The 72,089-nt window shown below is 40.3% G+C and overlaps 3 protein-coding genes across 5 annotated transcripts; 1 reads left to right on the forward strand and 2 right to left on the reverse strand.

Annotated features, from left to right (window-relative positions):
• Window positions 1-25,280: 25,280 nt before the first annotated feature.
• LOC139208670 (protein starmaker-like) lies at window positions 25,281-35,375 on the reverse strand. Its single transcript, XM_070838397.1, has 4 exons — window positions 35,368-35,375; window positions 34,697-34,854; window positions 29,696-29,848; window positions 25,281-26,947 (listed from the first exon to the last, which is right to left on the reverse strand). The coding sequence occupies exons 1-4, from the start codon at window positions 35,373-35,375 to the stop codon at window positions 26,289-26,291; spliced, it is 978 nt and encodes a 325-aa protein (XP_070694498.1). The 3' UTR covers window positions 25,281-26,288.
• Window positions 35,376-42,913: 7,538 nt separating this feature from the next.
• Window positions 42,914-50,292, reverse strand: klhl6 (kelch-like family member 6). Of its 2 annotated transcripts, none has more exons than XM_070838601.1 (7): window positions 49,943-50,292; window positions 49,700-49,850; window positions 47,886-48,335; window positions 47,527-47,764; window positions 46,313-46,515; window positions 45,363-45,576; window positions 42,914-44,741 (listed from the first exon to the last, which is right to left on the reverse strand). In XM_070838601.1, the coding sequence occupies exons 1-7, from the start codon at window positions 50,197-50,199 to the stop codon at window positions 44,443-44,445; spliced, it is 1,812 nt and encodes a 603-aa protein (XP_070694702.1). In that variant the 5' UTR covers window positions 50,200-50,292; the 3' UTR covers window positions 42,914-44,442. The 2 variants fall into 2 exon arrangements, with proteins under 2 accessions (XP_070694702.1, XP_070694701.1); XM_070838600.1 differs by having other exon boundaries at window positions 49,700-49,865.
• A 4,267-nt stretch (window positions 50,293-54,559) lies between these two features.
• Window positions 54,560-62,351, forward strand: LOC139208484 (immunoglobulin superfamily member 3-like). 2 transcript variants are annotated; one of them, XM_070838181.1, is made up of 10 exons: window positions 54,560-54,706; window positions 55,393-55,767; window positions 55,901-56,317; window positions 56,440-56,844; window positions 57,112-57,477; window positions 58,492-58,863; window positions 58,963-59,355; window positions 60,602-61,012; window positions 61,389-61,781; window positions 61,893-62,351. In XM_070838181.1, the coding sequence occupies exons 1-10, from the start codon at window positions 54,637-54,639 to the stop codon at window positions 62,096-62,098; spliced, it is 3,408 nt and encodes a 1,135-aa protein (XP_070694282.1). In that variant the 5' UTR covers window positions 54,560-54,636; the 3' UTR covers window positions 62,099-62,351. The 2 variants fall into 2 exon arrangements, with proteins under 2 accessions (XP_070694282.1, XP_070694283.1); XM_070838182.1 differs by having other exon boundaries at window positions 55,396-55,767.
• Window positions 62,352-72,089: the final 9,738 nt, after the last annotated feature.

Here is a 72,089-nt window from a genome sequence, read left to right on the forward strand (position 1 = left end):
CAAGGCAGATATGATATTTCCAAAAATCAAATGTAAAATTAATTTAGTCAACAGAAATGTTTGTGACGGAGGATGCACATGAACAGAAACCAAACGGAGCAAGCAGTGTTTGCATTAGTGTTTTACTTAAAGAGGAAAACAAAAAGTCAGTTCCTAACTTTTTCCAATTGGTGCAGTCGGTTTTCCATTCATGCATTTTTCCACAAGTTTTGTTTTGTTTACCCCCCCAAAGCCATGGCTTTGTCTCAGATTGCTTTCTAATTTGGTCTTACCTTTGATAGTTTCTATGCACAGGCATAGTTTCCTATCTTGTCAATCGGTGTCAATTCAGTGTTGCAAATATGTATAAAATGAAAAAATACAAATCAGGCACCGAGCATCGTGTCTGTGTGGAATGGACTCGGTGTTTGCATATTTTTGTGTGTGTTTGTGTTTGTGAAGAGACATTTATATCCAGATGTTTTCAGATTTGAAGTCTGTTCTCGTCACCATTTTCCATAGCGAGAGATAATTCAGAGCCCTTGTTTTCACACACTCAGCCTCTTCAGTCAATGCATTGCCACTCACTTCTCAGGGACGTTGTTTATGTACAGTTCTATTATGTCACAGGAGATTAGTTCCTCTTGGTCTGTGCACGCTAATCCCTCTCCCTTTTCTAGGAGCCGGGCCAGTGTTTAGCCAAGGCTCCTTTCTGTGTGAGCCAGCCCAGCCCCTCTCCCTTTCAGGCTGTCACAGTCCCTCTCTACACACACCAAATACCATGGCCCTCAAGTGTGAAACCCTCAAAACAAAAGGGCCTCTAGCCTCTTTTGAGGCATGTTGCAAGACGTCCAAGTCTCCGAGGACATAAAAGAAAGGAAAAAATGCAACAACTAAATAATAGGCCAGTCGTCAGTACAAAAGCTTTGTCTCTGATGGTACAAGGCCAGTGAGGGCTTATTCACTTTGCATGACATTACGTTCCCATTGTGAAAGTGAGGCAGGGGATATTGCTTTCAAATTTAAACACATATTTCTGAAAACAATATTATTCATTTGGCTCTTTGAATAATCCCGGTCAGTTAAATATTTACCCGTCTTCTGGTTGACATTAGCCCTCGTTTTATCAGAAGTGAGAATAACACAGTGAGTCCATTCAGAGGAGCGCAACAAAGATGGGCTGTTTCTCCCTCACATTTCCTCTGACCCCAGAGCACCCATTCTGCAGATTAACATTGCAATGAGCCATGCATCACTATTTATCAAAACTAAGCCACTTTTATGTGTCATCCTACAATAGTTGACAGAGCAACTGTAACATTACTCCTCCAAGGATGGGTGGAATTCAAGTTTTGATGATAGGTACAATCCTAGCATGACTTTGAAGTATGAGGCAAAAAATAAAATGGATGGACTTTACTTTCCCTTTTCAGATGACACTGATCGTAACCTGAACAATTTGAAAGCAAATTCTACTCTCATGTGAGTTTCAGGTCAGTGAGATCATCGAGCAGAGCCAGGCATTCGTTCCAGATTACTCCCACATGGACTACATCCATTTGCGCTGGTACTCCTTCAATATGATGAGATGGAATATATTGTCTGTGAGATTGATGAAAAATAACCAGAATTTTTTCCTCCCTCCATTAGAGAAGGCAATGTTGCTTTAATGCTGTGGTATGGTGAGAAATCTGACCTTGCCCTGGGCAGTGGCATGTTTCTGCTTAGGCTCTGGTGAGTGGGACCAGGCAGGGGACACATGAAAGGATCTCTCTGTCAGGCCGCAAAGATGTTCAGTCTAAGTCTAATGAGGACCAGAACACACGGACAGACCTGAGAACATGCATGCCACACATTATACAAGCACTACAGCTACAATGCTGTTGACAAGCTTAGCAGTCCTGTCCTGTTCTTTAAAGGTTGACACAGTGAAAAGCTTGATAAGCACATGTGCGTGCTGTGATTAAAAAGCTGTACTACCAGGACATTGAAGTAAAAGCATTGGCACATCCAAAGACAGACAGATAATGTGCTTGTTTTTTTCTGCATTCCAATTTAGCAACAATTTCCTTTGCCTCTGTGGCTCCACAGGGAACTTGATTTTCTCATCTCTGTGCCTGGAAAAGCTTTTTTGTGTTTGTGTGTGTCTGTGTGTGTATTTTGGATGAAATGAAAGAGGTGCCATCTTGGGTTGTACAAGTCAGCAGCTGAGCTGCTGTAATAATAACACAATAAGATTCTTCAAACATTAGCAGCATATAAGGTACAACTGTGCAATCAAATTCCGTCCAATACAATAGCTCTCCAATAACTCCAATCTCATTATGTTCATTGATGTTGACGCCGTGTCAGAGAGCTGCTGATTCAGCTCTATGGTAATGTCATGGACGTCGTAGTGGAGATATATTCAACTATTATAGAGAGAAATGTTGTGGGAGGTAAAACATTAAATCCATGGTAGCAGATGTAATGCGACTGTTTAAAGTGAAAATATCAATGCCACAATGTAAAAATACTCCCCTTACATTAAAAGTACTGAAGCCTTTTGATAGTGTTATTTATGATGAATTCTTGTTATTATTATTACAGTTATTTATCATGTTGTATATAAAAATAATAATAGAATTGGAGGTCATTTTGCCTGCTTATCCTGCTGGTTCTTTTGATCTATAACAACATATCATACAATATTTTGTAAACTGATGTATCATTTAAATCTGCAGTAGTAACTTGTAATTGTGACCAGCCAGATAATTGTAAAAAGGACAATATTTCCCACTGAAATATTGTGGAATGTAAGTTTAAATGGCATAAAGTAGAAATATTCAGGTGAAGTAAAAGTACTTTACTGTACTGTACTTAAATACAGGGCTTAAATGTCATCCTTGCTCATCCTTACAATCAATTAACCTCTCATGCACATTTTCCCTTGTCATGTATCGCGACAAACTTTGTTCAGAAGACTTGCCGCTCTTTCTAGTTTGGGTCAAAGGTAAGCAAGAGAAGTTTTGTGTTTACAAAGAGAACAGGGGAATCGTTTTCCAGATTTCTCTCTCCAAACCAAACATCCTCCTCCACAGGCATGCAAAGTGAAGCGATCAGGCAGGAAAGTCCCATCCAGTTGGGTAATAGCTGCTTATAATCCCCTCTGATTAGTGTTAATCCCCTTAATGTTCCCTCCTAAGAATAAACACATGTTGACCCAGGTGACCCACTCCTAATTAATGAAGTTAGGAAGTTTGGTATGCTATCATCTATTCACTGTGGTCAATCCAGTGTTGCATGAGCTTGTATGGAGGCAATATGTGCTCTTAATGATACAGTTCCTGTGTAATAACTCAAAATACAAATACTTTTAAATTGGTATGATTGGCTGGAGTCAGCCTTTCACAATACAATACACCCTCAGGCGTGATTAGTGATGAGGGGCAACTTTCCGTCTTGTATTCTTTTCTCTTGTGAAGTCAGTGTGCGGGGTCGGTGGCCAGGCCTCAGAGGCGAGGCAGAGTTCACAGGTCAGCGTGTACCCAGGAGGACAGACGGCAGCGTGGGTGCACAACCCAGGCTCAGGGACAAGGAAAGGGGTCAGAGGTTGAGTTCAGGCGGAATCCACACAGAGGATGTTGAAATAGATATCGTCAGGGGAGAACAGAGCTTCCATCTTTTTCCTGCCGGCCTGCTGCTAAACACTCCCCGAGGCAGGCACAGAATCAGAGACTGTAAACACATCTCCAGCTCTGAGCGCTAATTCGAAGGTGTTAATAAGTTGATACGTGTGCCGTCCAAAGTGGCTGTTACAGTAAAAGAGGAAATTATGACATAGCAGGCATAATAATGATGTGTAAACACTGTGCCTCAGCGCCACCAGTATGTCGAAATAAACTTGCGTGACAGAAAAATGTGTTTTGAAGGTTATTTAGGGATTAAAATCCACATATCCTATCATGCTCTTTTTACAGTAAACAATTGCACATTCTAATTTAGAGATTTCTGTAAGGAAAATCTACTCTGTCTCCATCTTGATTGTGCTTGATTGGCGAGAAGACTATCTTTTAAACAGTCGGTCCTTATTTCTGCCTGCTGTGTTCTCTGTCTGTATGAGAGGACTGCCATGGATCAACATCTGGTTTATACCCAAAATAATCAAGTGGTTTCTGAACATATAGAAAAATGACATGAGAGGAAATTGCCTCTCACAGTAAAGGCACTGGGATGTTGGTTTTTTTTTTTTTTTTTAAATTTCTGTTAAATCCATTTGTTGTCCTGAGAAAATCATAATGAAGCATATGAGCTGAAAAGGGAGCATGAAATTGATTACGCTGTAAAAGAACAGCTTATGTGTGCAATCACTGGCTTAAGAGGCGAAGGCTTTTACTGGCCTCTGAAAACATGGAGCAGCAATTGACTCTGCAAAGAAATTAGCACTAGGATAATATGATTTTTTGTTTTCATTTTGTATAAAGACGTTGATCTAAATACATTAAAAACAATGCCAGCACATGGCTCAGCAACCCGCAATGTTTATATAATGAATATGCAGTATTTCATCCTGCCTGTGTGTGAGTGTGTGTGTGAGTGTGTGTGTGTGTGTGTGCTCCAAGGCTAAGAGCTCATTTCCACCCTTGATGATCACAGGCAACATTGATTGTAATGCTGACGAGCAGGCTAGTTCTGCCCGTGGCGTACAAAGGAATCTGGACATGTTTAAAGCACTAACTTTCATGTTTTTTTTTTAATGCTGGTATGAAGTTGAATGCTGATGTTGCGGGCAGCTGGCTCTCATTAAAAAAACATGATGTCAAACAGAGGGCCTTGGCTGGTGAGAGTCAACCGCTCTCGCTCTCTGGTCGTCAGTGTCTCTCAGCATATGCCAGCCACACTGAGACCTGTTCGACCTGATGGATTTTGGTCAGCAATATCTAACAAAGAATGAAATCAAATTTAGAGGAATAAAAATCTGAATTTATAGTTCGGTATGTGAAAGAAATCATCTAACCCTTTACACATATGCCTATATAAATAGAAAATGTACACGCAGCACTGTGCAAAAGTTTCAGGCAGGTGTGAAGAAATGCTGTAAAGTAAGAATGTTTTCAAAAATATAAAGTTTAATTGTTTATTTTGATCAATTTACAAAATGCAAAGTGAGCAAACACAAAAAATCTTAATCAAATCAATATTTGGTGTGACCACCCTTCGCCTTCTAAACAGCATCAATTCTTCTACGTACACTTGTACAGTTTTTGAAGGAACTTGGCGGGCAGGTTGATCCAAACATCCTGGAGAACAAACCACAGCTCTCCTGTGGATGTAGGCTGCCTTAAATCTTTCTGTCTCTTCAGGGCTCTGTGGGGGACATACCATCACTTCCAGGACTCCTTATTCTTCTTTACGCTGAAGATAGTTCCTAATGACATTGGCTGCATGTTTGGGGTCGTTGTCCTGCTGCAGGACACATTTGGGGCCGGTCAGACGCCTCCCTGATGGTGTTGCATGTTGGATAAGTATCAGCCTGTATTTCTCACCATTGAAGACACCATTAACTCTGACCAAATCCCCAACTCCATTTGCAGAAATGTAGCCCCACGCTTGCAGAGAACCTCCACCGTGCTTCACTGTTGCCTGCAGACACTCATTATTGTTCTGCTCTCCAGCCCTTCAAAAACAAACTGCCTTCTGCTAAAGCCAAATACTTCAAATTTCAACTCATCAATCCAAAGCACCTGCTGCCATTTTTCTACACCCCAGTTTCTATGTTTTCATGTACAGCTGACTCTCTTGGCCATGTTTCCACGTCGGAGGTTTGGCTTTTTGGCTGCAATTCTTTCTCTGAAGACCACTTCTGGCCAGACTTCTCCAGACAGTAGATCGGTGCACCTGGGTCCCACTGGTTTCTGCTAGTTGTAAGCTGATGGCTGCTGGACATCTTCTGATTTCAAAGGGAAGTGAGCAGAATGTTTCTGTCATCTGCTGCTCTAAGCTTCCTTGGCCGATCGCTGCGTCTATGATCCTCAATGTTGCCCGTTTCTTTGTGCTTCTTTAAAAGAACTTGAACAGCACATCTTGAAACCACAGTCTGCTCTGAAATCTTTGCCTGAGAGTGACCTTGCTGATGCAGAATAACCACCTTGTGTCTTGTTGCTGTGCTCAGTCTCACCATGATGACCTGTGACATGAAGCTGTCTTCCACAGCCTCACCTTGGTAGCAGAGTTTGGCTGTTTCTCGCCCAGTTTTAAGCTTCCTACAGCTGTTTCTGTTCCAGTTAATGACCGTGTTTCAACCTACACATGAAACTGATGATCATTAGCACCTGTTTGGTATAATTGGTTGGTGATACACCTGACTATGATCCTACAAAATCCCTGACTTTGTGCAAGTGTACCTAGAATAATTGATGCTGTTTTGAAGGCAAAGGGTCGTCCCACCAAATATTGATTTGATTTAGATTTTTCTTCTGTTCGCTCACTTTGCATTTTGTAAATCAATAGCAATTCAATTTTCATAATTTTGAAAGCGTTCTCATTTTACACCATTTCTTCACACACACACAAGACTTTTGGACAGTACTGTATATATTCACTGTATAAATTGTATTGATGTCTTTATTAATGTTAATTAATCATTAATGAATGCTTTATAGAAATTGCAGAAGGTCCAACAACAGTTGTATCAGAGTGACCCTTTAGTACCCATCCACCTACCTTGTAGCAGCAAAACTGTAATTATGCCACAACGTTTATATAGGTTACAGGATGCTGTTTTATTGATATGTTATTATTATCATTATTAATGATCTATAAAGCAAAATAATTAAAAGACGTTACTGACCATAAACAAAGCCATGAAAAGCCATTAAAAAGTACGCCCTCTAACCAAAAAATGCACAGTTACAAGCAACATCTAATACTTTCATGACTTCAATTTATGACCTCAGTGAAGGCTGACCGTTTCCTGTGCCTCAGCATGCTCCGAGGCACAGCCTGGCCTTGTTTGTCTCCGATGGTGAGGATGATAGTGAGCAGAGCATGATGGTTTAAATCTCAGCCACACCACTGAAGCTGTTATCAGTGTCCAGATCTTCACCACAATGATTATTTAATGAATATTAGGGGTATCTGCAGCGGGTATTAACTGATATTAGCTGTTAATAGCTTGGGAATATGCTGTATCTTATTGCAAGTATTCCTTTTTTGAGCCTGTTTGCAAGATAAACAGTTCCGTTTGTGTTGAGGTGTTGAGCGGATCCAAAATTTAGGTGAGCTGTGGGAATGCTGTGATTCAGTGTCAGGACAGGCCGCTGTGCCCGCGCAGCCTGTTAACACGTTTATGACACTCAAGAGGAGAAAAAAACATATGGTATACATGTTAGGAGGGTTTGCACAGCACGGCTAAACGAGGGAAGATGTCTTTTTTTTCCACATTTTGATGGTAAGTGACTGTTAACCACGTCCCACCTTTGGGATAAATGACATTATCAGCTACTTATCTGTAACTTCATGGGACAATCTGCTTTTCATCACTTATGAAAGAAACCTCAAGCATATTTTCCAGCCTCAGTTCACTCCCCAATCCTTTATACTGATGATGACAGCAGCATACATATTTTGGGGTTTTTAATTGCTTGATGTTAAATTACTCCACACAAGAGACTCTTATGAAACATTTGCTGTCACTTTGCTGGAGTGGAGCACCTTAAGCGAGATGATTCCTGAAAAACATAGTTCCTGTTTGATTCATCTGTGCTTAATGAAGAAACATTTTCCTCTTTTTAATTCATAAACAATTTATTGCTTTATATGTGTCCACCAGTCTTCTTCGTCTGTGATATGATATGTTGCCAGTTTCCCCCTCAGCTCAGCGCAACTCATCTCTGTGCTCTTCTCTTCTCATATTCACAGTCCTTTAAAGCAAAGCTCCAAAGACAATGAAATATTGTGCAGATCTGATTGAAAACAGCTTTCATATTGTGAAACTAACAATCTCTCAGACTTATGTCATTCCAGCTTTAAAATAGACTGTTTGAAACATCACGGTAATTTGATTAAAATGGATCGACAGCCTTGTGAGTTACTGTCAGTGCTCCAGTGGGAAGAGAGTGTTTTTGATTTCTCCTGAGGAGAATCCTTCACCTCCCCAGCAGTTCTTTTAATATAAGGGCAGCGCCTTTCATCTGCTCCTCCAAGCGAGGCTCTTAATGCGTTGCAGATTCTTTTCAGCTCTGACAATATTTTACCATCATCTTTTTAGTGGCTTTCTGGATCTCATTTCAATTAATCTTACGTAAAAGCAAACTTATTACACTTTGTTTCAAACTAAGTCAGGCTAATGTTTGATCATGGATGGCTCAAACCCATATGTAGAGAAAAGAATTCCAGATTAGTGCCTATAGGTTAAGCTGTAATTACAATAAAACGCTATTTATTTGATATATCAAAATATAAAACTCCATGATTGCATTTTACAGCCTCATAAGCATTTTTGTCAGTATTGTGGACACACCAGTGAGCTACATTTTGCACAGCTCTAGCAAAGAAATCCACTGACCACATTGGCTGAAGCTAACTATAACAAACTAAAGGAGTATTTCTACATTTTGGGAAATATGCTCAAGTTTTCCCATGCTACATTTTAAGCTGCTGCCACCAACAGATTAGCTTAGCATAAAAACTGGAAATATAAAAACCACAACTTGTCATTTTTACGCTTTTTTTCGTTAAAAAAAGTAAACTTTCAGTCCCTGTGCTAAGCTAAACTAACCATCTTCTGGCTGTAGCGTCATTTAGCATACAGACATAAGAGTGGTATCGATCCTCTTTTCCAAATTTTCTGCATGTAAGCAAATAGGCGTGTTTTTCCCAAACTATTCCTTTAATCAAAGTACAGTTTTTAATTGCAGTGTTTCAGCCTTCTTACTGGTCATTCTTCCACTTGCCGTGTTTCTTTACATTCCTCTATGGTTTTCCAATGTTCATATGACTAAATCAAACGCTTGCTACGGGGCACAACACCCTGATCCTTGATTAACTCAATTAGAATGAAGACCAGGAAGCCACAATATGTAAAGATAATACAAAAAGCAAACATCATATTAACTAACCACTGTAGTGGTTACTCCAAAATCCCTCTAGTAGTCCTCTGGCCTTGCTGCATGATCTGTCTTTCATAGACGACCAGTGCCGGCTGCCAAGAATAGCACTCTGGCTGATGTGTCTGGCTCTTGTTAGCGGAGGATAGGTTTGTGTCAAGCACGGCTTCACTGCAGGCTGAGCCATGTTGTTGTTGTGGTTAAAAAAGATCATGGGACTGTTGTGTGCAATCACTCACTGACAGAGATGTCGGGCCTGCAAAATGACACACCTCCAATCAACTGATCCTCTGCCAGTGTGACTCATCTTTTTCTCATGGCAAAGGCCTGATCGAACAACTTTGAACAGGTGTCCAAAGCTGTTGTTTTTCTTTCTCATCGCCCCTTTTCTCATATTTTTTCTGCATTACTGTTTGTGTATCTGATCCCGTCTCGGTCCACCCCTCCCACTCTCACACACACACCCACGCACTCGCTCTCTGTTGCCTTCTCTTGCTCTATTCGTACCAAAGAAATAGTGTTAGCCTCTGGCATTTATCAAGGATGAAATGTGTTCAGTGAGAGAAAGTGCCTTTGAATTTGAGCCTATTCAACATACTGTATTAAAAAATATTGAATTGAGTTAAACTTTCATACAGGGTACATTTTTTTTTATAAGAAAAGGGGATTCTATTTCTTTAGTGCAATTTTTCTGCTGTATTCTGATCCTTTTTCAATTGACTAAAACTTCTTATGAATGTCTTCCAAGTGCAGTGTCACTGAATATATATCCAGTGACTTTCCTCTCTTGAAGGTCTGCCAGCTATTGAGGGGCTGTTTTTAATTGACTCATTGTCCACATGGTTGGTATATTTGCAGGCGTTGCCACGGGCAGAATTTCTTCTCATCAGAAGCTGCTGTTGGTTGAACATCTCAGATCTGATGCCAGTAATTGAATAGATAGGGTTTTGATTGATGTTTAGAGGAAGTCCCTTTCCTATTTAAATATTCATGGGTCTGTAGCCCGCAGGGGTGAGACAGGAATCCAAAGCAAACCTGTGCGCACACAACAATAGCAGCTCAGAGTTCGTCCTGTCTGCTTCTCATTACAGTAAATACACTCTCAGAGCTACCATCCATCCTGCATTCCTGCTCTCCGCTCCACTGGGCTCCACCTAACGGAGGGTATTAGGTCTCAGAAGACAAGCCTAAATTCATGGAATGAAAAGACAAATTTCCTATCATCCCACTCTTTTGGTAAATAAAGATCACCAGAAACCTGAAGGAGAGTGTGCCAAGGCATGGGAACGCATAACCAGATTTGTATGTCTCTGGATTTAACAGGCTGCTATGCTTAATTTTCCTCATACAGCAGATTGAAAGTGACTGTAATGCTACTTTGTTTGAAACATGCAACTCGTATTACAGGTGTTGCCTTTGGCGCCATGTCTCCACTCCTAATGCAATCATGGTCTTTTCGATCCCACCAAATCCCGCTCGAAATGTGTCAGTCACAACAGGCCTGTCGCTACTACATCACAGACTGTCACGCAGACTCCGCAGTCTGCCGTGCCAAAAATATCCCAAACCATGAAACATGTGCAAGAAAGCAGCATTATGCATGATTTAGTCTGTGGCTTTTCACTCTCGGAACAAGGCCCCAGTATGATAATACAGGAGGAATGCCTTCGTATCAAGTGGCTTTAAACTATTGCTTTAGCCTGCATTAGCATGTGATGACATCTGAACCATTAACAGCGACTGAAAGCTAAATGTAAACTAAGACAGATAAAGTAACCTGCCAGAAAGAAGAGAGGAGTCACTTTGAAAGTGATCACACACTAATGTCCAGTAGGTGTCCTGCAACATAAGGAGCAAGTTCGTGGTGGTTTATTAGCAAACACCCTTTAGTTTGAGCAAACTCAAATTACCGGAGGTATTACAAACTTCATCCTAGCTCTCAAAAACAAGACATGAATCATTAAAGGTGCTGAAAGCTGCCAGCAAACCAAGAATGCAACCTTCTACTCCAACCAGAGTAAGAAGGATTCCTCATTAGTGTCATAAAATCCCACCACAATGTCAGGTATGGAATCCTGGAAGCCTTGAGTAGTTTAATTGCTCATATGAGCAGGTCTCTGTTTGACTGTCAGCTCACAGCAGTGTAAAAATCCACCACAGTCTTGCAAGACACTGAAAAGCTGGAAAAAAAAAACTGTTGGAAATATATTCACCCATTTATAAGCCAACAAACACAGACACAATCTGGGTTGGAGTGAGTGCAGCCCTCTCTGGGAAAACAAAGGGCCATGAATTGTCTGCAAGAGTGTTTTCTGCACGGAATATCTCCTTTCTTTCCGCAAACACATTTTCAATCGAGGATTTAATTAAGGGAGGGTGAGAGTTTGTTTGAGGAGTACCGGGAAGCAGCACAATAATAGAGGCCGTGTATTAAAGCCAGAGAGTCACACAGCATGCTGCTAAATACACAGATCACATGTCTGTCGTCTAATTTCTTTTGCCATTGTGTGTAATTTGTCTACACATTTTAATTTAGTGGGTCTGTAGATATGAAGCCAGCACATTCCTCCCCGATGTTGATGCCAAGGTAAAATCTGAAGTAGAATCAGAATTGCTCGCTGGGATGTGGGAGACTTGTTCAATTGAAAACGCCTCTTGAGAATTAAAAGTGATCCACTGATACCTGATGTTATATAACATGTTCTTTTCTGTGTCTAGTAGTTGTTCAGAGGGCAAGTGAGCTCAGTGAAATATGTCAGTTGATTCCCAGCAGTGCCTTTGAAGTGAGAGACAAAGTGGAAAGAAGCCTAATATCCCCAGGGTCCTATTTAGTATTTGGGAAAATAAACATTTGCCAAGCCCGATCTTGTGTGACTGATTCTGTACGTATAGGTCTGGGAAAGGAGCCAGCAGTATTTCTACAATATAATTAAAATGATAGGTATTCAGGGGATGAGTTGTTCTTTGAGGACTTGTGATGATTTCATTATTCAGTCTTGTTGACTCCAGACAGCACAAATCACAGACACTGTAGAGTCTTTACTACAGTGCAGCGAATAAAGCAGACACACTGATTGAGATAAACACGGGGCTACTTTAAACAAATATCATAATTTGATGGATTTCTTGTGTTTTTCTTCAGCCTTATGAATGGAACATATAGAACCAAGTACAACTTGCTATAATCCATGATGTTATTCTGATATTAGGCAAATTAATAGCTGTTTTGGAGCTTTCAATCATATATGATATATGATCCGCAGATGGAGTTTGCCCAGTTGTTATGCAATTGCAGCTGTTCAAATTTTCATTTTTTTTCCCCCACTAGAATTTAAGATGAATGGGAAGTGTGTGGGGGGAATAATCAGAAATAATGCATTATAAAATATGTGACATGTTCCTTGTGTTGAGTGGAAAGCATTAGGCTAATTAAATTTTTCTTACTAAATGCAGATTTGAAGGCAGGAGGATGAAGTAAGATATAGCTGAACTAGGAACTGACTCATCAAAGCTTATCTGTGCCTTTTTAATGACAAACTCGCTTGTTGGCACATATTCAGATGCTCTATCCAAGAAAAGAAAAATCTTTCTTGTGACCGAGCACATATTTTTTTATCCCTTTCCAAAGCCCACACTTCAACCGTTCATAATATCCCTGCAAAATGTCTTGATTTATTCCATCTTCAAATTTCACAATCTGGGGACAAATTGGTCTCCTCAAAAATGCACAAACATGGCTAAGAAGCCTCATATTAGATGAAAATGCATTCCTGATGTTGCAGCATGAGAGCGTGTGGGCATGGTCGTGTCACTGTGGATTAAAGGAGATGCCATGTTTTATGACCTGCAACACTGTTACTAATTTGGGGACACTTGATACGGTGCATTTCATTAGAGGGAGACACAAACACAGAAAGCCACAGCGCTGGTTCCCTCAGCCCCGTCACTGAGCTCAAGGTGACGGAGACACATGGCCCACAGGGTGGTTGGGTTAAGCATCTCTTCTAACAAGAGGAACAAAAGCATTGCGAAGCGGAACAGGCCGTCTTGCCAAAACACTCATAAAGAGGCATGAACTGGCAAGTCTTCGATCTCCACATCTTGAGAAATAATCACTCCCTTCTGGATGTGTTTATGAGGGCAGAGGGGCCTGTGCTGTGACGCCTGTACAATATACTGAGGAAGAAGGAGACAATGCAGCTGATTTGAGCCTTGGACTCTCGCAAAAGGGCATGCCTGAAGTGGCATTGGGCTTTCGTCATCTCTGAACGTCAGACACGTTTTCTGTTGTGCGTCTATCGTCCAGAATGTGGTGTTTGAAATTCAACAGAGCTAAGTGCAAAATGAATTCAATAAGTCACTGAAAAGAAGACATATCTATATGTGACCACACAAAAAAATAAAAAAAACATCACGCATTGTTTCACTTTATAGCTACGGCTTTAAAATGGTAGGTGCTCTCCACATGTGCTTCAGATCAAATCATAAAAGTCAGGCATACGTTAACTTTTGCAAGAAAATCATTTATCCTAGCACAAGCTTATATAAGGTTTGCAGTAAAAAAAAATAATATTTGTCCCTTGGCACGGCTATTGTAAGGCCCAAGGAAAGAGAGAGGAGAGTTGAGTCCAGCTCCTCTGTGACTACAACACCATCCAGTGAAAAGCTCTTTTCTGATTCAAATGAATGGAGCCAAGGTCGGGGCCAAGGAGTCTGGACACCACGCAGCATGCAATCACCTCTCAAAGCAGCACTGAACACATGTTTTTGTGAGAGACCAGGGCCGAGTTTAGAAACCTTTCAATGGCGGGGCACAGTTTTAAAGAAGGGGCGCACATTTGTAAAATTTGTATAAATGCGTTAAGACTCAAATCTAGACTGGGTCCTTGGCAATGATGAATAATATTAGAAGTAACATTGTCGTTTTGCATCTCTTTGTGGTCTTTTGTGCCTCTTTTTTTTTTTTTTTTTGCCACTCCTCTGGTGCTGCCCCTGTGAGAAAACAACACTGTAAAACGTTTGGAAGAAAACCACAATCTATTGACTTTACATTGGAATTATGCAGAAACAGATTTTATAAGCATGACACATTGAAAGAAAGACACTGAAAAACACTTCAGTGGGTATGAGGTATGTCATGTGAGCACCAGACTGTTTACAAGTTACCACAGGATTAGGATAGGGTGGATTTATGCCCCAGCGGAGGTTCAAATAATTCCACGTCAAATCCAGGGATATGTATATTTTGTCCACCCATTTTAAAGCAGCCCTTTCAAGCTGGTGGATATGGTGAGAGCACATGACATGCAGAGGATTTGCTATTCCCTTTCATGGCCACTATGGCATTGTTTCTGTCTAAGCTTTGTGAGCCTCCGAGGACATTTGGGGGAAGCCAGGCATGTGTTTGTTTGTCAGGAGCCCATTTATAATAGATCCATATTTCAAAACAAAAGCAAACCATCAAAGTGTTTAACTTAATGATTGCATCCTAGTCAGTACAGCGTTTATGAATTATGTTACAATGAGGAAATGAGCTTCAAAACATGAAAGGACAAAAGAAACTTTAGGATTTAGTGATGCTTGATGTAGCGGAATATGAATTAGCATCCATTTAGTGGATAGTTGGTTCATATGAAAACAAGTATGCCTGGTTTGTCTGAACCCACACAGTTTGAAGACATCTTAAAGTCTTTTTTTTTAGCCATGATATGATGGTTACCTTATGATTTATTTTCCTCCAGTCTGATTTGCATTTGGAGGAGGAGAATTCCTCTGAGAATCTGCTCAGAAGAGTTGCATCAACCTTGTTCTCTGGATAGACGAAGAGGGCTTTATGTGTCTCTGTGAGCTTGTTAAAAAGCAAAGGAGAACGTCAAGGAAAGGATCACGTGGATATACCATTCCCAGCGGAGCGGCACAGGCTTTAAGAGAGAAATCTGCACCAATTCGTTTTTCCTGAATGGCTTTTGTTATCAATATAATTTATTAAATATGAAAAGTTCACTAACAAACTGTGCCAGTGACCTGAGGTGTCATAAAATTTTCCTGGAAGGCAACTAGGAAGTGAAATAAAAGTGTGTTTGCTATCGCTGGTTCCGCGTCTGTGCTATTGTTCATGCTGTCATTGACGTTTGCTACCTTTGAACTGGCACCCAACTACAGTTAAGTTTATGATTTATTTCCTACAAGTGACCTTATGATATTAAAAGGCTGTTACAAATAGATTTCCCCACTCCAACAGCACAGCCCAGATCCTAAAGACTAACTGAGGCAGGAGGCCACAGTATGAACTGTAATGGAATCCAGATTATGGCCTATTTTTGTTTAGATTCACCTTCGTTTGCATGTCATGTCTACAGCAGTTTCTGCTCTGACATTTACGAGGCCTGTGATGAATGTGAATGGCTATTTCAGGCCTCATCTTCTCACATGAACGGTGCTGGGTGGTGAATAATGTCAGCCTGCCCAGCGTCTGCACCAACCACAGAGCATCCTGACAGGTCCATGTTGCAAAGCTGCTGACATGACATCCGGACCTCGACCTCCAGCGGCCTTGTAGCACCACAGGACTTCTTCCTCTAATTAGTTTCATCATTTATCAGTCAGACCTTTCACCACATGCCGTTGATGTACAGTGATCCCGAAACTAAGAGCTCTCCTTTGATATGGAAACAAAGCAATTCGTCACCTTCCCTGCTTCCCATCGCACCAGGCAACACAACTCGGACAAATGACATTGACTGTAATGGTTTGCCGTGTGAAGGTGTTCCCTCGAGTTACTTCTGATTTGACTTTAATCTGAATCTAAAGGTGTGATCATAAACAGGCCAAGAATCAGAAGAGCGTTCCACATGAATATGTATGGAACTCATTTCTCTCTGTGTCTGGACGGTGCTGCGAGGTGTGGACGGGAAACAAGAGACACCGTTGTAGTGGCTACAGCTGTGACTAGATCTATCTCTCTGCCAACGTCCTCTCTACATCTCTCCTCGGGCTCAGATGAGACCTTTAAGCTTTGAGGGCAAGGCAGCGCCGAACATATGCAAGTAATTTGTACAGAATAAATAACAGGATGATCTTGTGACAGTCAGTGCAGCTGCTCTTGGGCTTTGTTGTCGGCTTAGGAGAGGCAGCTCTCTGAAAGCGGCGGTGCCCGGCATCTTCCTGTCATCGCGGGGACCTGGACACGGTTGCACCAGGTCAGACTTAGCCAAGCTATAACTTAAGTTAACTAAGCGGTGATTTATACGTCGCTAAATTGGAAAAAGGTTCCATATAGAGCCACTTCCTGCCAGCTAGATGCTGCTGTCATGAGGCTAACTGAACCAAGTGACTCAGCTAATGTTGGTGAAGAGTTAATATGGAACATACACATGTTATATTATATATTTCATTATAAATTGATGACATTTACAATTTCTCTATGTATGCAAATAAAACAAAGACATACTCACATTTATAAAAGATAAGCACTTACTGTAAGTTTAATATATCGTTTCCCCCCCTAAATTTGTCATTTTTAGAGGTTATGCTACAGCTTGTGATGCCACAGTGACCTCCTGTTTACAATGCTGATTGCTTTTCAGTGGACAGGGCTATTTATGTTTCTGAGCAACCGATTTACACAGAGTGTGGTCAGACTGTATGGTCTTTACGAGCTTTTTCTTTTATTATTTGAATGGGGTAACCTCGTTTGTTAAATGCCTTGCTTTGAACACATTGCGGTGCATCAGAGCAGCAGAGACATGAATCTACAAAATGGTAAAAATATCAAAAGTTTTTCCCACTCTTGCATTTTACAGTCTGTATAACTACACTTTCCTCAGTGAGTCTTAAAGTGGTGGCTACAAAAGTCACAAGGAAGAAAGATATATTATTTTTTTGTATATTTGTAGACTTGAGCTTCATGAACAGTACAATCCAGACATCTTTTATTATACAAAAGGTAAAATCTGGCTGTGAAAATACTCAAACAGTTTAACATGACTTCAAATTCACTATTTGGGAAATGTCTAACAGCGTGCAAGTAACGGATCATAAACTTTTGTGTCTGTGGCAGCATTTTTTTTCCTCTTTTTTTTTTTTTATGTTTGATGATTCACGATATTGGAGAGTGCAGATAGTGGGAGCAAACAGCTTTACACGTGGGGTTTTTTTGCACGGTGATTCCACCGAGATATCTAAACTAAACAAAAATCTCCTCCTGGAAAGATAAACTTCAACACCAGATCGATCATTCTCGTCACCATGTCAGGTCAAATTGCCAGTGCAGGTACAGATTATGGATCTGCTCATTTCCTCTATATGAGCCAAAGAGCAGATGGATTGCACATTAACAGACTTCAGACACACCAGTGGCCATTTATAAAAGCCAAAAAAGTGGAACAGAGGCGACATCCTTTCGTGAAGGAGAAAGATTTAAAATGGCACGATTTTCCCAAGGCGTCAATAACCAAAAGGCAGTTGGAGAGAAGACTTAATATAACCATCTTGAGTGTGATTTGTTCTGTATATGGATTCATAACATTTCAGATGAATGAGGGGGCTATGCAATAAAACTAGGTCTGTGCTAAGGTGCTCATTAGATAATATTGTAACTATTTACACACATGCTTTTATTGTCTTTTAATGCATCTTCTCTTAAGCTTTATTTTCTTGTGCTTTTATTATCTTTTACACGCAATTTAATGTTTCGGTGTCTTGTTTTTATTGTGTTTTATGTCCCTGTAAAGCACTTTGAATGGCCTTGTGTCTGAAAGGTGCTATACAAATACATTTGCCTTGCCTTGCCTTGCCGAGATAACATGGATGAGGAGGATCAAGAAATTACATAGTGGGGAATTAAATAAGGTGCAAAAGAATTGGTCCACGTGTGTTTATGGATAAATGTTTATCCCACATGTTGAATATCGGTATCAATGTAATTCTTCCCAGAGCCTTATTCTGGCTCAGCTATTGGAAGGGAAACATTGCCTGGTGCTTTACAGAGATTATTAACAACCTTGGTCACACAGTACATTTACATTAGATGGATGAGAGCAGAACATTTTATCAGACATCTGCTCAACTTGACTAATCTTAGACGGTTGGAACCGAAGCTCGCTCGCAGGACCAAATAAAGCCATGAACTGTTGCTAACACTGCGCAGTGACTCGCGGTGGACTGTCATCCAAGAATACCACATAAAACCAAATCATTCTTATAAAGCTCTGCTGTCCCCACGGCTTTGTGCTGGGGCTTCAGGGCTTATAAAGGGGATACTAAACCCCTTTAAGAGACTTTGTGGCCTCGGGGTTAAGGTAACAGTTAATTGTTTCGGTTGTGTCCTGAAGATATTCGCAGTGAGCTCATGAATCAAGCATGTGACTTATGCATCAAGCCACATCCCCTCGTTCTCCTCGTGCAGCTCGCAGCCTGTGATTTATGGCTGGACAGTGGCCTGCAGAGGTGTTGGATTCAATGAAATACAAGGGAGAACATCTGGAAATCTTATTAACTCCGAATCACAGCTTGGGCCAGTTTGATAGCGATGGCTGATGCAAACCTGGAGCTGACATGGTGGTGCACACTGTGGGACACTGGCTCTTTCTCACTGACCAGACATGTGCGAGCTGGAGTTGTTCATATTTTAAGGAGATCAATATTAATGGTCCTACTTAAAGCGCCAGGTGAGCTAACAAGAGCCTTAAATGAGCCTCTTCCATGTGTCCCTAATGCCTCCCAGATGTAGAGTACTTCAGTCCTGTTGGCGTCCTTGGTTGGAAGCAAGAGAAACTCTTAATCTGAAAAATGAAAAAGCCTTGATAGGATAAAACATCCATTCGACAGCTGCGTGACACAGCCAGTATTACACAAGTCATTCTAGTCAAGGATAATTGGGTAAGAAAGAGCATCGGCAGGGAGTGTCTGAACAAGGTACCCCTGCCTCCACTCATCTCAGGCCCGTAATAAGAGCATGGGGAGGTGTGTTGAAATACAACCCCGTCACTATTCATCCTCACCCCCTTGATGCAACAATGACTAGCATGCAGTCTGCTTTTCATTTAAGGGAATTACCTTTGGGAGGCCAGCAGACGTCTCCTGAGTTTCTCTGTGTGTGTTCTTCTCATCCCTGCAGAGCTGTCTCATTAACGCAGAACCCAGCAGGCTTGGTTTAGCATAGCCCCATCTCTGTCCTGCTGAAACCTGCAGCCCGCTTCATGGAAGCTAAAAAATAATGACTCACACGCATTACAAAGTCCCTCGTACACAGTCCCCAGTTCCAGCAGCACTCCCCAGGTCGCTGCAGCCTAGACCTCCGGTCTGTCTAACGAGTCGACTGTAATGTTGAGACCACTTGAGACTGAAAGCGAGAGAACAAGAGCCAGGACGGAGAGTGGGTTGAGTGTTGCATGAAGCAAAATGAAGTAGCACTAGCTTAGTCTAATTTATGACTTTCACGAGAGACTTTGTGACAGCTTGTGTAGCTTACCTAATGAGGTTTTAGACATGGTACATGAGTTCTCATAGCCTTACAGTGTGAAGCATGACCTGTTGTCTTATTTCAGCTTGGAGTGCAGCAGCCATTACTCTTTTCCTCTGTAAAACATTCTTTACAGCCATTGAAAAGACCTAATTATTCACTCATCAGTAGGGTGGCCACTTCCTTTAGAACACTTGTGAGTTCAGGCGTCATCTCACCGGGGTGTGGCTCATATCATTTACATTTCATTAAAGCATGCTGTGAGACATCATTGATTTCTCAGTAAACCAGGAGTTTCCATGATGCAAGCTCATGGGTGGGGGGAGCAGTAGACGTGTCACCCATCAGGAGCTGTCAGGGGCTGTCAGAGGACAGGATCCAGACCTTTGGCCAGGAGAGGCCAGGCCAGCCAGCTGTCACCTCTCTGACACTGGCTGAGACCATCCATCTGGCTGAGAGAGGCCCACCATGGGTGGAGAGAAACTCGCCAGATCCCAGACCACATGAAGGTAGAAATGCACACTCACGAGCAGACATTTTCATGTACAATGACAATGATATACATGTGCTTCCAATGCATTTACACACCTATGAAATTGTACAATGCTGCATGCCAGGACTATTTTGGGAAATCACTAGCCCAATCTACAGCGCTGTCCACATGAATCATTCCCCCACAGACAGATTCGGGAAACAGAAGTGACACACTGCCATCAAGCTGAACAGACACAAATAAACAATTATAACATTTGGCTGTGAGGCTCGCTCTCACATACAGTAACTCTCTGTCTCACAGAGTAAGCCTTAACAGCAGGAGTCTCTTTTCCATGCACCTATGCATCATTATGGAGCACATAAAAAAGTCCTCTGTTGGCAATAACATTTGAATCAGTGGCAAGCTTCCTCTATTCCAAATTTAGACCTGCCATAGTAGATCTATCTCTCCGTTTTGGGTTTCACAGGAATTTTGACTGCTGTGATACTTGATGTAAAGTAAAACAACAACATCACCGCACATCGGCTGAGTGGAACACATCCACCCTGGCAATGTTTAAGTAAGTGGGGTCAGTGGAGTTGCCAGACATATGGAGAGCATTTGGACACATTCAGATATCAACCACAACAGAGGCAGACAGAGTGTTGAACATCTTGTTTTGGTAACATCTAATTTTCATAAAAATCTTAAATAGCCACAATTGTGCCCAAAATTCTGCATCTATTTTTCCAAGAGAAACAGATTTAACTCAGTTATTCATTTTGCTATTTGCAATGTGTTTTGCACTGACGACTGAAAAGTCATTTGGACGTGTGCTTTGGAAAGCCAGTCTTTTGGGTCAGATCTTAATTGTTTGATGAGGATTTATTCAGTTAGTGAGGCGTGAAGACTGCCAATTAACCAAGGCACAGTTTAAATGTGGGTGACCTCCATGTCAAACCTTTAGTTTCTAATTGCTGTACTGTAAAAAAAAATCCTGCTTTTTTCCCGATTATGAATTGTTGTATTCTCAAAGCAGCAGTTATATAAAAGTTTTTAAATGTATTGCTGAATTGATTTAGTGGTTGCTGAGAACAATGCTCCTTGCAGTCAGTGACTATACGACAGGGTGCTCTATTATTGTGGCAGAAAGCCGTGCCATCTTTTGGTTTGAAGACAAAACAGCCATAAATACACCATCAGACTGGCAACAGTTACCTACAGTTGTTCTAACTTAACACATTATTTCCTCCCATTATTCTTCGAAGCCGTCAAGTATTAGAGTCAAGTAATGGTGAAAAACAGCTTAAAGTACATCTCTGTGCACTTAAATGCAGGATGTTATTCTGGTGAAGTCATCGTGATTTCTTATCACACTCGGGATGAGAGGCACCAGTGGGCCATGAGAAATGCTACTGAAAGCACAGGGCCGACTCGGGGAGGACAAAGAAAGACAGAGGAGGAGAGCTGGAGACTGGGATCAATGATAATGTGATCTGATGACATAGTTGAGTGAGCTATTCCCCTCTGGTGGTCTCGCCATCGACCAACTCAGAGTTGAAGAGAGTGAACTTTGTTTGGATTGGCTTTAATCTTCCCATCAGACAATACGGAGCAGGCGGTATGCTGCAAGTGTTTCCCATTTTGCCACATGAGAATTGTGTCAGGTTCTGCAAGTGCACAGGCAGAGATATGTCAGCGTGGCACGTTGACAGGCAGCTTGTTTAAATAAAGAACTGACTCGACTGTTGAGAAAAGTATTTACAGAAACACATGCACATGACAACAGAAAACAAAAACAAAGTGATTCCCTTTGCTGGTTCTCAGAAACAGTCTGTCCATGGTGATGATAGTACATATTTCCAATTGTTGAAAAGGGCAACGCATACTTTTTCCACTACTACGTTAATTGCAAATGGTTACAGAGTACTTTAAAAATGTGAGCAAATGGAAAACATAGGCTTTTGTGACAGCTTTGCCTATCCAAAGTCAAGAGTGTTCAACAGCTTTTGTGGAGCTAATCTTTGACAAATAGCATCATATGGTGCTGGTTATTGTAGACAAAGGAGTGTGAAACCAGATGATGAGTGGTGATCACTGCAAGAGAGCACTATATGTGAGAACATAAATGTGTAATTTATCTGTTGTATATGTCTCAAAATATTCCATGCTACGAAGGACCTTGATTGATTTTAAGAGTGATTTTCTTGACAAACAGCAAAAAGAACTCATGAGATCAAGCAGCTTTGTGACGCTGTAGCTGGCAAAACAGCGCTTTGAGCTGAATGCTAATGTCAGCATGCTAGCGTGCTTAATGACAACGCTTACATACTGCTGTTGTGCAGGTGTAATGTTTCCCAGCTATCATTAGATGATTAACACTAAACACAAAGTGCAGCTGAGGCCAGTGGTAATGTAATTACCACTGGCCTCAGCTGCTATAAGTTTTGCAAGTCTGAGTACAGCAGAATGAACCTGAACCAGTTTCATGCCAATCTATGCAATAGAATATGTCACCAAAAACTGTACAAAAATTCATAGTAATCTCTTAAATACATGAGATATTTCAGTGTTGACTAAAGTAGTGCACCAAACAATCAACACTGACATTCCTAAAAACAACATATGCCATTCTACCACAGGCAAACTAATTCTTTCTGTCTGTTTCATGCTTAGCCGTGCAGCCATACTGTTCAGATAAAATGTACAAATCAAGCCAGGTTCTGTGTCCCTACCACAAAGATGAAAGCCGTCTCCAAAGCAAACGCAAATGCACAAGAGAAACCATAATGAAAACATGTAAATATTCCAAGCATTTTTTCCAGGCCATAAAGAAGAAAATATTTACTTATTGACTTAACTATAGATGTTTCAGGGGGGAAATATTGGCAAGGCATTGTGCGACAGGATAAAGTGTGCAGGCACAAAGATGTGACCGAACTCCAGAATTCAACCGAGCCACAAGGAGATGTCTGAGACTGTAATTAGCTTCAAGCTGTCCTGATGTTAAGGAATCCACCATGAGACTCACGCAAACATGGCTGCCACTGTGCACACCTTCATTCAGCCTGGAGGTCTAATAACCAGTGTTTATATTGTGGTCACCAAATACGAACCTGGCAACAGTTGTGCGTTTGATAGACCCTGTGTTGTTCAAACACAACCCAAACAGTAGATAACATCCTCAAATTAAGTTCCTTATTAGTGGAGTTATGACAGCATGATAGCTGTATAAATCTAAACAATGACCTGATACGGTTTTTCCTTCGCCGAGCAGGGCCTCTTTCATTAAGACCACAAAGGAGCTGAGGTATATTTGTAGCTACTTGAGTTATTTGTGACTGCTGAGATCATTTTTGGTTCAGACAGTCAGAAAACTTTCAATCCTCTCCCCTACATCCATTTTATCTGTCCCATTTGTAGCAGTTATGGGCATTTAAGTAGTACATATTCATATGTTTCCACTGTGTTGGTTGCTGCAGTGGGTATAATAATCTTTCTGCCTTGGGCATGCTTAAATTTTACATGGTGACCAAATGTTAGCAGAAAAATAACAATGCTATATTAGCACTACTCATAAAAGCAGGATCCAAAGACAAATCAGGGCTTAATAGAGTCTTTTATAAAGATAGGAAGGGGATATTATTTCATTATAATGTCTCAACCATACTTAACAATTTATCCACATAATTATGGTGGGCGCCCAGGTTGCACTGTCACAGTTAAGTATGGCCCAGAAAAAGCCAAGAACTTTTATTGAGCTGATATTAATTGATTTGTCCTGACCTACCCAGCCCTGGCCTCCCCTGGCTAAGCTTCCTCAGTGGAGCGGTGCCAAGGTCTGTCCTAACTCTGCATAAAAATAAATGAGAAGCTATGGGGCTAGTCTCTAAAGCCAGAGGATATTGTTCGATTTCACGTCAGCCCTCCAGGAGGCAATTTAAACAACCCAGCATGCTAATCAACCTGGTATAAAAGGCAGTTCTGGAGGGTGGCCCATTCCTCTTTCTTTCCTTCTCTCCTATTGCAGCAAGGGCAAAAGGGACCTAAACAACCTGAGGGGAAAAGTGTAATTGTGGCTGTATCTGAGGGAACATTACACTCCAGTGTAATGTAACTATATGATGTGGAAAAGGAAACAAGTACTCTCACTTAAAACGGCATGCCCTGGCCAGTTGGCCTGGTTTATCACGTTTATTTTAAATCCAGAAGAAACCAAAAGCCTCTTTGGTGTAAAAATCATTCTGCAGAGATATTAGTAGATAATAATATGTTGGCATGGACAAACCGTTGCTTCACTGAAGGACTCTCAGCCAGAATGTGACCTTCCCTGCTGCCACGGACACATCAACGACGTCTCAGTGGAACCACATTGTGACCCTCGTCAGAGGAGGCAGGGCCCCGATCCCCACAAATAATTCAATACTCTAATATCCCCTTGGTATTTGTTGCAACCACAGAAATACGATATTCTTCATTCTCTGCTTGTGCCCTGAACCCACAGGTCAGGTGGTAGCAGATCACAGACTTCTCTGTGACTCAGAGGTTAAACTAATCATGCATGACTTTCTCACATGGCCCAACCAGTGCCTTTGGAAATCTACACCAGCTTGTCACCCAGCAGTGGGTGAACCTGCTTTTCATGCATTAACATCACTGAGCACTTTGATTTGACTGCTTCTTTGCCGTGGCGGCTGTTTTTCTTCTCACTGAATTCAATTAATCACGTAGACCTACACAACAGTCGCTATCCAAAATGTGATGTAACTGTTGATTTAAGTAGACGCATTTCTTTAAACCCGCTCCGACAACCTGTCTGAACTTCTCTGAACCCTCTCGGTGTTTATACAATTTCTCATTATCTGCATGCTTTAGACTTCAGATAAATGTTCTCCCAAAAATTCCTGTAAAGCCGCATATGGCCATTGCATTTTCAACTGTGTACTTGTTAAGCTTGCCTCTACAGCCAAGGATGTCCTTCAACCACCTCATTGTTAAGATCCTAAAAAAACTCTTTTAATTATCAGTCCATGACTGGAGATACGACTTAATAAACACTGCCCCCTACTGACAGATAAATGTTCTTACAGTTACTCACCAAAACTCCCTGATGCAGTGTCAGTAGTGCAGTACGTGTGAAGGTTATAAATATTCTGGTGCTTGTACTACAATATTTCCATAAAAACAGTGGAATGTGAGCTCTAACTATGAAACAAAAAGAGAAGATCCTGGAAATAATCTCCTCACACGAGCGCTGCATTTACTATTCAGTGCAGTCAATAGGAGTGAGAAAAACAAAATACATTTAAAACACACCATTACATACAATTAAATGTATAGCTGTAGCCGTCATGCAGGAATTCAATGCATAATTCATGAGACAAATATACCCTGAGCTGCGAAAAAATCCAAATGCCTTTAAAGCAATGCATGCATAGAAACAAGCAAGTATATATAATAAAAACAAATGTACAAAACATGGAAGAACAAATATCACACTGTCGTTATGATCACGGCTTTTTAAGTCCTTGAAGAATCCAGAGGGATTATTGAATGCTCATGATGACTTTACTCCCCTCAACACCTTCAATAAAGCATTTTGATTCTAAAAAGGGCAAAGATCTGTTGTCTTAACCTCATTGTTCACTCCCTAAATATCCAACTAAGCGTACAGTATTTCCATGATATATGAAAGTGTTTCTTATGAATGAGGTCGCAGTATGAGATTTATAAGATGAGCTGTTATTTCTGGTAGTGTCTCCCTTATACAGTCTCTAAACTCAGAGATCACAGCATGAGACTCATGCCAGATTCAAGATTAGTGCTGCTAAATCGATCGATAAATATACAACTTTTTATTAATAATTGCTTGATTTATAAAAACACAAAAGCACAGTGTGTATGAAGTCTTTCTGTTTTCAGCTGTTATTTAAATAGCATACTTACTGTTTTTTTTAAATTATGTTTCTTTAAACAGATCGTGTGGAACTCACCCTCAAAACTGTCCTTTCTTACGAAGGAGAGTGTCTGTTTCTTTTCTCTATGGCTCTCACTGTTTGTCCATCTCTCCATGATGTTCCTACAGTCCTACAGTGAATCTTTGTCTGCCTTTGAGCCGTCTTAGACTGAAGGTCCTCCACACTCTTTTATCTCTGCCGTTACATCATTGTATCGATCCCTTTGCCTTCTGCTAGGTTGTATTTACAACTTCACTTTCACTATCTGCTTCCTCCTTTCATTCTCTCTTTTCACTTTGCCGGGTTTTATGAAGGCCTATGCACCAACTTCACTTTTTCTTTTGTCCATCATTCTCTTCACTGAGACTGTCATTGCCTGGCTTTTCTTCTTTTGGGACCTCGGTTTTATCTACAACAGCTTTGCCCTCTCCCTCTCCCTCTCCCTCTCCCTCTCCCTCTCCCATGCTGCTGTCCTGCTGCACCTTGGACTCGTCTGACTCATGCCCTGTGTTGCCCTCTTCTCGATCTGGGTCTGCATGTGCAGTGTCTGGGGACTCTTGAGAGGTATCTGCGTTCCTGTTGTCTGGTTTTGTTGGTGTGGTGGTCTGAGGCTGCTGGGAAGAGTCTAAATCCAGAACCTGTTCCTTATCCTTGTCACCTACACTTTCTGATTGCTGGTTATCTTCTTGTGTGTGTGTTTCTTCTTGTGAAAAGTGTGAATCTTGCCCCTGGAATGTGCTTTTTGAAGCTACCTGTTCAGTACCAGTGGTCGACTGCATCTCTCCACTAGAGTCTTCTGATTCATTAGCTGAACGATAAATGCCTGATGAGTCAGATTCTCTCAAATTTTTATCTGCAGTTTCTTCATTGACCTCATCTGAGTTTTTTTCTTCCTTGATTTCATCAGCGGTGTCTGTTAGTGCCTTAGGGACACCGTTTACAGGAAGAGGCTTTGCATCCTTATTCTCATCTGCCTTCTTCTCAGAATCTGAAGCTGAAACAGTATAAAGAACAAGAAAAAACAGGTCATTTAAAATGAATATATAAAAAAATGCATCAAACGGCTAAGAATTTGCAAAAAGGATGAAATTATTCAGAGGCAGGTTTAAAATGAATCAGCCTTACTCCATCATGGAGGTTTAAAAAGTCACCATTTCCCAAATAAGCCAGGACTGCACTAAAAAAGGCAATAAAGTCAAACAAATGTGGCTCCTCCAAGACCTTTAAAAACATGTGCTTTTCAAAAATTAATAAATGCTGTAGTCATTGTATTTCCCCTGGGTGGGTCTAATAACTGAATATCTTATCTTATTCTTAAAGCGTGATCATTCACCAAGGTCAATTCTTTCTTCAACTGAAATGCGTCCGCTATGATCATTGTAAAGAATTAACAGTCAATAAAGGAATCTGCTGCTGTGTCCTTCATATTGTGTGTCACATATTACAGCCTATGCCTACACTAAACCCTTAAACAGAGGCGCTCCATGGTTCAGCACATACTAATTCTACATGCATGCCATTCGCTCACTCTCATATCACACAACTGCACTGAACAGCAAATAAGCCCAAAACTTTATTAAAAGCACAACTAATGGATGGGTACAGCCAGTTTTGATCATCATTGTTGTATATTAAGTTATCCAAACAACATGCAAAGTCACTTGCATGAGATACATTTCTGATATATATAAAACTCGAATATGCATCATAAAAGAACAATAAAATATAGGAGTGAAAAAACATTATCATAAAAGATCAACAAATATTAAGTAAAACATTACAAACTTCTGAATTTTTTGTAAAATAATCAGTAAAATCTGTGAAATTCAATCCTGAATCTGAAGAGCGAGCGAAGTGCTGCTTACAGATCAGGTTAGCAGTGTGGCAGCAGTATTTTGTTAAAATGAAGATGAGCGATGGTCTTTTGAATGATTTCTCTAAGATGTAGCTCAGATAGTGCAGTTTCCAAACCTGTCTGTTCAGCAGCAGTGGGCGATACCGGATCAGGCCGCGTGTCCTTGCTCAAGTCGCCCGGCACAGCAGCTGGTTCTGGTTCGGCTGCCTTCTCAGAGTCTGAGGGGTCACTCTGTGAGACCTCTTCCTGTTTCAGAAGGCAACTCTTTTCTAAACTCGGAAAGAAAAACAAAAGAAATTCAAGAAAAGGGATGCATTAAGAGATGAAACCAAACAGAGGATGTCTTAGTAGTTGAGAGTGAAACAATCCAGTGAAGAGAAAAGTGATGCTCATAACAAATAGTATTTAAACAAGGCATTGATTGATGAATTGGTTCACTGAGAGAAAATTAATGAACATTCATTCTGATAATCTATCAATATCTTAAAAATGACAAACACCTGCTTTTTTCGAGCAGGATAAATAATGATTTCTATTCTGAACTGTATACAACATGCACCCTAACATATAGGCATGGATATGTATGTAAGCCATAAAAGGTCAAATGAGAGAATGAAAGAAACATATTCTACATATATGTGTAATTATTACTAAATTATTTAAATTAGTATTTTTTCCCCGTATTGTTTTTATTATTATTGTTACTGTTCTTATCTCTATTATTATGTATTCTATTCTTTCATTGTGTTTTTATCTTAAGGGTGTCAGTTCATGTCCCGAACTGTTTTTAACTTTGTCTTGGGAAAGTGATATATAAAGTTTATTATTATGTGTTTTTTCTCCACTTCCTGTCAGGGCTTCTGCCTTTCAGTCATTTAGTTGAGGCACAGAAAAGAGAGAAAACAATTTGATAGAAAATGTCACAATTCACAATGTTCTTTCACCATTATACTGCTTTCTTTCAGTTTGCTTTAAACCCAGGTTTTGCTCCCGTTGCAGCGCACATTTCTTAACAATTGTTAAAAGTTTTGATAAACCTGCAAACAGGTACATACAGTACAACATCCCAAATCAGAAAGCATGACATTCAGCAGTCTTTACCTGTTACACTGTCCTGGTCTGAAGCTGTGTCTTCTTTGGGATTTCTGGCAACGCCTTTATGCCTCTCATTCACACAACTTTGGGCCAAACTAGCAAGTGGCTGAGTGGAGCGACGTGTGGAGGCTCTGTCAACAAGAGCCTTACTTTCACCACCCTGATGCATCTTGTCACCTGAGCATGAAACAGATTGAAATACAAAATATAATGTAATTCACAAGTATAAAGGAACGAGAGCAGAGATAAAGGTGATATTAAACAATATGACCTTTTGTAAAAAAAAAAAACAGTGCTTCAAAGACCACAGCGTGATGTTAATAACAAGCCGACAAGCTTTTATTATGAGAGCTATAGACTGCATCAAAATGCAAATAGGCCCCAAACTTTATTAAAAGCACAACTAATGGATGGGTACAGCCAGTTGTGATCATCATTGTTGTATATTAAGTTATCCAAACAACATGCAAAGTCACTTGCATGAGATACATTTCTGATATATATAAAACTCAAATATGCATCATAAAAGAACAATAAAATATAGGAGTGAAAAAACATTATCATAAAAGATCAACAAATATTAAGTAAAACATTTAAAACCTCAGAATTTTTAGTAAAATAATCAGTAAAATCTGTGAAAGTCAATCCTGAATCTGAAGAGCGAGCGAAGTGCTGCTTACAGATCAGGTTAGCAGTGTGGCAGCAGTATTTTGTTAAAATGAAGATGAGCGATGGTCTTTTGAATGATTTCTCTAAGATGTAGCTCAGATAGTGCAGTTTCCAAACCTGTCTGTTCAGCAGCAGTGGGCGATACCGGATCAGGCGGCGTGTCCTTGCTCAAGTCGCCCGGCACAGCAGCTGGTTCTGGTTCGGCTGCCTTCTCAGAGTCTGAGGGGTCACACTGTGAGACCTCTTTCTGTTTCAGAAGAGATCTATTTCCTAAACTCGGAAAGAAAAACAAAAGAAATTCAAGAAAAGGGATGCATCAAGAGATGAAACCAAACAGAGGATGTCTTAGTAGTTGAGAGTGAAACAATCCAGTGAAGAGAAATGTGATGCTCATAACAAATAGTACTTAAACAAGGCATTGATTGATGAATTGGTTCACTGAGAGAAAATTAATGAACATTCATTCTGATAATCTATCAATATCTTAAAAATGACAAACACCTGCTTTTTCCAGCTTCTTAAAATGGAAGGACTTGCATTTCTCTTTTTGATATTATTGCTGATTGAACACATTTGGCTTTTGGACTGTTGATAAAACAAATCAAGCCACAAACCACCTTTTCATGAGGACAAATAAGTAATAATTGTGATAAATACATAATAATAATTGGTGTTTCATCTTGTAAATGCAAAAAAGAAAAGATATGAACGAACAAATACTTCCTGGTTCAGTCCATGAAAGTTTCAATCAATAATGATTTCTATTCTGAACTGTATACAACATGCACCCCAACATATAGGCATGGATATGTATGTAAGCCATAAAAGGTCAAATGAGAGAATGAAAGAAACATATTCTACATATATGTGTAATTATTACTAAATTATTTAAATTAGTATTTTTTCCCCGTATTGTTTTTATTATTATTGTTACTGTTCTTATCTCTATTATTATGTATTCTATTCTTTCATTGTGTTTTTATCTTAAGGGTGTCAGTTCATGTCCCGAACTGTTTTTAACTTTGTCTTGGGAAAGTGATATATAAAGTTTATTATTATGTGTTTTTTCTCCACTTCCTGTCAGGGCTTCTGCCTTTCAGTCATTTAGTTGAGGCACAGAAAAGAGAGAAAACAATTTGATAGAAAATGTCACAATTCACAATGTTCTTTCACCATTATACTGCTTTCTTTCAGTTTGCTTTAAACCCAGGTTTTGCTCCCGTTGCAGCGCACATTTCTTAACAATTGTTAAAAGTTTTGATAAACCTGCAAACAGGTACATACAGTACAATATCCTTTAGCCTTTACCTGTTACACCGTCCTGGTCTGAAGCTGTGTCTTCTTTGGGATTTCTGGCAACGTCTTTATGCCTCTCATTCACACAACTTTGGGCCAAGCTAGCAAGTGGCTGAGTGGAGCGACGTGTGGAGGCTCTGTCAACAAGAGCCTTACTTTCACCACCCTGATGCATCTTGTCACCTGAGCATGAAACAGATTGAAATACAAAATATAATGTAATTCACAAGTATAAAGGAACGAGAGCAAAGATAAATGTGATATTAAACAATATGACCTTTCTTTACCTGACCTTTTTTTATTCAAAGTATTGTGAAGCTTTGGATGCATGTGCTCTCTGAGTGTGTTCTAGCTCTTAGCTACACACATTACACACTATGAAGAGTCAACACCAGCCGAATCAACCACACCCTTTATTCCTAATGCTAAAAGTAATAAAGAAACGCAGCAAAAACTAACGATCTACTTGCGTAACCGTCAGCGTTTTTAAAAGCGTGGATTTACTTTATTTCTGTTTTACAGTAAATTGTAATTAGACTGAAAAAACACAGTATCTGAGGGGTCTCTCTGTGAGACCTCTTTCTCTTTCAGAAGGGGTTTCTTTTCTAAACTCGGAATGAAAAACAAAAGAAATTCAAGAAAAGGGATGCATCAAGAGATGAAACCAAACAGAGGATGTCTTAGTAGTTGAGGGTGAAACAATCCAGTGAAGAGAAAAGTGATGCTCATAACAAATAGTACTTAAACAAGGCATTGATTGATGAATTGGTTCACTGAGAGAAAATTAATGAACATTCATTCTGATAATCTATCAATATCTTAAAAATGACAAACACCTGCTTTTTCGAGCAGAATAAATAATGATTTCTATTCTGAACTGTCTACAACATGCACCCCAACATATAGGCATGGATATGTATGTAAGCCATAAAAGGTCAAATGAGAGAATGAAAGAAACATATTCTACATATATGTGTAATTATTACTAAATTATTTAAATTAGTATTTTTTCCCCGTATTGTTTTTATTATTATTGTTACTGTTCTTATCTCTATTGTTATGTATTCTATTCTTTCATTGTGTTTTTATCTTAAGGGTGTCAGTTCATGTCCCGAACTGTTTTTAACTTTGTCTTGGGAAAGTGATATATAAAGTTTATTATTATGTGTTTTTTCTCCACTTCCTGTCAGGGCTTCTGCCTTTCAGTCATTTAGTCAGTCATTTGATAGAAAATGTCACAATTCACAATGTTCTTTCACCATTATACTGCTTTCTTTCAGTTTGCTTTAAACCCAGGTTTTGCTCCCGTTGCAGCGCACATTTCTTAACAATTGTTAAAAGTTTTGGTAAACCTGTACAGTACAATATCCTTTAGCCTTTACCTGTTACACCGTCCTGGTCTGAAGCTGTGTCTTCTTTGGGATTTCTGACAAAGCCTTTAAGCCTCTCATTCACACAACTTTGGGCCAAACTAGCAAGTGGCTGAGTGGAGCGACGTGTGGAGGCTCTGTCAACAAGAGCCTTACTTTCACCACCCTGATGCATCTTGTCACCTGAGCATGAAACAGATTGAAATACAAAATACAATATAATTCACAAGTATAAAGGAACGAGAGCAAAGATAAAGGTGATATTAAACAATATGACCTTTCTTTACCTGACCTTTTTTTATTCAAAGTATTGTGAAGCTTTGGATGCATGTGCTCTCTGAGTGTGTTCTAGCTCTTAGCTACACACATTACACACTATGAAGAGTCAACACCAGCCGAATCAACCACACCCTTTATTCCTAATGCTAAAAGTAATAAAGAAACGCAGCAAAATCGAACAATCTAGTTGCGTAACCGTCAACGTTTTTAAAAGCGTGGATTTACTTTATTTCTGTTTTACAGTAAATTGTGAATAGACTGAAAAAACACAGTATCGTACCTTCTGCTGAACCACGAGGTGACTGTTTTTCTATATCATCTCTCTTTCCTTTGGCAAACCATGCAGCAACTAAGAGCGAGAGAATAGAAAAAAACTGTCTGTTATATTTTCATACATTGTGAAGATTAAAGTCAATAATAACGGCTGTTTGTGTTCAAGAAAACTGCACATAAATAGATTTCTACACAAATTGTTGGTAGTCCTGGAATTAGATGGAAAATTTATACAGTAATGAGTACACCCAGGGGTGGGCAGCGACATTTTACAAGTAACACACATGAATAAAAAAGTAGTTTTTTAAAGTAATAAGGGCTTTTGTGGGTTTTTTTTACTATTTCTTTTTTTTTTACTACTATGTTTTTAACTATACTTCTACTCTTTACAATTTTTGAGGCAGTAATCTACTTTTTACTTCACTACATTTGTCAGTTATGCCTTTGTTGCATCTATTTCCACCGGGCGAGGCTGCATCACATTCCAGCCTGCCTACTCTACCTCAGTCATTGTGTTGCACAAGTTCATACACTGTAACAATATCAAAACCGAAAGTAACTTGTACTTTGAGTTGTTTATTAAGCAGGTACTTTTGCATGAGTAGGGTTATCATTGGACAGGAAGGGTCTGAAAAATTGTAATCTGAAAAGGGATTTCTAGCAACGTCTTTTCATTAGTATTAGTATTTTTTCCCCGTATTGTTTTTATTATTACTGTTACTGTTATTATCTCTATTATTATGTATTCTATTCTTTCATTGTGTTTTTATCTTAAGGGTGTCAGTTCATGTCCCGAACTGTTTTTAACTTTGTCTTGGGAAAGTGATATATAAAGTTTATTATTATGTGTTTTTTCTCCACTTCCTGTCAGGGCTTCTGCCTTTCAGTCATTTAGTTGAGGCACAGAAAAGAGAGAAAACAATTTGATAGAAAATGTCACAATTCACAATGTTCTTTCACCATTATACTGCTTTCTTTCAGTTTGCTTTAAACCCAGGTTTTGCTCCCGTTGCAGCGCACATTTCTTAACAATTGTTAAAAGTTTTGATAAACCTGCAAACAGGTACATACAGTGCAACATCCCAAATCAGAAAGCATGACATTCAGCAGTCTTTACCTGTTACACTGTCCTGGTCTGAAGCTGTGTCTTCTTTGGGATTTCTGGCAAAGCCTTTTTGCCTCTCATTCACACAACTTTGGGCCAAACTAGCAAGTGGCTGAGTGGAGCGACGTGTGGAGGCTCTGTCAACAAGAGCCTTACTTTCACCACCCTGATGCATCTTGTCACCTGAGCATGAAACAGATTGAAATACAAAATATAATGTAATTCACAAGTATAAAGGAACGAGAGCGAAGATAAAGGTGATATTAAACAATATGACCTTTTGTAAAAAAAAAAAAACAGTGCTTCAAAGACCACAGCGTGATGTTAATAACAAGCCGACAAGCTTTTATTATGAGACCTATAGACTGCATCAAAATACAAATAGGCCCCAAACTTTATTAAAAGCACAACTAATGGATGGGTACAGCCAGTTGTGATCATCATTGTTGTATATTAAGTTATCCAAACAACATGCAAAGTCACTTGCATGAGATACATTTCTAATATATATATAAAACTCAAATATGCATCATAAAAGAACAATAAAATATAGGAGTGAAAAAACATTATCATAAAAGATCAACAAATATTAAGTAAAACATTTAAAACCTCAGAATTTTTAGTAAAATAATCAGTAAAATCTGTGAAATTCAATCCTGAATCTGAAGAGCGAGCGAAGTGCTGCTTACAGATCAGGTTAGCAGTGTGGCAGCAGTATTTTGTTAAAATGAAGATGAGCGATGGTCTTTTGAATGATTTCTCTAAGATGTAGCTCAGATAGTGCAGTTTCCAAACCTGTCTGTTCAGCAGCAGTGGGCGATACCGGATCAGGCCGCGTGTCCTTGCTCAAGTCGCCCGGCACAGCAGCTGGTTCTGGTTCGGCTGCCTTCTCAGAGTCTGAGGGGTCACACTGTGAGACCTCTTTCTCTTTCAGAAGGTGACTCTTTTCTAAACTCGGAATGAAAAACAAAAGAAATTCAAGAAAAGGGATGCATCAAGAGATGAAACCAAACAGAGGATGTCTTAGTAGTTGAGGGTGAAACAATCCAGTGAAGAGAAATGTGATGCTCATAACAAATAGTACTTAAACAAGGCATTGATTGATGAATTGGTTCACTGAGAGAAAATTAATGAACATTCATTCTAATAATCTATCAATATCTTAAAAATGACAAACACCTGCTTTTTCCAGCTTCTTAAAATGGAAGGACTTGCATTTCTCTTTTTGATATTATTGCTGATTGAACACATTTGGCTTTTGGACTGTTGATAAAACAAATCAAGCCACAAACCACCTTTTCATGAGGACAAATAAGTAATAATTGTGATAAATATATAATAATAATTGGTGTTTCATCTTGTAAATGCAAAAAAGAAAAGATATGAACGAACAAATACTTCCTGGTTCAGTCCATGAAAGTTTCAATCAATAATGATTTCTATTCTGAACTGTATACAACATGCACCCCAACATATAGGCATGGATATGTATGTAAGCCATAAAAGGTCAAATGAGAGAATGAAAGAAACATATTCTACATATATGTGTAATTATTACTAAATTATTTAAATTAGTATTTTTTCCCCGCATTGTTTTTATTATTACTGTTACTGTTCTTATCTCTATTATTATGTATTCTATTCTTTCATTGTGTTTTTATCTTAAGGGTGTCAGTTCATGTCCCGAACTGTTTTTAACTTTGTCTTGGGAAAGTGATATATAAAGTTTATTATTATGTGTTTTTTCTCCACTTCCTGTCAGGGCTTCTGCCTTTCAGTCATTTAGTCAGTCATTTGATAGAAAATGTCACAATTCACAATGTTCTTTCACCATTATACTGCTTTCTTTCAGTTTGCTTTAAACCCAGGTTTTGCTCCCGTTGCAGCGCACATTTCTTAACAATTGTTAAAAGTTTTGATAAACCTGTACAGTACAATATCCTTTAGCCTTTACCTGTTACACCGTCCTGGTCTGAAGCTGTGTCTTCTTTGGGATTTCTGGCAAAGCCTTTAAGCCTCTCATTCACACAACTTTGGGCCAAGCTAGCAAGTGGCTGAGTGGGGCGACGTGTGGAGGCTCTGTCAACAAGAGCCTTACTTTCACCACCCTGATGCATCTTGTCACCTGAGCATGAAACAGATTGAAATACAAAATACAATGTAATTCACAAGTATAAAGGAACGAGAGCAAAGATAAAGGTGATATTAAACAATATGACCTTTCTTTACCTGACCTTTTTTTATTCAAAGTATTGTGAAGCTTTGGATGCATGTGCTCTCTGAGTGTGTTCTAGCTCTTAGCTACACACATTACACACTATGAAGAGTCAACACCAGCCGAATCAACCACACCCTTTATTCCTAATGCTAAAAGTAATAAAGAAACGCAGCAAAATCGAACGATCTAGTTGCGTAACCGTCAACGTTTTTAAAAGCGTGGATTTACTTTATTTCTGTTTTACAGTAAATTGTGAATAGACTGAAAAAACACAGTATCGTACCTTCTGCTGAACCACGTGGTGACTGTTTTTCTATATCATCTGTCTTTCCTTTGGCAAACCATGCAGCAACTAAGAGCAAGAGAATAGAAAAAAACTGTCTGTTATATTTTCATACATTGTGAAGATTAAAGTCAATAATAACGGCTGTTTGTGTTCAAGAAAACTGCACATAAATAGATTTCTACACAAATTGTTGGTAGACCTGGAATTAGATGGAAAATATATACAGTAATGAGTACACCCAGGGGTGGGCAGCGACATTTTACAAGTAACACACATGAATAAAAAAGTAGTTTTTTAAAGTAATAAGGGCTTTTGTGGGTTTTTTTACTATATATTTTTTTACTACTATGTTTTTAACTATACTTCTACTCTTTACAATTTTTGAGGCAGTAATCTACTTTTTACTTCACTACATTTGTCAGTTATGCCTTTGTTGCATCTGTTTCCACCGGGCGAGGCTGCATCACATTCCAGCCTGCCTACTCTACCTCAGTCATTGTGTTGCACAAGTTCATACACTGTAACAATATCAAAACCGAAAGTAACTTGTACTTTGAGTTGTTTATTAAGCAGGTACTTTTGCATGAGTAGGGTTATCATTGGACAGGAAGGGTATGAAAAATTGTAATCTGAAAAGTAACTAAAGCTGTCAGACAAATGTGGTTCTGTTCTTTATAATTTTGTGTGCTTTTAGGTGGTGCATACTATGTTATGCTGAATGCTTTTGCATAAGCCATCTTGGGGTTTAGGGTGTGGTGCTACTATGTACATTCTTGTTATTTGCATGTGGTCTTGAAGAAAATACTAAAATGTACTGTATTCAATACATTTGAGGGATGGGGTTGTCACGCCTCACCCACACTTTTAAAATCGCTCCTCCAGCCCTGCGCCTTAGTTTGTCTGGGATCAATTTCTCTGGTTTAGGAGGATTTTTTCAACTGTACCTTTATGCCTTAGAAAGTAGAACAGTAATCCCAGTAGTAGTAGAATTGGCACTAAGATGCCGACCAGGGAGGCAGTCAGTACAGATGAACTACCTTCTGCAAGAAAACAAAAGTCAAAATTACACAGCTTCTAATAACATTAAATTAATAACTAAACCAACATTGTAACACATTTTTGTCTAGATTTAGAACATGAGCTCTGCTGTATTTCTTGACACTATACTTAATAATTCATTTTTGTAAATCACTTTGAGTAGAGATCTATTAATAGATAATATTCAAGTGTTATTATTATCAATTACACAAAGGAGACACACTGTGCACACATTATTTGTGCATTCCATTTTCTGTCATCGCTGGTAATGAAATGAAGCTCTGCTGAGTTAGAAATTAATTGCTATGGTCAGTGCACCCTTTTGGTGGATACACTATTAAAATTACTATTTAATTCGCAAATTTCCTTGAAAATGGCAAATTCCACAACATCAATAATAAATATACATATATATATGCCTAGTGAAATCTTACCACGGTAGCAATCCTTTGCAGTGAATGTGGTGTTTTCTTGTGTCAGTGGGTTGCTCACACTACAACTGTATACTTGATCATCATGATTATCCCCCAGAGGTATTGTTAAGTTTGAGCCAGGCTGCACTCTTCCATCTGATGTCCACTCAAACTTCATTAAGGAAGAATGATGTTGCCCGGGGCCCGCAGTGCACACCAGCGTTGCCTTGATTGCAGATGTGTCGGAGCTGCTGCCATCGTCCATCTCACAGGATATGGTGGGCTTGGCAACTTTGTCTTGATGAATACATAAATAAAATAATAAATTAATATATACATAAATAAATGATGTATGTTACATATGGATATTTGTGTTAACAAACATTGCATGCATGCAACAAAATGCTAAACATGATATAGGGTATAAAGGGAATAAAAAGAAAAAGAGAATTGGCTTCACAAAACAGATTAAAAATGAATAAAACTACAGAACCTTGATGTAGTTTTACATAAAAGTCATGTGAAAGAAAGAAATAAAAGGAATAAAGTAGCCACAGTGGCAAAGACATAATCATAATAAATACCAACAACTCATCATTGCTCCAAAATGGCGCTTGTTTTCGTTCCTCTGCTGCTACAGTATAAAGTACAGTACTTCAGTATAGATAAAAAGGTTTACGTAACTTTAACTACTTGGTTTAAGGTTAGGAAAACGTCATGGCATGACAGCATATTGCTACATTGTGGTTTAGATGCTAAAACGCTGTCTGGGAAAGAAGACTGACATGGTTAAATGAAGCAAACACCCATCACCCATCTTGACAGTAATTGTTCTTTTGGCACTGAATGTAAACATAGACCATCCCTAGCCGTTACAGACAGTGTTTTCTGGAGAGCAAAGTCAAAAGCAAATATGCTGATTGTGAAACACATTTTTATAGGTGACATATTAATAGATAATGCTGGTTCTGATATCTTGATCTCCTCTCTACACTGCTGGATGTGGGAGGCCAGCCCTGACTGAATGTCTCCGTGGGGCCTCCACACTGACAAGTTAAAAATCTCACTAGACTGAGGTCAAACTGAATTAATGTGGCGGCGGATTTGAACACATAAACCCTTGAACATACAAAAGCGCACCTCAGTAAAAGTTGTTTATAGCACTTCACTTTGTTAAGAGTGACTAATGCTGCTACTCTCTTTACAGTACATTATGATTTCTTATGTTGTGTTTAGATTATACTACATTTTTTTATTTACGGAGGCAACTTAAAAGCAAAAATGCGACAATAAATCAACGGCCATGATGAAATGTGAAACTTAAAACACAAACCACGCCAAAGTTTCAATACCTATAAAAATACCCCCCACTAGTGCAGCCGTTTTAAGGTGTAGCTGTTTTATGCCTAGAACTCACACACATTTCTGGATTTGATCAAAAAGTAAAGTAAATAACTCTTGAAAGTGAAGGAAAAAAAAATTCCCTACAAAGTTATCTAAATTCAGCCCTCAGGTTAGCAGAGGCACCTTTTGCAGCATGACAGCCTTGAACTCTTTGTTCACATGACCACAGTTTCACCCCATTCTTTCTTGCTAAATGCTACAAATTTCTGCCAATAAATAAATCGTATGACAAGTCACTGTTCTTGCCAGCTGCAGCAGCATTTCCTCAAGTTTTCTCTGAAATAATTTTCCCTCTGCTTTCACAAGCCTTCCAAAGGCCACCACGACGCCTCATGTTGGATGATTGTGTTGCGCTGTGGTCTTTGGCCAAAAACAGCATTTAATTTGATGATGAGAAAGCTAATTTTTTGCGTAATGAGAATATAGAACTCTCCTCCCTTTGTGTCATAGTCCCCAACGTCCTCTTAGAAACACTAGCCAACAGGTTGTGAGTTTTTTTTTAGCAGCATCCTCTTTGCCTCTCGACTATAATGTTGCTACTGGCAACCGTTTCCGATTGTAGACATGTAAATCTGACAGTAGTCAGTTTCTGAGTTTTCTGCTTAGAAGTGTCACAAAAATCTATTGCGATTAAAAGTTATAAAACAATAAAACCTGAAAAGATCCCATGATCCAATGATCCCTTTTCTTTATTGTGGGTAGTTTAATGTCTTTGTGTGTTGAGATTTTTATCCACAACTTTATGAGATAAGAGAGACTTCATTTATCCCACACCGGGGAAATGTACTTGTTACAGCGAAAAAACAAGGGATATAACAAAATATAAAAATAAATGCAAATATAAAAATATAAAAAACAATAGAAATAAAAAAGCTTACCTATGACTTCCAAAAGAAAATATGAATGGGACAAAAGTTTGTTAATGTATACTTCCAATTCATACTGTCCGTTGTCTTCAAATCTGAGGTCAGTGATATGGACTTCTGCAGAGACCCAGTCAAGGGTGATCCTGTTTTTATAGTGGCTGTACACCGTTTCCTCTTGGCCATTAAACTCCACCACTTTGTTGTCGTTATGTCTCCACAGAATGTCATCGGGTACTCCTTTGATGTCCGGCTTCAGCGTGACCCCCATCCCCTTGAGTGCATATTTCGTCGACTTTCCAGCAACTAGACACATAGAATAGAGAGGTGCAGAGACATGCAGCAGAATGTGTGAAAGAGTTAAGTATATTTCAAACACTGAAGGGCATGACGGCATCTCGAATATGCACTCACTTGCCAGTTTAATCTGTTTAATCTAATATAATCCAATGCAAATACATTTGCAGAAAAATTCTGTTAGTACAAATCTTATAATAAATAGAATGTATAAATAAAAACGTGTTGATTCAAATCTATGATCATTTTAGAGACTCTCGTTAATAGTACATGCATTGCATCACTTTCAAGCACATCTCAGAGTATTCAACAATGGAAAGAGTTCGCTCAGCTGTCATGGAGTAATGTAACCCAAGGATGGAATTCTGCTCACGTGAAAACGGGCGCTCATACCTGAACAACGCACTGAATGAAAAGAGGTGTTGTTCCCCTTTCAAGCTGTGTTTCTGAGTGGTGACAGCGTTTCCTGTAACTTGGATGGGTGCTCAGCTTAAGGTATGGTTAGACGCTACACAGGTGACTGGTTTGGAGCTGAAAGGGTTAGTCACTTAGTAGGTATTTTTATGATCTACTGAAAAGTACCTGCAGCTTCTTTTGTTAATTGAATAACTGTTATTTTACATGCAACATGTTCCAGTCCAGACAGTAAAATTTATATATTTTTTACAGTGTTGATGTCATCAAACTTTTTTTTTTAAACTGTGATGGGCATTTTACATGTTTTGAATTTCATATAATAAACAATAAATTGAAAAAATGGTTAGCTGCACCCATTATCTTGTTGGTGTTAGAAAATAGTCAGGTTGATATTCATCAGTGCGGGACACAACTGGTGGGTTACTGATGAGGCTGAGCTCAGGTTAAGGTAAACAGAGACACACAGAAAGCAGCAACAGCTGACCGTGAAAACCTGACCAGAGTGAGTCACAGCATCGGCTGGAAAGAGGTTCAAATCAGAGTGGGAGTCGGTGTTCGGCTGGAGAGAGATCAAGGGCATTCAAATCCAACGGCAGACACTGACAGGTGATTCTTTAATTTAAATATCATTTAAATATCATATCATCAACTGAGTCATCCCCATGACAGCTGAGCAAGCTCTGTCCACTGATGAAGACACAATGAAATGTCAGATCAGACAAAAGTATGTTAGTTTGCCAAACCTTACAAATCAAAAAGTACTTTGTGACAGCCTCTGACAGTGCCAACAAAAATGATAAGACATAATGGGATAATGGCTAGGCTGGAGCACTACTAGATTGTCGTCACCTTCTTAAAATAATTGCCTAAGTCATTTTTTTACAAAAATGATTTTTTTGCCTAAATCATCTCCTCATGATGCTGGCCACCTCTGGTAAAATTGCCTACATCCTCAGTTAAACAGATCATGCCATTCTACCCCTTTAGTATAATTGCCTATGTCAAGAGTGTGACTTAGGCAGTTTTATTTTGCCTAAGTCACAAGACAATATGACTTAGGCAATTTTACAAGCTTTTCAAGATGGCAGCTGATTCAAGAAGAAGATAATTCTACACAGTTTCTGACGTTATTTCCACGATTCAGGGCTCCTCCCATATTGGTAGGTGAAGATGTTTACTATAATATACACTAGGCTATAAATATTGCATAATATTTCATGTTTTTATTCAGTCTTTTTAGTTAAAATTTCAGTTTAAGAATTTAGCTAAAAAGGACAAAAAGTGGATAGGCTCCAGAATCTATGGCTTTTACAAGTGATAAGCTTTCTGTTAACTTTTTATGTCTTATCAAACAATATTTGAACAAACAGTATTGCTTTTTGTCTAATTTTCTCCACAGTACATCATCTAATTAAGAAATCATAACATGATTTGACTGGTATTATAGTATGCCTGTTCTGCTGTGTCTAGAGACAACTTGCAAACCATTTTGGGAATCCAAGGTGTAGCTTAATACAATTGACTACAAGGCAATTCATGTTTCTCAGAATGATCACACATTTTTGAAGGGTTTAAATATTTTTTTTTCCATTTTGGTAGGAGATGCACTTGACAATCATGACACCAGTCTGTCCTCATCTACTGAGGATGACAATGAGACTATCATTAAAGAGATAATGCAGCATGTTGATAATGATGCAGCATCAGCTCCCATGGATGATGTTAAAGATGCGAATGCATACTCTGAGCTTGCAAGGAAATATGGGGTACTAATAACACAGAAATACCTTGTTGCAGGTCATACACAAATGGAGTGCGACAGCATGCATAGTACTATTGAACGCAAAATAGTTGCAGATATCTTCACCCCAAGAGACTATGTCATTATACTTCTATACTTCAGGCAAGAATCAGGCCATCACCTTATCATGTGAAAGTGCTCAAGCACGATGAGTTCCTGAAACTGACGAGTGTCATCACTTCTTTGACAATTTGCCACACAAATAGACATCAGTCAAGAATCCAGCAAAGAAGAGCTGGAGGGAGAAGTGAAGAAATGCACATGCCTCCTCAGCATTAGGTTTAGTTAGTTTATTAGTTATGCTTTATTCTTGACAGAGTAGAAGGTTTGAAATTGCCTAAGTCACAAAGGCATGTTCAAAAATTTGCCTAAGTCATTTAATTCTCTCATGTTCCATGTTTGACTGACATTGTTGTTTGTATGTCAATAGGCATCTGTTGTTATAACTATTTTGATTAAAATTGTTAGTAAATATCATATATTCAACAAATGGTTCAGTTTTTTGTGTTTCCTGAAAAATCTGAAAAAATGACTTGGGCGATTATTTTAAGAATGCGTCGTTGTACAGGTATAACTGTAGGTGTCACTGCAATGCTAACAATCTGAATCCATAATTATAATAAATGAAGCCAAATAATACTATCTGTACTACACTGGCAGGTGTTTCTTGGTATTCCCTTAATATTCAGGAGTAAAGCAATACAATAGTTCAAAAACTATTAATTAGCTGTGGAAAAACATGGGCAACAGATCAAAACTTTGGATACAGGCTATCTCGCCATGTCCCGTCAGGCCTTCAAGGAAGTCTCTGCTACTTATAGTTTTCATATTGACACAAGACTCTTAAAAACATCTGCACGACCGTAACTCACAGACAAAACTCACCTAAACAGGAGGTGAAGATGAAATAGGTCAAAAAATACCGAGGAGCCATTGCAGAAAAGTAAGAAAATCACCACCGCCTCTCACATCTACTTTCACTTCGTCGCAGGTGTTTCGGAGGAAAATGGGCCAACGGTCCTCCCCACAGATACAATGCTAATGCTTGATATTTTGCTTCGAACAAGTTTGGACAAGCTTAAAACAAAACTTTAGTGAAACTTCACAGGTAAACCAAGAGGTGTGTCTGCGGGGTAAAGGTGGGCGAACTACCTCAACCGCAGGTAGAAAAAAAATGAGCAGGTGTTAAACCTGAGCTTCCGGTTTCCGGTTCTTTCACAATAAGTGCGAAACCTCACCAAACGTTTATACACATCACGGGAGCTTGGAAAGTAACAAATCAAATGTGTCGATAAGTTCTGGAATACATACAAAATATTTAATATTTATTTTCATGTACAGGCATCCAAATCTATCTGTTAATCTGCTCAAACAGAAACAGAATAAAAAAAAATAAATCAAACCACCTGATGGCAGTGTTCACAGTAGAGAGACAGTATCGCAAAGACGTGTGTGTCTTTTCAGTTCTGATATGCATGTATTAATTTAATCCAAATATTGCTTCATTCTGTAACGCAGTGTTATTGCTAACTGTGCTTTTATGTTAACCGTTTTTAATTATAAAAGCCATGCGATGATGAATTTCTTGGTATTAAAAGTCTTACATACCAGTTCTGCATTTATCCCGCATTAGTTTTCATCAGTGTAAAACCATGTTTCAACAATTTGCTGATGTAATATAACATATACTGCTAAAGGTTAGTTAGTTAGGTAGTTATTGACTCCCAGTATTTGAAAGTGACATGAAGTTGCATAATGAATAACAGTTTCAGCAATACTAATGTCTCATTCCCAGAGGCCTGTGTCACTGGCACTCTGAAGCAGGTGTTATTCTGTGTATGTGTGTGTAGGACTTCATGAGTGTCACACTGCCATGGTGCGACACTCCCATGGGTAACACACACTCCTCTGTCAACACCCCACGACCGACGTCCCAGCACATCACTGTGGAGATGACTTGGTTCTTGTTATCTCGTCCTCCTGTGATGAAAAGTTTGTTGTTACAAGCAGCGATGGCGCAGCTCGCCCTCTCCCCCAGGCGGGTCACAAGGGACCAGGAGTCTGACAGCGGCGAGTAGCAGTACATGGCATGCATGGCACCACCTGAGGGCAGCAAGAGAAACGAACAATAGCCATATCAAAGTTAATAAATAATATACACGCACATATATATATGCATCTGTATCTGACACCGGGCACAGATCACCACATTCTTGAAAAACTAACTATTTCAATCATTTTTTAAAGTTGCTGTTTACACTACTTTTTGAGCATTTTGGTCATCTCATTTTGGAATGAAACTCTTCATGTATATCAACGATGATAAACACAGACACACACACACACACACAGTATATACACATCCTGCAAAATTAAAGCCACCAACTTGCAATAGTGGAGGAAGGATGTAAAAACAGCATCACTGCAATGTAAATTTACTCATACTCATAATAAATCACAAATAAAAGTCCTGCATTGAAAATGTAATTTAAGTAAATGTACATGAGTATTATTAGCAAAATCTACTTAGAATATCAGAAATAAAAGTACTCACAGGCCTAATATAAAAACCCTTCCTCTGTGAATGTTATTCCATATTATTAGATTATTGATGATGGATTCAAATGTATAATGTATTTCACAGTTTAAGTTGTTGGAGGTAAAGCTAATTTTAACTCTTCTGTATACTGCTGGGTAAATTCCTCTGTAACATTGCCAACCTACCAACTATGTAGATGCAGTTTTTGAAAGTGACTGCATTAGTGCATTTGGTTTCGATGGGAGTGGGCGCCCGCAGTTCCCAGCAGTCTGTTCCAGGTTCCCAGCACTGAACCCTATCAGTTGCCAGCTTTCCATTCGGCCCGCCACCAATCACGTAGATCCATCTGTCAAAGGTTGCTGTGGCAAAGGAACTCACTCCTACTGCAAGAGGGGTCACCTGTATTGAAGAGAATACGTAGTATATTGTTTAAAATCTGTACAGTTGGACGATATTTAACACCTAAATTACATAATAATAGTACAGGGATTAAAGAGGTTATTATGGTGTTCCAAAGTGTTCAACATTAACTGAATGAATAAACATAATCATAAATAATACTTTAAGAAATCATTCAAACTCAACTCATATCTATAGAATGTTATATATTTATATATTTTCACAATAAGTGAGCTTTATTTGGCTTAATTTTAATTTCTTAATAGCCTTGTTGTTGCCATAGACTGTGTGAAATAAGTGGACATAGCCAATGTTTAAGCGCATTGATCCTGCATTATCTCTAATGGCCAGCAGGGGGTGACCCCACTGTTTCCAAAAAGACGTCCAAATACAGGGAAGTCAATGAGAAAATGACCCTTCTTCTTACTTGTCTTAGTAAACATTTTCCCAGTGGGTTTATGGTCTCAATCATAAGTTTGAAATCCTCTTCCATATATCATAATGCTCATTTTGTAAATGATGGTCTCATATAGATTAAAAAAGACAATAAAACAGTGCATACTTTAGGCAGAATGTAGGGGATAAATAAAAATGTGTCACTTCCATCCTCCAAAAAGTTCCAAAAGCTGCAGACACATGTAGTTATGATACTTAAAGACGCTTAAAGAACATTTGGTGTAAAGTTTCCCAAAAGCACCACTATTACAGTGTGAACATTGAATTTTTTTATGTCTACCTGTGTCCAGCGATTGTGAAAGGGATCATAAGCCTCTACGTTAGCGAGTCTCTGAACTCCATCGAATCCACCCAGGGCGTACACCTTCCCCCCATGAACTGCCATCTTGTGCCTCCAGCGCCCAGTTGTCAGGGGGTCGATCTGGATCCACTTGTCCAGTGCGCCGTTATATTTCCAAACGTCATGCTGTGTTTCTTTGCCTCCTGCAACAACAGGAACGTTAGAGAAAACTGTCAGGGTGAGGCTTATGGTTATGGCTATGGTCAGGTTTATGGTTAGGTTTAGGGTAAGCTTACAGTCAGAGTTAGCAGTGAAGGACAAACAACATTCACAATGAAGACACAAAATGTTCAAATCTTGTGTAAGTCACAAATCTATGATTACTATCTAGACATGACAGCTCCCGTTCAGACTGAATCCTGTCCCAGGTTAAGCAAATCACAGCCATTTATCTAATATGGGATGGGTTTAATACAATATGATACAAAAAGCCAAGATGGCTGCCACTGATGTAGAAGGTTCTGGACAGTATGTTTTCTCTAAAAGAAGAACAAACAGCTGCATTAAAAGCTTTTTGATAAGATAAGAAGTGTTTGCTATACTTCAGGAGGAATATGGTGAAAGTTTACTTTCTGGTTAAGTCAATCTGATTGTGTCCAGAGACATTTTGGTCTGCGGTCTTAGATAACGGCCCTTGGTAAATGAAACAGGTCTGGCAATGTCAGGCAAATCATTATGACTAAAAAAGTAAAATCCCATGGGCCAGTCTGAACTTTGCTGCTGAACAGCAACATTAACCACAGTTACTGTGTCAGTTCCTCAGTTAAACACCTAAAACCACAACAACTGTCACGGCGTGGGATGTCACGTCTTGCTGATGTTTAGTTCAGTGGAACATTATTTGCTAAAACAACATAACATTTGAATAAGAGGAACCTCTGATCAGTTACAACAACCGGTTTATATGACGAAGATGTAAGAAAGAGTAATACGTCACCAGGAGACATATAGAAACCATAACCTGATAGATACATAATGAGTACATGGTGAACAGTTTCACTTTGACCTGCACTGTGGAGGGTTACAAATATCAAAACACACTTTACATGTCAAAGCTTGACTTCTCTCACCAGATATGTTTCACTTTCACCTGCACTGTGCAGGGTTACACATACCAAAACACACTTCACACGTCAAAACTCGACTTCTCTCACCAGATATGTAGACTTCATTGCGGAAGGTGATGCAAGAAAACTCCACCCATTTTCTGTTCTGGGATTCATCCTCCATGTCTGTGATTGGCAGCCTGGCAACCTCCAGCCTGCTGCGTCTGAGGGGGTCCAAACAGGTGACGGTGGAAATGAAGCGTTCATCTTTAGTGCAGCCTCCGATTATCAGGAACACCTCTGATAGAAAGTGTTGCACACGGGGTTTGGTTCTTTCAGACACCACCTATAAACATGTTCCACATGTACAAAGCACATTTTAGACATTTTAAAGGTTTCATTTAGACAAAGTGATGTTTCCACAATAGTGTACACAACACATTTTTGGTCTTCCCTGTATAACTCACCTCCCTGCCGGAGAGGTGGTATGTCCGGGCCTCTTGCAACAAAGAAAAAGCCTCACTGCAGCTCCGAATTAGTTCATCTGACTCTACTTTTTCCACAAAGTATGCAGGCTCCAACAGTGGCAGTCGCACATGTGAAAGCAACCCGGCCAGTAAAGGACAGCGTTCATCCTGCCGGGCTCTCACCCAGCGCATGAGTGCCTCAAAGACGCACTCCTCACACCTCACATCGAGGTCATCCCTCTGCAGGACAGTCTCCAGTGACTCTGCAGGCAGCTCCAGGAATTCCTGCTGCTGGACGACTTGGGAGAACTGAGAGGTGATGTAGTCCTGAGCCCTGGTCTTCAAGGTCGGCAGGGCGTGGCTTTCAGCGAGATTCAGGATTCCAATACAAGTCTCTAAGTGCAGAGACTTGCTCAGAAAGCTAGCACATGCATCCACCATGCGCAGGAACTGCAAGAGCAAAGGCCAGCAAAGGCGTCACTTTGAAGCACTCTGACGTGCAGATTTCTCAGTATCGCCATTGATGAGCAGTTAAAGGTACATGAGGTTTCTAGGACTGATGAGCTGTACAAGAACTTCAAAAGTCGGCCTATGCAAAAATATAGTTGACGAGACAACATTAAAATTGTCTTAGAAACCCAAAAGGAGCACATTTTTTGCTTTAATCCTAACCCTTCGCAGTAACCAACATTACAATTGTTTGCATTCTCCTCATTGTTTTATTCTGTTTTCTACACTGTTGCCCATAAAGTTGGAATAAAATGTTTTTTGCCTCTTCTCATGAAATGATTGTGACAATGTGATTTATTCTTGATAAATAAAGTGTATATCTTCTAAACTTTATTGATCAAACTCTTCCTATCATATCACAGTGAAACTTAAACCACAATTAACCTTTGCAAACTGCGTATTCAGGCTTTAACAAAATTGGGGGTATTGAACAATTATTCCAACTTTATGGGCAACAGTGTACTTTTGAATTTCTCCTTGTAATCTAATTATTTTAGCATATTCTCACTGTTTACTCGTGCATATCCTCGTACTGTGTTCTAAATCTTAATTTGATTGTAAATCCTAAATTAAGCCCTAAGTACCAGCCAGAATGCTTTAATCTTTTTAATCTTCAAAATCTAAAATTCAAGTAAAGGAACACAAACATCTGCCTCCTCCGTTGTGTACCACAGCTGTGTAGTTAATTTAAGCCGGTATGGAAAACTGATCCTGAGTGTAAACAACCGGGCAACTTTCACTTCCCTTTTAGAGAGATTCACCATTTACTCAGTAATATTTTTGTTCCCCTAAATGGGGAAAAATACAGTTTAAAGTAAGAAGATCAGAGTGATTGGGTGATTTTAAATGTAGTTCTAGACTACAGACAGGTTATAGCTACAAAAAAATCATGTTTTTAGGCCATTAATGCCATTAATTCTTTACCAAAGTGGCTCTGCCGTGGCTGTGATGTTAAATAAAATGAGAACGTTTTAATCTGATAAAAATCCTTTTGCGTCAAAAATATATCAAGCTAAAAAAAATATGTCATAATAATATGAGATTTATGTTTTGAGGATATTAGAATTTTATCCAATTTTTGTTTCAGGATTAAATTTTGAAATCAGTGACCTTACGGAAAAGATATGTTATGTTATATGTTAGCATGAAGTAAAAAAAAACAAAAAAACTCACTTCTAACCTTTTTGTAATGCTAGAAAAATAGTTCCTGTTGATAATGAACTTAAGATTTACAAGGAACTGGTTCCAGACGACGATAGTGGAAAGTAAATTAGAATCTTATTTTACTTTTATTGTCATTTTACCTGAAATTGACTGGCAGCCTCCAGGATTCTCTGGACATTTGAGTGTGTGAGAAGGGCCTGGCTGGTGTAGGTATACTCTAGTAGAGAAAGCATTGTCCCACTGTCCAACCCCTTTATTTCCACACACTCCTCGTGACTCTCCTTCAGGCCACTGCAAAACATTGCCCTGCACATAAAAAACACATTCATTCAGTAAAACCAGTAATGCCATCACACTGCAAGACACTGTAAGATTTGTTTTACCTGAAGTACTGACTGGCAGCAGCGAGTATGGCTCTATGGCAATGAAAGTTATGTCCCTGAACGCACAGCACCACATCGGTCAGTTCTCTGTTCACTCGTAGGGTCTCCATCCCTCTCTGCAGCTCCCCAGGCAGACCTCCATCTTCCCAGTGTAACTCACTCGAGCCTGTCAGGTTCTCTTTCTCCTCGTCTGGACTGGAGCCGTCTGCAAGAAGCGGCAAGGGACAGTTTGTGGTCCTCTCCAGTGCATCACTCATCTTTCACGCCAGAAGCCCTTCAGAGACTCGCTCTTCTGAGAACAACAGCGCGCAGCTACTTTAGATGCACCTGCTCTAGTAAAAAGAACCGTGTGGTTTACGCCTGCAACAGTTCTGTTGCTTTGAAATGTGGATTTGTTTTTTCCTGTGCTCTTCATACTTCCTATTCCTGTTCTGAGAGGAACATGCACATGTAGCAATGCTTGTTTCTAGACACTTCCTCTTCTTGTGCTGACTAAATTTCCCCTGAAGTGAAGTTACCTAATTTTCCTCTTTTCTCAGTGCCACAGAGGCCAAGCCTTCGCCTGACCACACCAAACACTGCAAACTTGCAAATCGTATCTTTATGAGTTGAAAAAGTGAATGAAGCACCTCTTGTTTAACATATTTTAGAAGTAGGTAGATCATATGGTATTTAATGGTATTTTATTTTCCATTAATATTATCGTATATTATATTATACAGTATTGTGAAGTGTGTGTTTATTCAAAATTATACAGAGCAATGCACACATCATAAATAGATAAGATAAGATAACATCATCTTTGGCAGGCTCCGAAATAAATAGATAAAAACACACAAGACACAATACAAACAAACATTGTGCAATATATAAGACAGTGCAGTGTATCTGGGTGGGACTTTGATTTGTTATTTTAAACTGTTCAGGGTGGTGATGGCTGTGGGAATAAAATATTTTTTATATATGTGTTTCCAGGAAAGTGGGACTTTATAGCGGCGACCTGATGGCAATAGTTGGAAGGATTGGTGCAGAGGGCAGTGGTGCCAACTCCTCAGTAAGGAAAGTAGCTATTGGCTGTCCTAAAAGTAGCTAGAAGTCGATAAATGACGCCATCGCCTAATTTGCATAATGTACAATTTGCATGTAATTGTAATGGACGCTGTAGGAGGGAGGAATAACGTCATGGGAGAGACAAAAAGTGAGTAAAAGATACCCTAAATATGTTAAGAACTGCAAATGAACTTTCTTCTGTTGATTCTTGGTTTGTTTTTTGTTTTTATTTTGCCATTGAAATAGGCCATCACTTCTCAAAATAACTTCATGACTTAAATGGTTTGTCTAGACCCACATTACATAAATCAATTTTGTCCTGTATTGTTTAATGTTGGAAGATCAAATTTAATCAAATTTAATGTGGGGTGGAATTGCTAGCTCTACATCCTACCCTCCTCCTTATCCGGGCTTGGGACCGGCAAAGTGACCCAAAAGAGTTACTTAGGTTTGTTTTTGTTTTGTTTTTTGTTTAGTTTTCTCAAGTTTGGTTTAGTTTCTAACCATATGCTCCACTTGGGAGCCTACAACAAGTCACAGTAAAACATGAACATTTTTTTTTGCCATAACTGTAAGTCAAATGCAATGATTTATTTTAGTGTGACAGTGAAGAAACATTTACATCTTGCTGATGGGATCAGCGGCGGCTTTGCGCACGCGCGGAGTGGAGCGGGTCTCCTCTCTGCTCTCGCTGCTGCTGCGCGGGGCCACTGGGAGACTGACCGCCTGTCAGTGCTCTGGGACGGGGAGCGGCTCACGGCAGCACCCGCTGCTCGGTGAGGACAGTAACTGCAGAACGATACGTGCTTTCACGTCAGAGTCTCCAAAACAGCAGAAAAGTCTCCAATAACACCAGAAAAAGTCGCAAGATTTGTCGCTAGTAGCTTTTGACAAAAAAAAAAAAGTCGCCAAGAGGATTTGGAAAGTCGCCAGATTTAGCGAGAAAGTCGCCAAACTGGCAACACTGGCAGAGGGTGGGTGGGGTCCTGTGTGATGGTGGCGGCTTTCCTGGTAACTGCCTGGGTGTAAAGCTCTGTGAGGGGGGGTCAAGGGGGAGGATCCAATTATTTTCCCAGCCTGTTTTGTTACGCGGGACAGTTTTGTTTTATGTTTGAGGCACACAGCCAGAGTCCAGGAGTTGCTGGAAGAGCTTGGTGAAAACCCCACTTAGCTGAGTGGAACAGCTTTTGAGCACCCTCCCTCTGACCTCTGAGCTTATCAGGGCCGGAGGCTTTATGTGTGTTCACTCTGCTAAAGATGGAAGTCACCAGCAGCAAGAAGGTGTTGAGCTGCTCTGCAGAGGAGGAGGGGTCCTGGCAGCTGATCACTGCAGGTTTGGGGGCTCTTCCCATCATGATGTTCAACCCCTGCCATGCCTCCTTTGCATTACTGGATGTTATTTTTTTGTTCCACTCTTTCTTTATAGTGGACTTTGGCCTTCCTTCTGAACTCCTTCTCCTGCTCCCTCACCCTGAGCTAGTCACCCTTTAAAACCAGGCACATTTTCATGTCTTTAGTAAACCACTGTTTATTATTTGGATACAGGGTGATTTGCTTGATGGGAGTGACACTGTCCTCACAGAATAGGATATAAGAGGTCAGTACATCAGTCACTGCATTAAAAGTCCCAGTCAGTTAGTTCAAAGCCCCCCCCCTCAGTGTTTCAGTGGCCTCTTCATTCCAGACCCTGATGGTTTTTGTTACTGGCACATCCCTTTTGAGCTTTGACCTGTACTTTGGCAACAACAGAATAATATTATGATCTGATCGGCCAATAGGAGGGCGGGGTTTTGAAATATATGCATCAGGTGCGTTCCCATAGCATAAATCCAGTATATGTTGCATCCTTGTGGGGACTGTGACATATTGCTCCAGATTGGGCAGCTGTGTTGACATGTCACATCTATTAAAGTGGCAGCTCTGTTATAACAGTCTGCTATGTGCTCTGCGGCCAGAGTGAAATCAGGTCCTGGCACATGAACTAAAATCACAGTGATCTGGGAGAATTCCCGAGGCAGGTGAAACAACCATCCCTTCGTAGTGTCTGCAGCTCTCAGTCTGTCTCCTTCACTGTGAAGTTAGACGCCCACCTCTTGTTGACAACCACATGCAGAGCCCGCCCCCAAATGACTTCCGTGTTTTCCCAGCATCCCTGTCGAATTGTATAATGTTAAAACCGAACCAAATTAAAAACCACGCCCTTGGAAAGCCAAGTCTCAGTAAAAACTGACGAGTGTGGAAAGCTGGTCAGCCTTGTTCCTCTGGACCCCCCTTTTCCTCCGTATTCTCCTCCGCTTGTGTCGGCGGCCTATCTGATCCGTGAGGGGTGGTGGTGGGGCCTGCCATGGCTTCCGGTGCACGTCGCCCACCTCCAACAGGTATTTCCGCGAGTAGGTGAGTCTACCTGGATTGGCGGGAAATGACGAACGCTTTTAACTTGCAATCGTGAGCCAAATGCACACCAGATAAAAAACCTGTTGTTATCAGCATGCTGCCTGTCATAAATCACACACTAAAAACGGAGCCTATCTGTCACACATTGTAAATAGTTCACACAATATGGCTGCCATCTCTTATCTTATCTTATCTTATCTTATCTTATCTTATCTTATCTTATCTTATCTTTGTTCTCAAACATCCGGGGGGAAAAAAGAAAAGAAAGAAAGGCAAAAGTCTATTATGTGGTATTATGAGGTTATTTATTTTTTTACCTCTTGTAAATTTTCCAAACGTGGGACTAATAAAGGAATGTCGTATCTTATTTTATCTTACCCCTTATTAACAGATACATCAAGCTCTTCAGCAGTTGTTCACTCAGTCTAAGCCATGGCTCAGGTTAGGTTCTGAAATGTGAATATGAAAGACACAGCTGCAGCAGACATGCACACTTTCATCTTCTCCACTGAGTGGCACTGTTGCCTCACTGGTCCAGAAGCCCACTCAAACATGATCTAAGTGAGCTCAAACTTCACTCCTGTCTCAGTGTTTGCCAAAATGGGTCAAACTTATACCCAAGCTGTTTCCTAGCAACGGGGTTCAATGGCAGGCACTTTATCTTCCACCCTCCTTAGTGTATGGTCGGATTATGGGCGCATGTCGTTAATCATGTACGTGAATGATGGAAAAATGAAATAAAAGAGAACAACCCCTCAGTGTGTTTGGCTCTGAAAACTGAAACTTTTAGACATGGAGGTTTGTCGATCTCTGAGGATGCTGATTGAGGGCATCACCTGCCTGCAGTAGCAGCCTGTTTCACTTCGTATTATTTAAGGTCAGATGAGCGCACACTTGCTTATTTCACAGGTTATCTACGATGATATTTTTATACTATTAAAATGAAGCACATGAGCCCAGTGTTTTTTGAAGCACGGATATATATCTAACCTGAATCACATCGAGTGGATCTGGGACAAGACAAACCTATTTTGTGGGTCTGCTTTTTAGCCCTATGTTATAGTGTGATGCAACTGTATGTGTTTGTCTAGCGTGCAGGAAATATTTCAGACTTCCTCTTATTAACCACCTGCAGGAAACCAAAGTCATACCGATGACTCTGTAAAAGCGCAGACAGATTTTCACAGACGAAGGGCTCAGGCACAACTGCTATGGTGTGAACATTGTGTAACTTCTAAAGCAGGTTCAGGATGAGCTGTTCGCTGCAATTCTTTTGGAGGACCAATTTTCTCCTCTGTCTGGGACTATTTCTGCACTGTGGTAAGTAGTACAATGAATTCCTGAAGTTGGATTGTATTCTGGTGAGTGATCATGCTGGATGGACATTAAGGGCTGAATATTAGTTGATAATCTTGCTAAACATGTTAATAAAAGAAAAAAAAGTAATTTTAAAGTGCACATGTGCATCTGTCATGTATGTAAGTCTTGAATATACCATTATGCATAAAAACATCATAACCACTAATACACACACACACACTTTAATATATATTAAGCTAAATGTATCTGATAAATGTAAAATATTCTGTTTTTATTTTTATAACTTCATAAAACTGAATTTAGCAAAGACTTTTGTGATTCTACGTAATATTCATACTTGATGATTCACTATGTTATTATCTCTGTCTTTTTAAATAATTAAAATGATGTCAGCAAACAAATTAATAGGAAAATGATTTTTATGGACTTCAATCACTTTAGTGAATTGTAGCAGTGTTTCATTCAATACAAATATCCACCTGGATACTTATAATGCTGCGCACTACTTTAAAAAGGTTTTATTTTTTTGCAATTTGCATAGCAGCTTGTTTTACTTTATTTATCTATGCCTTACCGAAAGAAAGATTATAGCCTGCAGCGTAGCATCCCTATAAAACATGACTGACAGTTTGAGTTACAGAATTCATCTGGCTTCAACATCTGTGTTCTGCCTGTGCTTCACTCAGGAGAAGCCAGAGTGCACACGGAAGCCCAGGCTGGGCCTCTGTACCGTGTGGTGGGCTCTCCGCTCTCCATCTACTGCAATGTGAGCGGCTTCTCCAGTGCCACCGCTAGACGAGAATTTGAATTCCGTGTTAAGAAGCCTGCGAATCCAAAACTTGAGATCAATATTATCAGCACCAATGACAACACCTTTAGCTACAACGCATATGTAAACCGTGTGAAGAACGAGGAAATCACTCTGACGCATGTGTCCCCAAACTCTGTCATCTTTGAGCTCCAAAGACTAGTCAAAGGGGATGAGGGGGAGTTTGACTGTTCTGTAATCAACTCAGAATATATCTATGATGGAACCTACAGTGCCAAGACAACAGTGAAAGGTAAATGTCACCATTCTACTTTTGAGTTTAAAGATATGCTTTTCAATCTAACTCCATTGATGTACTGTGTTGCAAGATGTCAAAAATATATGAGCTTCATGTCTTTGTCTCTGTTTCTGATGTGGTGCCACAGTGATTGACAACTCCCTTAGTGTTTCATCACCTGCCTCCACTTCACTGAGCTATATCGAGGGTGATGCTCTCACTTTAACATGCCAAGCCTCCAGCAACACCATCCAGCACACCCACCTGTCTCTTACCTGGTATCTCCATAAAGATGGCGAGGACAATGCCCAGCCTATCATTTCTCTGAACAGAGATTTCACACTGAGTCCGGGCCAGGGGTTTGAGGGGCGTTACCAAACTGGACTCATAAGGTTAGATAAAATAGGAGAGGCCACATACAGGCTGCACATGGATCAGCTGGAGCTGTCAGACCAAGGCAGGATCTACTGCCAAGCTCAGGAGTGGATCCAAGATCCTGACCGCTCCTGGTACTCCATCGCACAGATGGATGCAAAGGAAACTACCCTGAGTGTCAAAGGCAGAGGTTAGACTTGATTCTATCTATGAAAGAACACATAATGCGTCGACGCACTCATCTTTGCTCTGTTGTGCAATTGTGGCTTCTTGACAGGATGTATGTGTCTATGTTTGTCTCATTGTGAGCAGAAGTGGTGCCAGACACGTCGTCACTGGTGGTGTCTATCTCAGCACAGCCGACAACGCTGCAGGAGGGGCGGGAGCTATCGCTAACCTGCAATGTAGACACACAGAAACTTGAGGAAAGGTTCTTCTCTGTAGCCTGGTTCAGGGGAAGCGTTGAGCTGGCCCGCTTTGGCCCTACAGGCATTCTGTCTGTGGGGCACGAGTACAGCGGGCGGGAGAAAGAAGGAGAGCTCAGGGCAGCCCGGATAGGGAACAGGGATTACCGTCTTATGCTGCGGCCTGTCCGAACCGAGGATCAAGGGGAGTATATCTGTAGGACATGGCCTCAGGACAGAAGCCCGGATGGTGCTTTTACACAGGGAGCAGCCCAGGACTCAACCCCCCAGCTTGTCAGCATCTTAGCCACAGGTCAGTCAGCAAGAGAGCCCATAGTGACCGAAACACACAGGGACATTTATTCAGGGCTTCATTCTTACATTTATGATTTATCCTGGACTTTAAGTTGTATCTCATTTTATCTGCTGTAAAGGAGGATTGTAAATTTTGTTTATAAAAGGATAGCATTAGTATTAATAATAATAGGATGATTAATAACATTGCTTTTATTAAAGATATTATGTTCGTCTTCTCAAGCACACTCATGCCTTCTGTCTGTTGACTTCTGTCTCATCACAGAAAGTGGACTCTCAGTTGAAATGCAAAATGCTGTGAGTGTTAATGAGGGTGACAGGCTGCAGCTCTCCTGTAAAGTGCACGGGGTCAGCGGTCAGCTCTCCATCACCTGGCAACACAAATCCACATCAGCAGCCACGTTCACCAGTGTCATCAGTCTAAGTAAGGAGGGTGTCACGGAGAAAGCGGAGCAGTTCATGAGTCGCAAAGTAAAGGCAATGCGTCCGGCAATTGACACGTTCACCTTAGAGCTTGAGGAAGTCAGACCCACTGATTCGGGTGTCTACCAGTGTGCTGTGTCTGAATGGAAAATCAATACCAAGACCAACAGCCAGTCACAGACTACCAGTGTGACAGTGACTCCTGTGGGTAAGATATGTCTATGTAGTACAAATTATTCACTAATGACAAATGAGTGAATTAAGAAATGAATGATGAAACCTGCATATTGACACAACGTCCTCTTACCCCATAGCTGGTTTGATCGCCCTCTAAAATAAACTTTACTCTATTTTGGCCAAACTAGTGCCAAAGCTAAGGATGTTTATCCATATGTACATCCATCCGTCCAACAGCTTAGTCCAGAGTTCAGAGATCTTGACTTTCCCAAGAAATTTATGATGTATACTTATGGTTCCTAGAATATTGTTTCAAATGTTTTGGCAACCCCTCTGATCTTTACTGTTGCACCACTATTTAGCCAAAACTTCTTTTCAAATGCAAAAAATATAAAAAAATCGAATTGGAAGAGACTTACTGAGTACATTCATGCTCCACAGAGGATGAATCATTTCTATTTTAGCACTGCATGGTCCCTCAGGTCAGAATTTTAAGTATGGACACAAGACATTTCCCACTGTACGCACAGTTGTGCTTCCAAGAGGAACATTGTCTTTTAATTAAATCAGCACAAACTTAGACGGTCCAAAATCCACGGCATGCTTTTTATTTTCTGCTCAATGATTTTGTGTTGCAGGGTGTAACGAGTGTTGCAGGGTTCACTTCCAGAGCTTTAGTCTTGAATGCTTGTTAGCATGCATTCATCACACTCACCACTCACAACACTCGTTGTTGAATTAACAAGAAAGTATAGACTTTGGAGTGCCTCACTGCATATATTTGCATTAAGAAGTGCGAACACTTCTTAATACTTTATTATAGTTAAAAGTTTTATGTGAAGACATACTTGATACATGAATGTTATATATATATATATATGTATATATATTCACCTTTTCTTCTTTGAAAGAAGGACATTATATTAGGAAGTGCCGTTTACTTATATCTTCTTTTTACTTTGAACACTTCTGAATGCATGATGATTGTGTGATGACCAACTTCTCCTTTCTTACTTGTCACTATTGTTTTGGATTTGGTCCACAGACTTGTTTTTGAGAGTGAATCTAATAAGTCGCAACACCGTAGTGACTGTAGGAGAAAGTGTGCAGCTGATGTGCCGGGTCAGAGGGCCACAGCTACCAGTAACACTGACTTGGAGCTTGCAGCGTGATGTCTCAACCCTAGATAACATCCTGACACTGTACTCTGACGGTGCCATCAGCTGGTCTGGAGACCAGTACCGCTACCAGCTCAAAGTAGAGAACAAACAGAATGAAGTCATTCACTATCTTCTCATCAGCGGTGCAAGCCACAGGGAGGCAGGAAGCTACCAGTGTAGTGTGTCTGTCTTCCTGGAAAATGCACACAGGCAGCTACCTCCATCCAACCAGCTGGCTGTGAGGGTGCAGAACCCAGGTACTGCTGACATTTGTAATGCTACCTGCCATTTTTAGGGCACTGTGCATTCTGTTTCTCTCACAATATTTGACTTTTAACTTTGTTTCCCTCTCCTAGTGAGCAAGCTCACGCTGACCTCCACCCCCGCCTTGACAAGTGATATTAACACTGACGTAGAAATAAAATGCACTGTTACCTCAGAGCCCTCTGAGTCCTCTCGATATGCCGTCACCTGGCTGCTTGAGCAGCAGTCAGAAAATAAGAGCCTCCTAAGCTCGGACCAGGACGCCCTGGTAACATTTGGACCCCAGGTAGAGCTGAGCCACAGACAACGAATCAGCATGAGGCGCTCCAAGGGCCCTAATTTTGAGTTGATTATTCGCCAAGCTCGGATCTCAGACGGAGGCACATACATGTGTGAGGTGGTGGAGTGGCTACAAGATCCTCATGGTGATTTGTATCAGCTTCCACCAGTGTCCAGAACTACAGAGCTGACTGTTATTGAGCCCAGTAAGTTTGTATGTTTTTAATTAGCTCTCTGAAAAATTATCGAGATTTCGTTAAGCACTTAACATATGTCATCAACAAGTAGCCCATTCCATTTTAAAGGCCCTGAACATATTTTTACTCAACAAGCTTCTCTTTATTAGCGATGAGGCCTTACATGTGAACAATTTTGCTTATTTCATATGAGACATGTCCTTGTTAGTATGTTATTTCTCTCTACTTTAAAATCGGTGGGGCTCACTTGAAAAAATGTGATGATGTATATTTCTATGCTCCAATCAGGGTTCTGTCTGAATCAAAGTGATTTGGCTGTTTTTGACACAGTCAATCAAATCTGATCAAACCGCGCCCACACAGTCTTGAAAGAGCAGATTATCTGAGTCTTTGAGTGGAAAACTCTTCATAAGTAATCGCTGAGGATTTGTTTTTCTGGGGCTGTATTCCCAAAGGATCTTATCTTACCACTATGAGTCCTCCTAAATGGCAGTAAATATTCCCAGCTAAGAGATCCTGGCTCAAGACTTTCCTATTAAGACCAATTCAGAAGAGTGCTAAGAGCAACTTCAAGCAAAGAACTGAGAGAACTCCTACACTAAGAGAAAAAGGCGAGGCTGACCCTATGGATGACATGTTTCAATGAATGGACATGCTTGCTGTGTTTACAGTGATTGACAGCCGACCTGTGTTAGAGTATGAAATGAAAGATTCACCAGTACAGAGGAGTGTGGGCAACAAATTAAATTTACATTAAGAGATGGGAAAGGGACAAGTGTATGTGCTGGAAGGATGAGAGAGGGACAAGTGTATGTGCTGGAAGGATGAGAGAGGGACAAGTGTATGTGCTGGAAGGATGAGAGAGGGACAAGTGTATGTGCTGGAAGGATGAGAGAAACATGAGCTATAACTGACAAGATGGGTGACATATTGAGAGATTCCAAGTTATTCAGCATTTAAAGCTACTTTCCCAAGTAGACTTGTGCCATCATTTCCAATATTGTTGGATAGTTTCTATTTGTTGGTGAGCCAGCTGACTCCTTATTATGATGGTTTTAAGAGAGTCCTGAGAGTCCTGAAGGGTGGACTCTTTTGTAAGTATGGCACCTGAACTTTTATTTTGATTTTTGCTTATTTCATCACAGTTTTATAGAAATAAAAGTAATATTTGAAAGCCTGTTTTCAGGGGCTTTAAACAGAATACTACATTCTCAACTAACTGAGTTTGCTTTACTCTGCTTCACTCATTCTACAGCCAATGACCTTCGGTTAGATAAGACAGCACAGCCGCTGATTGTCAAAGAGGGAGATGAGGTGGAGGTCGAGTGTAACATCATCTCAGGTGCATCCAGTCCTTCTTTTTTCTACAAAGTTACTTGGCTCTACACTGGTCGTGATTCTTCCATCGCGAGCTCCCTGGTGGAACTTGATCACACGGGTCTGCTGAGGTACCCAGAGAATCAGAAACTCAGAGGCCTGCAGGGGCGGCTTCGGCTCTCCAGACCCACTCAGAGCAGCTTCAAACTAGGGATTCAGAAGGCCCATGAGGGGGACAGAGGGACCTACCAGTGCCAGGTGGAGCAATACCAGCTGGATCAAGAAGGTCTCTGGCAGCAAAAGGCCTCAGACATCGCTGGCTCCATCATGCTGACAGTAAATGTTACAGGTGTGGGCACATGTTTTACAGTATTCTGTAAGCAGGTCTAGAAATGTGGCTGTGTGTTTGTGTGGACGTTTAAAGGAATAGTTCGACATTTTGGGAAATACCCTGTGCTATCAATAAGCATATTTTTCAATGTTGCACTATTGCCTTAAAACTTGCATTAGGTAGTTTTCTACATTTGGTTATCTCTGCTTTGTTAAGTACATCTGTCCTACTGATTCTGCTTTTTTAGTATTGCACATTTATTTTGTTGTGTTTCTGCTTTTGTCTCCTTTCCCCTGATTTCCCCCTAGAATTTAATTTACGGTCCCACAGATTGATTTTGACTTGACTTAAATTTAAGCTGAATAATATGCGTCTTTTTTACACTTTTTCACAGAACAAAACTTGTCCATTGTAAAGGAGGAAGTGGAGTTGAATGTGAGCGGATCCCAGAGTTTCGCTGTCCCCTGTCATATCATCGAACAATCCAGCAGTGAATCTGAGTTCCAGGTCACTTGGTTTTGGCTGAACCTGACAGAAACTAAACAACACCCAATATTCACATCTTACAGAAACTCTACCCTGCACGATTGGGTTAGGAAGGGTGATCAGCTAAGATTTAGCCACCCTTTGCCCAACCACTTCAACCTTATAGTCTTAAAGCCAGGTCCTGAAGATAGTGGCTGGTATTTCTGTGAGGTAGAAGAGTGGCTCCCATCTTTGTCTCACGGATGGAGGAAAGTTGCAGTGGAAAAGTCAGGATATTTGACTGTTAATGTCTTTGCAGAGGGTAAGTTGATGTGATGGGCAGTTTCTCTCAGCAAAAATCATAATTCATAATCATATTAATCATTTGTATGTGGACACAAGTTATATATTTGGTTTGTATTCTTCTTTGCAGGAGATGTTAAAGCCATCTCTGAGCTGAAATGCGAATTGGATATCTGGACAGGAATTCTCCTAGCTATTGTCATCTGCACGCTGGTGGTTATATGTCTACTGGTGATGAAGATGCACCGCAGTAAGGCCTCAGGAGGAAAGCAGCCGGGCAGCTCTCTGTGGGCAGACCAACTCCCTCTGAACACCAAACCCAGAGCAGAGGACTGAACCTTACAGATCGGGAGAGAAGAGGAGAGGAGAGGAGAGGAGAGGAGAGGAGAGGAGAGGAGAGGAGAGGAGAGGAGAGGATTTTTTTGCCTTGTAATATATACAATGATGTTTTAAAATTCCAAAAAGTTACACTGTACATGTTTTATTCATTTTTATTGAAAGTTTAATAACTCTTGTTTAAATGAATTTGTTGATAATGTTCCATAATAGAATTGTGTAAATGTTTTACTCTCTGTGCAGCTTGGAATAATTTGGCTTTATGAATTAATGAAATTCATTAAACCTTTAAAATTAAACAGGTACTTTTCATTTTACAGCTGAAAATTTCTTTGCGAAATCACTATCTTCCTACTGCCCACATTGGACAGATGAGGTAGGCAGCAGATCAACTTTGTGGCTTTACACCTACAAAGACATACACTCAGATTCCCTTTTATGTTGTAGTATGGTAAGTAAGTATGGAGAGGAAGTCGAAGCGTGGCATTTCTGAGGTAGCAGCGAAGCACGAAATGTGGTAAGATTTGAAATGTTTCTCATACACAGCAATGAATCAACCAGGAAGTGCTCTGTGGTTCTGCAAGAGCAAATGATCACTATGTGGCCTGCAAATCTGCTGAGATGTGAGTTTGACAAGCATCTGCACAGACAGTCACACTAGTCTTAAAGAGGATACATTTATGCAAGGGAAACAGAAATCTGCTCAAGCAAACGTCTTTTGTTAGTCATTAGTTGCTAAAGGTATTGCATTGTAGTCCTCTGATGACAAGCATATTTCATTTCCATTGAATTTTGGATGAGTTTCACTTATAGATGACACTTGGAGGCTGTGTGTATATGTGCTTCAAGGAGCTTACTGAATGTGTGATTCTGCATGTACAGTTCACACATAAGATAACAGAGAAATGTTTTTCATCCCTTGGCTGCATTCTAGCACATTGGATTTGAAAACAAATTCTGTGATATTATATGTCCAACGTTGTTAACTTGCCTAACTTGTTTCAGGGTTTTACCGTCCATAATGATAGAATAATGTATGAATTGTCAGCTTTTACATAGTCCCACAATGCAAGACAGTGCATCGGATAAAAGACCCTTCATACAGAGCCAGAGCATCTTGGGCTGGAAGGATGATCTTTATTGACCAAGTCAATAACTTCAAATCAGCTGAGCATGTCTGTTGATATCTGTCAACACTAGAATGAAGGTAAAACCCACTTAAACAAGCAAGAAGCTGAGATGACTGCAGTATTGGTTTGACACAGTCTCCAAATGCCTGTTGATGTCTATGAGTTATGTTGCTTTCCAGCCAGTCATTTTCAATTGCACTTGCATTGTCAGCACTTGAAGGTCCAGTGTACCAAAACATCAAACAATGTCCCGCTGTCCTCATACTCACAGGCTGCACTGCACAGTATGTGTTTGCACATGAATCCAAGTGAGATTCTGAACCTTTGCCATAATGCAGTGGCATCTTTTTAACGTCTGTTGCTCCTCAACAAAATTGGATGCTGGAGAGTAATCAAATCAAACTTAAAGAAGAGGAGAAGAGGAGAGTGGTGACTCTCTCTCTCTCTCTCTCTCTCTCTCTCTCTCTCTCTCTCTCTCCCTTTCTCCCTGCATCAGCCCTATGAATGTTTAACACCCCATCTGTGTAAGAGACAAGAATAGAATCCATTTCTTGCTTTCACTTTTGAGGAAATAGGCCCAGACACCAGATTACTCCGATACAGAGAAATTCTCTTGTCCGATGAGTGTACCACAGTTATGTACAGCTTAAGGTAAGACTGCCAGTGGTTTTCTGAGAGATGTAGGAGACAAAAACTACAATGAGGTACTTTAAGGCAGGCTGTAGACCTCTCTGCCCCAGAGAGATGATGCAGCATTGTCTTTGGTCTTGAATTATCCCAGCCCTTCACAGTCTGGTGGACTGGCTGCCTCTTACAGCTTTCCTCTTTACTTTACTTGAATTCCACCCCCTTGTGTTTCCATGGCAATGCCTGTCAGAGCAAACAAAGAAACATTGAATTTGGGAGGCAAATCAATGCTTGTGCCTATGCAGCAAAGACTAGATGTAATGAGCACAAACTAGTTTACGGCAGCCATGCAATTACTCCCTTGTCATGTTTGTTGCCTTAAAAAAGTCTTAACATCAACATAGCCATAGCATCAGTTCTTGCTTTGACATTGGACGCAGTAAATGAAGCGCAAAGTGGGATTTATAAGACTTTGTCTATAATCCTCCTTTCCAAATGTCCAAAACTGATAGATGTTAGAAGATATTTTGGGTCCCAGATTGCCGGCATGTAGCTGGATGCTTTGAGCTGGTTATCTCTATTGCTATGATCTCATTCCAGATCTGATTTGGCATCAGCTTGATGCTCTGTCCTTCATGTGCCATGAATGGGCTAGATCATGTAGCCATTGTCACATAACATCTTGAGGTGCAGCTCCTTCAGCTACAGGAGCATGAGCATTATAATTGTACACACATACTGTATAACCACTGCATATAACTGCCTGTCAATGAAAGTGATAGAAGGTTACTCAACTGAAAGCAAATGTAACCTCAGTTTGCATACCTGTTGACTCGTCAATCATAGCTATAATTAAAGCATTGATAATAGATACATTCCATTTACGAATACCAGTGCCAGGACCGTAGGGTTGTGAATGCCGTTCATCTGGTTTATCAATGCATCTAAATGGTGCAGTGCCATCATAATGTTACTAGTTCAACTTTGCGTTAGTGATCCTCCTACTTCTCCTCTAATGCCGCCATGTGGTTGCTATTTTTGGTTTTTAGTAAAATGTCTTGACAGCTATTGTACAAATTCTCATACAGTTTAGAGCAGACGTTCATTGTTGCTAGAAGATTAATGCTAAAGCCTTTGGTGATCCTCTGACTTTTCCTCTAGCGTCACCGCCAGGCTAAATCATTTACCAGATGGCACAAGATCATGTTCAGGCAGTTGTGGTTTTCCGGGAGATTCATCCACCAACTTTTGTGATGCCCTGACTTGTCCTCTAGTGCCACCGAAAGGTAGACAATCTTAGTACTGAGTGAAATGTGTCAGCTATTTAATGGATTGCTATAAACTTCTCTGATACTGACAATCATATCACCTCCAGACTTCTTGTGCCATCATGAGGTCAAAATTTTGTACTGTTTTTTTTTTTTTTTTTACCAACCCCATGCAAGAGAAGACATTTCTATCAATGCTGATTAGCAAACGTTAGCATGCCAACAAATTAAACTACGATGGCAAACATTGCAAATTATTTCTGTGTCTCTGTATAGAGTATTAGTTCACATTTAGCTGTCCTGAAAGCTCTCTCTCTCTCTTTCTCTCTCTCTCTCTCTCTCTCTCTCTTTCTCACACACACACAAACAAGCAAACAAAAAACAAAACAAAAAAGCAGCGCAAGTGATCAAAGTTATCCCCACAACCTCCTGAACAAGAGGATAATGTGTCCTGGCAGACGTAGGGGCGATATGAGGGAAGAGAGACACTCAAACTACCATCTGCACTGATTATGTAACGGCTCTCCTGATCTCTGACAGTCTTCTCTGAAGCACTTTCTGCCTCCTCTCACCTCAGCTCGCTGAATCTCTTTGCTTATACCCCCAGCTCCCCTCTACTCCCTCATGGCCCAGCCATGCCTTTGATATTACCTTTTCTCACAAGGAGAGGACACAGGTCTGACAGAGCTGCTGTCTCTCCCTCACCTCACCCGTACCAAAAGCTACATGGTTTGACTCTCCCTTGCTCTCTTTCTGTCTCCCCACATCAGTCTTATTATCTGCCAGCACTAGAGGGAGCTATTGTTAGCCAAAAGGGCAGAGACTAGAAGTCAACAGGTTAACTGAGAAGGGTGAGTCAGAGTGCCCCACAGCATTGCACCTAATCTGAGAATAGACTTCTTCCTCTACCTTCACTTGTTGATATGAGCTCCCTTGGTGCTCGGAGCTCGGTGAGTAAGTGTTTGTGAGAGTACAGAGGGGAAAGAATGCTTACAAAGTTGGACAGACATGCAGGTGGAGAGGCTGGAAGTCAGCAGGCAGCATGTCTCGGAAGCAGCGACGGTGTGAAGGTGACGCCTCAGACAACACATTGTCACCTAGAATAGCAGCATTTGAGAGAAGCAAACTGAGCCTGAATGACAGCTGCGGTCTCTCGACGCAAACGTAAAGAGAGAATTACCTCATTTATCCAACTCCGCCCCAGCACACAAATATAGCCAATAGACACACAAGCAACTCTCTAAACTGTTAAGAGCTGTCTGCCTTTTCTTGTTGAGGCCTGATTGTTATCCCCAGAGACAGCGCCGGTTGGTAGAAGGAGCTGGAGAGTCCAAAATAAAAACAGCTTAAATGGTGCAATATGAAGTAATAGCCTGTTCTGCTCCCTGTCAAGGGAGCTCTCAAGAAACTGAGAGCTCCCTTTTTTTTTCCTTCACAGATGTATTCTTATATACTGGAACTGCACAGATATGCACCCCAAAGCTGCTTTATGTGTGCATAATTCACCGATATGTATGTGCGCATCTGTGTCACGTTTGTGTGCTTGTCTGTCAACATGTCTATATGCTGGTGCTGTCGGTGCTACCTTTAATCATATTTGCAGCACACTGTGTGTCTCCCCTGACAGAAGATAGACACAAAATGAAGAGGATGATGACAAGTTCAGATTTTATTATAACATCACCATGGCGCCTATATTGATTCCTGTGTCAAAATGAAATCAATCTTGCTTTTTTTGTTGATTTGTTAGTTGTTTTTTTTCTTATTTTTGAATAATATTGCATTAGTAGGCACATGAATAAAACAGTGAATCTTAACTGACTCTTGATTGAGCACATTTCTCCTTTGTCATTCCTTCACTCCTAGTCTCCACAGACCACTCCATTTAACAAGACAGCAAAGAGATTTCCATCTCGCTGACAAACAAGAAATAGATTTTTTGTCTTGGGATTAAATTCAACATACTTTCCAGGGCTGATAAAATGAACAAACACTCCATGGTTCTTTATAGGACTGCTGGGACGCTTGCTTTAAGACCGCTTCCTGCGGTGAAAGCCTTGCAGCTACTCCCGGTCGTTATCATGACTGTCATCATTCATACGAGGACCATTCAGAATTCCACTTAAAAAAGTCATTGGCCGTTTATATCAAAGAAATACCAGTGACAGCAGCATGCGCCCAATGTGACAAATACAACTAATACTGTAGAAGTTGTCATGCATCTATTTGGCTGGCAGTTGATGTGCTGGCAAGGGCAGCCTGAATTAAGCAGAGACAGAGGTAGCATGAAGTCTAGAGATATCAGCTAAAGACGGATTTTTTCATTCAGCACAACTGTGATTTCTGACTGAAGTGTTTGATGTGAACTTTCCTGGGTGAGAAAATGGGAAAACAGTTAAGCCGGTTCAACACTGTCTGTGTACAGTTTGACGTTATCTGATTTTGATACTGACAGAGCTGCTGCAGAGAAGAGGCCTCTTAGCTGAGGGATGAGAGCAGAGGAAAATGTCAGCTGCTTCCAAAACATTCGTTCATTGGTATCTCAGAGCAGAGGAACAAATATGGCTCTGCAGCTATCGGGCAACTCTATCAGCAGAAGCCACGCGAGCTGCTAATCAGCCAATATATCAGCCCCTGGCACTGAAGGCTTTCCTCACACCCAGTGCCCATCAGGGTCTTGCATCCAAAATGTTTTCCTGGAGGGTAGAGAGGGAAGAAATATCACGCTCAGTTTGACTTAAACCAATAAGAACCAATGGAATGAAACCAAGAAAACAATTGCTGTCACCAGAGCTGGATTAAATGGATAGATTATACTAGACAGACTGTATTGTTTCCCTCGTCCTCCTTTTTTTTTTCCTGCACATTGGTGCTAATATTGTGTATATTTTTAAAAATAGAATATATAAACATACAGGACTGGAATAAAGTTTTATATTAGATTTATATATTTTTAAGATATATGTGAAACATCATTTAATCAAGCTGGTTGATGCTCTGCAGCCCTCTGACTGGGCGCCCTAGTTGCATGGAAGCCCTTGGCTCGTGCCCAGTATGCCTGTGCACAGATCAGGCCGAGGCTGCCACAGTTTCGTTATTTGCTACTTGGAAAATATGGCCTAACATGTAGTTTTTACATCTTCTCCTGCACTTTATGCTATTTATTATGTCTCTATTTTACCACATATATTTCTTCTTAGGCAGCATGGTGGTTAGCACTGTTGCCTCACAAGAAGGTCCCGGGTTCGAACCCGGGGTGTTTCTGTGTGGAGTTTGCATGTTCTCCCCATGCTAGCGTGGGTTCTCTCCGGGTACTCCGGCTTCCTCCCACAATCCAAAGACATGCACATTAGGTTAATTGGTAACTCTAAATTGCCCATAGGTGTGAGTGTGAGAGTGAAAGGTTGTCTGTATGTGGCCCTGCGATTGGCTGGTGATTGGCTGGCGACCAGTCCAGGGTGTACCCCGCCTCTCGCCCGAAGTCAACTGGGATAGGCTCCAGCTCCCCCCGCGACCCTGACGGATAAGCGGTATAGAAAATGGATGGATATTTCTTCTTAGCAGTCTTGCATTTATCCTAATTTTGTCTTCTAGCATTTTTTTTAGTCATTTAGAATGATTTTCCTCCACCTACACCCCTGTGAAACTCTCATTGAGGTATGTTTTTAACACTGTAGCCTTCAAATTGTCATGGTAACACCATAAGCACAATGAGGGCATCCTGAAATGAGAATAGACAAAAATTTTAAGTTGCCTTTGCTGCTTTGCTGTGCCAGCCTTTGTGGATTATTGTATTTGCCTGTGCCCCAAAATAACGCAAGCAAATATAGCAAGAAAGACTAAGACGAAGGACAGCTCAGATCAGACAGATCCATCAAACAGACACAATCTGATTGTGTTTACCATTTACTTTGCGTGTAGTTCTGCACATTTGATTATCTCCGTTGTGCCACCAGGACACAACCATCCCTGCTGGAGTGAGATGAATTGTGTGTTCAGAGGCACAAATGTTTCAGTTCCCTGCACAGGCATGTGTACATCTGATGATTCTTTTCTGCTGTCTGAGCAATATATTCACACTATAATTCCAGTCTTTTGACAGCTTCCTCTTCTGTGACTAAGATAGCTACGCCAGCGAGCTGATGTCTTCATTAGCAGTGGTTTAGACGCTGTCATCGCCCCTCCTCTTCCTCAGTCACCAGCAACGACGCTCTGCTGCGCCCATCAGCTCCCATCAGCCTTTCTCTGCGTGTGAGGTGCTCCCCCAACTGCTGCTGCACTAACTCACGTTGCTAATTAGCTGACAAATACTGTACACTTCAACCAAGGGCCTGGCACGTTTCCATCACTCATTTTTGTATACATCTGCAAACATGCGCACAAATATGCACATCCCCCTGATACACATGCACAGTCACCTGCATATTCACATATATGCAAACATGAGACATGTATTACTTAATGAGCACATATTAAATCAATACATACGTATAAAATGCATAATCTACACTGGAATGTATTTTCACAGCAAAATATACACTGCAGCGCATTGACGTTAATGTGAACCTAATCATTTCAATAACAGGATCTGATTTCCGTCCACGCTCCTTTCAAATTACCCTGTGGCTGCCATGGTAACCAACTCCTTGGGAGTATTAACCGTAAAGGTGAAAAAAGTTTTCATAAGTATAAATGAACCAGTTATATTTGACATTAATCTCTATTATATCGAATGCATGGCCCTTATTAGTGCATTTTCTGTGACACTTCAAGGCCCGCTGGTCATATCAGGTAAGTATATGGAGAGATATGAAGCTAAAGAACTTTAAGCCTGTCAGTCTGTCAGTCTCTCTCTCTCTCTTTCCTTCTCTGTTTTTCTCTTTCTCACTTCTGACTCGTGCAGCTTCCCTCTTTTCCAGCAGCTGGTTGATGTGACACTGAGGCAGGCAGGCCTGTCACACATCATCAAGGTATTACAGTTTGATACTCGAGGCCTTGAGGGCACAGAAATTGTCTGGTCTACATCTACGTGAAGTTATATCTTTATATCTTTTTTCTAGTCCAGAGTGCGGGCAGACTCAAACTCATGGAGGTAATGAGAGGTCCCATGATACTTTTATGTGACATTTTCTTTTATTCATCATCTGCCAGTCTCTGCCTAATTACATTCAGAACAGGTATTGAATTAACGTACCTGTTACCCCATTATCTCCCAATGCCAGTCAATGCCAAGTTCAACTAAAACGTCCCACCAGGACCAACGATGGGACCATTTATTTATTTATTTATTTATCTTTATCTTTATCTGCCCAGTCCTCCTTCTCTTGTTCTTACATTATCAGTTATAAAGATATGATGGCAAGATATGCACATTTACATGCAACTAGTTTGTATTATGTTGTCATTCTTGTTGTTATTGTTGTTACTATAATATACAGAATGTATATATGTACATACTGCATATGTAGATGTAATCCATTGTATGTGTATATCCACATATATACATGCATTTGTATATGTGTGGATATATGCATATAAATGTATATATCCCTTCTTGGCTGCTCACCTGGCTATTTATGTGTGTTGTACGTGATCACGTCGCCACCTCTGTTTCTGTACAGTCATCAATAACTTTTTTTTATTTAAAGGAACCAACCTCGTAGCCACTTTCAAATCTGAATGAAAATCAGATGCTTCCTGTGAAAGAAAAAAGGGGACCGGCACATGCACAATATGCCAATCTGGTGCTGTTTTGCAGCATTTGAATCAGTCTTTTCTGCTTTTATCTTGCTTTATAGTCAAAGTAAAAATCCACACTGATTCCACTGATTCAAATAGGGCAGAAAATTGGTAGTGCAATGGGAGTTTGACTCACTTTGTACCTGTAGCCACGCTGCAATTAGAGATGAAATAGCATGTGATTCCTTTTTTTGCAGCTAACTGAAAATCACTGATTGGGGTGTGGCCAAGAGCGCCTTGTGCTTGACAGTTTCTGCCATTTAAAAACAATTCAGCAGCAGTTTTTTACACTTCAGTGCTAAGTTTCATTCTTAATAGTTCAAGATCACCCAGGAAACTGTGTCCTAAATCATTTTCCTACACTGTAATGCTGTCATCTTTCTTTTGTCTAATAAGAACTGAACACGGAGACCATTCAGGTATCTAGAGTTTAAAACTTACTGCAGATGATGCTACGGTTTTTTATGCTTAGAAACACAAATATTCTCTGCGCATTTATTAATCTGTTTACAACCGAGATAGTCAAATGTGCTGCCGACACAGCTCACATGAAAGGCAAACCCCTGGCGAACCTCAAGCAGGAGAAAAGCGTGTAGCCCTCTAGCATGTTTGTCACGCTTAACCTCACTTTTCTGTGTGAAAAAGTAGTAGCTGATGTGAGTTTAGATCCTGGTTTACGGTCACTTAACGGCACATGCTGTCCTTTTGATCACAACCATATGCAACACATTTAGCAATGTATGTGAGCTGGGAAAGGAAAGCTGTATAATAATCGCCTCGTGTCAGCATTGAGACCTTAGAAACTGTACTCTTAATGGTCTTAAAACAAGCTGCTGAGGGCTAGGATACAGGTTTTACCTTAACAGAACTTACAAGTCTTTCATCCTGAGCGTCTCTCTGCCACAGCAGGCCCATTAGACTTCATGATGCACTGTGCAGTAATTGGTATTTCTGTTGGTAAGCAGCTTCTTTATCCCAGAGCTCAGCCTCACGCTGTGCTGGAGACTTTCTGATATGAGAGCTGCAGCGAACACATGACTGAACCTGTACAGCGAGCGACATATCACTCAGATAAACACCTCGGCGGTTGAGCAAAGTCCAATACTTCACCAGCACAATTCAATCATACATTTTGTTGGGAGAGTTTGGTTTCTGCTCCACATCCTGTTGTAATGTATAAATGCTCCCTTTCAGCCTCTCTGTGCAATGACAAGCATGAAGCAACAA

Source organism: Pempheris klunzingeri, chromosome 10 (genome assembly GCF_042242105.1).
Source record: "Pempheris klunzingeri isolate RE-2024b chromosome 10, fPemKlu1.hap1, whole genome shotgun sequence".
NCBI lineage: Eukaryota > Metazoa > Chordata > Actinopteri > Acropomatiformes > Pempheridae > Pempheris > Pempheris klunzingeri.

What these genes read in the sequence shown, in the direction of transcription:
- LOC139208670 (XM_070838397.1), bottom strand. An exon ending in CACTGCTGCTGAACAGACAG is followed by an intron (nt 29,849 to 34,696) that starts GTTTGGAAACTG and finishes TTCCGAGTTTAG; the next exon opens with GAAATAGATCTCTTCTGAAA. An exon ending in CACTGCTGCTGAACAGACAG is followed by an intron (nt 26,948 to 29,695) that starts GTTTGGAAACTG and finishes TTTCAGCTTCAG; the next exon opens with ATTCTGAGAAGAAGGCAGAT.
- klhl6 (XM_070838600.1), bottom strand. Translation starts at nt 50,199, where the DNA reads ATGAGTGATGCACTGGAGAGGACCACAAACTGTCCCTTGCCGCTTCTT. An exon ending in ACCACCTCTCCGGCAGGGAG is followed by an intron (nt 47,765 to 47,885) that starts GTGAGTTATACA and finishes ACATGTTTATAG; the next exon opens with GTGGTGTCTGAAAGAACCAA. An exon ending in AAACTGCATCTACATAGTTG is followed by an intron (nt 44,742 to 45,362) that starts GTAGGTTGGCAA and finishes TGCTGCCCTCAG; the next exon opens with GTGGTGCCATGCATGCCATG.
- LOC139208484 (XM_070838181.1), top strand. Translation starts at nt 54,637, where the DNA reads ATGAGCTGTTCGCTGCAATTCTTTTGGAGGACCAATTTTCTCCTCTGT. An exon ending in TGTGAGGGTGCAGAACCCAG is followed by an intron (nt 58,864 to 58,962) that starts GTACTGCTGACA and finishes TCCCTCTCCTAG; the next exon opens with TGAGCAAGCTCACGCTGACC. An exon ending in TGTTAATGTCTTTGCAGAGG is followed by an intron (nt 61,782 to 61,892) that starts GTAAGTTGATGT and finishes TCTTCTTTGCAG; the next exon opens with GAGATGTTAAAGCCATCTCT.